This window comes from Perissodus microlepis, chromosome 2 (genome assembly GCF_051167445.1).
Source record: "Perissodus microlepis isolate ML-2025 ecotype Zambia chromosome 2, ASM5116744v1, whole genome shotgun sequence".
Taxonomy (NCBI): domain Eukaryota; kingdom Metazoa; phylum Chordata; class Actinopteri; order Cichliformes; family Cichlidae; genus Perissodus; species Perissodus microlepis.
The window spans coordinates 15,225,931-15,295,175 of record NC_140462.1 but is presented as its reverse complement, the minus strand read 5'-3'; the positions used below and the strand labels follow the sequence as shown (position 1 = coordinate 15,295,175).

The 69,245-nt window shown below is 40.4% G+C and overlaps 8 protein-coding genes across 11 annotated transcripts in view; 5 read left to right on the top strand and 3 right to left on the bottom strand.

Annotated features, from left to right (window-relative positions):
- The window catches only part of efemp2a (EGF-like fibulin extracellular matrix protein 2a), a 12,611-nt gene extending 8,796 nt beyond the window's left edge, over positions 1-3,815 (bottom strand). The window contains exon 1 of one of the 2 annotated variants that reach the window (XM_084949493.1): positions 3,605-3,815. The gene's annotated coding sequence lies outside the window, so the exon portion shown is untranslated. The remainder of the gene's footprint in view (positions 1-3,604) is intronic. The other variant, XM_084949503.1, reaches the window with a different exon arrangement.
- A 1,419-nt stretch (positions 3,816-5,234) lies between these two features.
- Positions 5,235-11,926, bottom strand: fibpa (fibroblast growth factor (acidic) intracellular binding protein a). Its single transcript, XM_084949484.1, has 11 exons — positions 11,567-11,926; positions 11,396-11,480; positions 8,572-8,770; positions 8,302-8,428; positions 7,952-8,052; positions 7,604-7,737; positions 6,618-6,726; positions 6,445-6,508; positions 6,270-6,356; positions 6,036-6,133; positions 5,235-5,487 (listed from the first exon to the last, which is right to left on the bottom strand). The coding sequence occupies exons 2-11, from the start codon at positions 11,478-11,480 to the stop codon at positions 5,418-5,420; spliced, it is 1,074 nt and encodes a 357-aa protein (XP_084805610.1). The 5' UTR covers positions 11,567-11,926; the 3' UTR covers positions 5,235-5,417.
- A 2,694-nt stretch (positions 11,927-14,620) lies between these two features.
- ccdc85b (coiled-coil domain containing 85B) lies at positions 14,621-17,109 on the top strand. Its single transcript, XM_084949474.1, has one exon. The coding sequence runs from the start codon at positions 15,370-15,372 to the stop codon at positions 15,970-15,972; it is 603 nt and encodes a 200-aa protein (XP_084805600.1). The 5' UTR covers positions 14,621-15,369; the 3' UTR covers positions 15,973-17,109.
- An 889-nt stretch (positions 17,110-17,998) lies between these two features.
- Positions 17,999-22,166, bottom strand: fosl1a (FOS like 1, AP-1 transcription factor subunit a). Of its 2 annotated transcripts, none has more exons than XM_084949461.1 (4): positions 21,593-22,166; positions 20,958-21,212; positions 19,969-20,076; positions 17,999-19,875 (listed from the first exon to the last, which is right to left on the bottom strand). In XM_084949461.1, exons 1-4 carry the CDS (start codon positions 21,704-21,706, stop codon positions 19,321-19,323), a joined length of 1,032 nt encoding a protein of 343 aa, XP_084805587.1. In that variant the 5' UTR covers positions 21,707-22,166; the 3' UTR covers positions 17,999-19,320. The 2 variants fall into 2 exon arrangements, with proteins under 2 accessions (XP_084805587.1, XP_084805577.1); XM_084949451.1 differs by having other exon boundaries at positions 20,958-21,215; positions 21,593-22,162.
- A 6,801-nt stretch (positions 22,167-28,967) lies between these two features.
- On the top strand, positions 28,968-37,141 carry yif1a (Yip1 interacting factor homolog A (S. cerevisiae)). Of its 2 annotated transcripts, none has more exons than XM_084949432.1 (9): positions 28,968-29,089; positions 29,465-29,516; positions 31,847-32,091; positions 33,055-33,159; positions 34,552-34,630; positions 34,738-34,795; positions 34,884-35,039; positions 35,189-35,282; positions 36,475-37,141. In XM_084949432.1, the coding sequence occupies exons 2-9, from the start codon at positions 29,486-29,488 to the stop codon at positions 36,631-36,633; spliced, it is 927 nt and encodes a 308-aa protein (XP_084805558.1). In that variant the 5' UTR covers positions 28,968-29,089; positions 29,465-29,485; the 3' UTR covers positions 36,634-37,141. The 2 variants fall into 2 exon arrangements, with proteins under 2 accessions (XP_084805558.1, XP_084805567.1); XM_084949441.1 differs by having other exon boundaries at positions 29,014-29,085.
- Positions 37,142-37,264: 123 nt separating this feature from the next.
- LOC146392550 (uncharacterized) lies at positions 37,265-42,975 on the top strand. Its single transcript, XM_084949420.1, has 5 exons — positions 37,265-38,768; positions 39,448-40,070; positions 40,237-40,358; positions 41,357-41,412; positions 41,762-42,975. The coding sequence occupies exons 2-5, from the start codon at positions 39,483-39,485 to the stop codon at positions 42,091-42,093; spliced, it is 1,098 nt and encodes a 365-aa protein (XP_084805546.1). The 5' UTR covers positions 37,265-38,768; positions 39,448-39,482; the 3' UTR covers positions 42,094-42,975.
- A 2,035-nt stretch (positions 42,976-45,010) lies between these two features.
- Positions 45,011-58,870, top strand: LOC146392549 (atlastin-3-like). Its single transcript, XM_084949396.1, has 14 exons — positions 45,011-45,144; positions 47,514-47,737; positions 48,302-48,436; positions 49,979-50,083; positions 50,168-50,218; positions 50,562-50,618; positions 50,698-50,790; positions 50,941-51,079; positions 51,184-51,311; positions 52,245-52,301; positions 52,401-52,472; positions 52,645-52,836; positions 52,970-53,209; positions 56,765-58,870. Exons 2-14 carry the CDS (start codon positions 47,534-47,536, stop codon positions 56,825-56,827), a joined length of 1,536 nt encoding a protein of 511 aa, XP_084805522.1. The 5' UTR covers positions 45,011-45,144; positions 47,514-47,533; the 3' UTR covers positions 56,828-58,870.
- Positions 58,871-62,042: 3,172 nt separating this feature from the next.
- cfl1 (cofilin 1) lies at positions 62,043-68,940 on the top strand. The gene is made up of 4 exons (XM_084949409.1): positions 62,043-62,177; positions 65,876-66,186; positions 66,273-66,349; positions 67,884-68,940. The coding sequence occupies exons 1-4, from the start codon at positions 62,175-62,177 to the stop codon at positions 67,994-67,996; spliced, it is 504 nt and encodes a 167-aa protein (XP_084805535.1). The 5' UTR covers positions 62,043-62,174; the 3' UTR covers positions 67,997-68,940.
- The last annotated feature ends 305 nt before the right edge of the window (positions 68,941-69,245 follow it).

Below are 69,245 nucleotides of genomic sequence, written 5' to 3'. Positions count from 1 at the left end.
GTAAAGAACTAAAAGCATGACCATTTAACTGCCATATTAGCCTCTTTAAATCAACTTCCAGTATGCTTTAGACTAAATGTTTATAATATATTATCAAAATATAAGGGTCTTTGTGGCCACTATTTAAGAGCCCTATCTTTGATGTCTTACTACTGTATGCACAGTGTTGGGGAGTAACGGAATACATGTACCGCCGTTACGTATTTAAAATACAAAATATGAGTAACTGTATTCCGTTACAGTTACCGTTTAAAAAGGTGGTATTCAGAATACAGTTACTTTGTTGAAATAAATGGGTTACACGGCGGTACTTTCCTGTTTCATTTTGTCGCGGGTCAGGACTGTTTGGGTTTTGTTTGACAGCTACGTTCTGTTGTTCCAGGCGGCAGCGTTACGGTTGCCATGGTTACAGGGCGACGCTCTCTCTCTCTCTGCGACTGTGTGTTTCCTGGGTGAGAGAGCGCCTTTTCGTTGTTGTTGTTGTTGTGCTAAGCTAACAGGCAGAATGCTACAAGCATAGCTCTAAAGAATGTAGCATCATGGGCAGTGTAGTCCGTGTTGCAGGGAGAATGGACTGCCATACACGTTATGGGTCTGTGAGCGCGAGGAGGGAGAAAAAGGGGAGTGGAAAGGTACGAGTTGTCATCGAGCAAAAACGGGAGCTGGAAGCATGTAAATATAATAATAACCACTGTAGCCAAGAAGAGAGCCTGACGAGCCCAGCTGTAAGTAAGCTATTAAGACTCGACTGTACACTGTGTTCGTGTTTTCCTCCGAAAACAATAAGTTCCATTGCAGCAGTCTTTCAACGCCTCTCTCTGTCTCTCGCAAGAAAAGTTGACCCACACAACAAAGTAAAGCTATTTTTCGGCTACGAGCCGACAGGGACCCCGCCGTATTAGTCAGAGGTCCCTTTACTACAGTTCGGAGTCGCGGACCTTCAGTAATAGTAATAAATCACACAGCAATAGTACATTCACGTTGTTGTAAAAAGCATGATAATATATTAAGTATTCCAAAGTATTCAGAATACGTTACTGTCATTGAGTAACGTAACGGAATACGTTACAGAATACATTTTGGGGCATGTATTCTGTATTCTGTAATGGAATACATTTTAAAAGTAACCTTCCCAACACTGTGTATGCACAGGGGTCTTTTACCCACACCTCTTGCAAGACTTTTTCCTATAGTAGAATATTTTTTGATATTACTATTTTTACTTTAATACATTGTTCTGTACCATGTAGTGTATTTTTAAGGTAAATATATATTGCATGGTTCAGTAGTGATGGATTGGGCCTCTCTGGATTGGGCAGCAATGACACAACCATCCTTCAGTTAATGTTCCTGAAAGAAGCTATAAGTGTTTAAGCTGAGCCTAAACATAAACAAGTTGCCCGTTCCATCTCCGCCAGACCAAAAAGACACGGGGAAAAAAACAGACAAATTGAAGTAATAAAAAAATCCTAAGCAAGTCTTGTTTGCAAAGTGAGTGAGCTCCAGTTAAAATACAGGGAGGAAGGTCATAATCACTGCCTGTCTATGTGCATACACTCACGCTCTGATATAAACTCCCGAGGCCACATTTGCAGGCATTGCTTATTGTTTTATTTCAGGCTGAGACAAACAGAAGGCCGCAGGGTGACTTGGACACCCCGAAATACTCGAGGAATGACATCACCGTGACCTTTGAGTGGTGAAAAGCAGAAAAATATGCTCTCACACTGTAAGCTCAGACGGTAGCGCATACCACCGCGCAATCAGACAGCCGCAGTGCGTGATTTCTCTGAATTGGCCCAACAGTGACTTACAACCAGCAAGAATTTGACCCGAAACCACCCGAAAATAAACTGACCATCAGACTGGGGTCCAGTCACTCACTGGCTACTGAGTGTGGGCAGCAAGGATGCATGGGTGTTTCCCTCCTGCTGCTGGAGATCAAGTGCCGGCTGATCTCTGGAATGCCCGTGGCAAGGATGTGGGCACCAGCTCTCAGCTGGGATGCCCTGCCACTGCAGTGGTTCCCAGAGTATCGGGTTCTGGGAAACCCCCCACAGTTCACATAAGAGGACAGCTGGTGCCAGACCTCCAGCCACTCTTCCCTAACCTCCCATCCCTTTGGAGGATGTGTAGGAGGATGTCAGAGAATGCGGCTCTGATACAGAACTTCATTGTCTGCATTCGACCACCACTGACAGGGAAAATACACGATTTGAATAACTGATGAGTCAATCCATAGAAAATGAATCAGAAAGAATTTTCATGACTCGTTTTCCAGCAAAAAAGTGAAAGCAACTACACAAATATGCAGTTTCCCCTGCTTTTTCTGTCAATAAGAAAGTAACCCAAATATGCAGCAGGATTTGATTATTAGTGAGGAAAAATGAGACATCTGAAGACGACATCTTGGACTCTGGGAACTTGTGGTGGGCTTCTTTTTTATACAAGTGTACCATTTACTAGCCCACAAAAATAAAAAATACAAATCATCGATACTTTATGAAGGCGCAATCTTAGTTTCATTTGGAACTTGGCTCAGCTTCAGGACTGCCAGGTGACCCATTTTTAAATTCACACATTCAGAACAGCTTAACAAGCAAAATGTCAGGTGGCTTATATCAGTGACCACATGGAAACCAAAAAAAGACCAACAGCTGGACCACACACACACACACACACACACAGAGTTTAGACTCCAGGATGGTCACTTGTTGTAGTGTATACACAAAGTTTGCGTTGATGTGCTTGGCTGTGCGTGGAGCAGCCTGAGAACACGGTGACCCAGCGCGCTCCACCAGCTGTGCTCAGTTACAGTTGTGGCAGTGAACCTGCATATCCACAATCATGGAGTCTCCATCTCACACTCGGCCTGACTTCTGTTCCAGGAAGCTCCACAGGTAAAGACAGAAATAACGCCCTGTCGGAGAAACTCACTCACAAGGTAAAACATGTTCCTCCTGAACTCTAACATGTGATGCTTTTGTGTTAGAGTTCAGAAAACTTTGACATGCTTCCTTTTTTAAATCTCCACCTTAAAGTGGAAACATCTGCTTTTACCTGCAGGAAACTGATTACACAAAAAGTGAAACAGCAGTTGTGCACTGTGAGGTCATCCAGGTTTAGAGAACTCGTCTACATGTTGACACCTGTTTGTGTTTCAGATTTTGAACTTCCCCCACCTAGAGACTAAACTGATCTTGTGACACTGACGTTAAAAGTTGTACAAGAGGGATGAGGTGGAAGGATTTTGCAATATTACAGTACGATAACATGTGCCCTGTGACTCACTGCCTCTCTTCCTGTCTAACCCCATATTACAGTCAGAGCCAAGAAGTAAACTACTCAGACACAGTTAGCCACGTTATCTTGGCTCCCATAAGGAGCCAAGTGCAGCTGGGAGAGCAGAGCAGAGAGCAGGGCAGTGGTGCAAGTGTGACGTGTATGGCCTGTACTAGAAAAAGTGGGTAAGAGGTACATCTCACCTCCCTTACTTCTCCCTAAAATGCTCGCAAAACGTAGTAAGTCATCCAGCAAGTCTCTCTTTAACAAACAGCCATTCTTTGATATGTGTAAGAGGCTAAAGAAGCACAGGAAAACTCACAGAGGAATCTTCTGTCTCTCAGTCTCCGTCTGACCAGTGTGTCCCTCCTGCTGGCTGCGGTCGTCCCAGCCGAGTTGGCGTACAGAAGTGGTCCCTTAAACTCCTGCCTGTATGACCCTGAGAGAGAGAGTGAGTGGGGAGACCGACAGCTGGAGCAGCTGAGCACATGGAAAGGGAGGGAGAGAGAAAGAGAGAGGGAGAGAGAGTGAGCGAGCAAGACAGGCAGAGGCGAGAGAGAGAGAGAAAGGGAGGAGAGGAACAGCCCCCTTACCCCCCCTCTGGCCCCCTGCACTGCCATCCTCCACTCCCCAAACCCCCTCTCCCTGACCCCCCAGGATGCAAATTCCTGGTCTGCGGCCCAAATACCGAAATTCCAAACCCGTCCAAATCGCAGGCACAACTCACAGATTCACACACGCACATGCCCCCACATCTTTTCACCCTCTCACTGGTCCCACAACACACCTGGTTTCATTTAAACCAAACCCCCGCAAAATCCCCAAGCTCTCCCACCCAGTCTTCCCTCCCTTTTCCCATTTACCCCCCATCTATCTATACTTACCTCCCCCATCTCTCACTCCCCTTTTTTCTTTTCCATAAAGCCACTAAAGCCCTCGCTCTCGTCCAATCTGACATGCAGGGATATTTATAGCCAGAGAGAGAGGGAAGTTAATGGAATGCGGACAAAAATTAGAGAGTGGAAGAGAGCGACAGTCTGTGTGTGTGTGTGTGTGTGTGTGTGTGTGTGTGTGTGTGTGTGTGTGTGTGTGTGTGTGTGTGTGTGTGGAAAATTTTTATTTTACAGAATAAACCAGCGGTGCTTTCTGGGACAAAAGACAAAAAAATAAAGAAGTATCATAAGTCTTGACCCACGCACCAACTTTTGCTCTTCTCGTGTTTGTGCGTGACTAATGCGTTACTGCGCTTGGAATCATTTCCAGCAGCATGTTGTCTTGCAAAATTTGGAGTCTGTCATGATGCAAACGGGTTAAGATGTTGCTTAACTCACATTAATCCTCATTAGTTTCAGTCTCATTCAACTCTAATGGACACAAATTCAGACTATCCTCAAATTGGGATCAGCAGCAGCGGCAGCGCTAGTCTTAATTTTCCTTAAAAATATCTCATCACTTGCAAAATAGCTCCCTGCATTTTATTTTTAGATGGGAGGCGGTTTCTCCAGCTACCCTCCAGTGTTTGGTTTAAAAACCTTCACTCGGCCTCAGCTTATTTGTCTGCCTTTTGTTTTTGTCGGGTGGCAGAGATGGCAGCTGTCACTACAGGGGATGTTAAAAATCACAGTCCCAGCTGGACTAACTGTGCCCCCACCCCTCATCCAGTTGGTCCCTATTCTCATAACCACACACAGAGACACCCCACACACTGACTGGTGTCACAGCCTGTCGTGCATGTGATCCGCTGGTCCTCTTTAAGAGAATTAGTGAATAAAACGCTAATTCAGTTGGAGTCAATATCAACTACAATATCAAATCCGCTGTTTTCACTTCTTAAGTATGGTTCACCCAACCCCCAACCCCCGGTGAAAGATCCTGATTCGGGGGTTAATCACAACATCTCTTCCTTCCAGAATAAACATGAAACACTACATAGGAAATAAAACAGAAGGGCATTTTTAATGTAAAATCTTAATTTTATTTACAAACCAAATTTACAGACAATGTTGGGGGACGCTAGGAGCAAGGCAGGCAGACAAACATACAGCGATGACGGAAGAAGCAGAGAAAGCACATCCGAAGGAGCAAAGTAACGCCTTAGCAAACTGAAAGGAGACGTGAACGGCTAGGAGAACTCTTCAGTCGTGATACATTTTGAAGATGCAGCTTTTGACGACGCCCATGTATCTGTCCCACACGACTTGATGTCTGAGGGCAGAAAAGAGAAAGAAAATGAGAGCAAACGGTGAGTAAAAGGAGTGAAAAGAGGTGCTCCAAATTTCATGTCAGACTGTAATTGTGAAATCAGAGTGAAGAGAGTAAATGAGGCAATCTCTGTCCCCCCCTGTGTATACGGGTGGGGGAGTGGGGGGTCTATGTTTCTTTTTATGAATATGTCTTTGTTAAGCTTGTAGTGGTTCAGGGCTGTGTAAACCCTTAACTACATTCCTGAGTGTTTGCACGAGAAACAAGGTAACTACAGTTTAAGAAGTCATGAGCAAGATAGGGAGACACCCACTGGCAGAACAAGGGCGTCAATTTTTGGAGGGTTTTAACATACAGCTTCACGCTTCAGCAGCGTTTAACACCACCATGCATATCCTTATTCGGTTATTTGAAGTTTTCCCCAAAAGCTCTCTATGAAAATCACAGCTCTATTTTTAGCACAGGATACCCCAGGGGAATTGATAACCCTGGCAGGGTCGGTGCCAGGCTCTGACTGATAAGCTTCGGAGAATAAAAGCACATTAACTCACTTGAATGTGTCGAGTATGTGTGCAGAGTTGGTGTAATGAGTGAGGTAGAGTTTCATGTCCGCAGCTGACCACCGGTCTGAACGGCACGGCTCAATAAACTGTGGGATAAAAGGAGGAGAGAAGGTTACAGCATAAAGTCTCAAAGGCAGACTGATGCTGGGACAGACATTAAAGTATTCGGGCTGAGTGAGCTTTACTTATACTTTTTTTTTTTTTTTTTAAAGAAAATCTCACCTTCTCTACAAGATCAATAAAGAAATCTCTGACATCTTTTGTGTTGGTCAGCTTTGCAGCTATGTTGATGAGGCCTCTGGAAAGATTCTGCAGAAACAAAATTACATTTGAAACTGTTATTTCCTTTTCACAGTTATTCTCACTGAATATCATAAAGATACTTATCATCTCTCACCTTGAAACTACCCTCCATCTCAATGAAAACTTTCGTCTTTCCTCTCAGGGCTGTACAGACCAAACTGAGCAGAAATAAGAGAAGAAAGAAAAAGAAAACAGATAAAATTATTTTCAGAAGGTTTTTCAGGAGTCAGCAAAACATGGAAGTGTCTGGAAGCGTGTTCCTGTTACCTTTTGTGTTGATCGAGCAGATCTTTGTCAGTGATTAAAATCTTCAGCTCTTTCAGTTCTTGTAAAAACTCTTTGTCAAGATCGACGTCCATGTCTTCCACCATGTTGTCTACAGGAAAATTCAGACACTGTCAAGTTAGTTTAATGGGAAATTTTTCTAGAAATTATATTTTAAATATTTGTGTTCTTATAACTACTTGGTTATTAAGTATAATGACTCAGATGCTACCTAATATTATTCCCTCTTTCACTCTCCTAATTGTTAACCTGGGAATTTAAAATTCATCCTCTTACTGATGAAGTAAAGCCTGAAGGACCTCTGGTGGTCAGTAAACCTCACTGACAGAGCCACTGATCTAAACTTTATTTAGTAAACACAATCAACATATAGTTACCGGCTTTGTTAAGGTACACCTTGCTAATAGCAGGTTTGACCAGCTTTTTACCTTCAGAACTGCCTTAATTCTTCATGGGGTCAACAAAGTGCTAAAAACATTCCTCAGGTTTGACATGACAGCATCACACAGTTGCTGTAGATTTGTTACTAGTGAGAAGATGGATACAATATCTTCATAAAGGGATGGACATGGTCAGCAATAGTACTCAGGAATGCTGTGGTATTTAAACGATGCTGAGCTGGCGCTAAGGGGCCCAAAAAGTACCAAGTAAATATTCCCACACCATCACACAACCACTACAAGCCAGAACCATTTATGCAAGGCAGGATGGATCTATGCTGGCGTTACCTCAGAACATCACGACAGGAGTCGAGACTCATCAGACCAGGCAACATTTTTCCAATATTCTATTGTTCAATTTTGTTGAGCCTGTGTGAATTTGAGCCTCAGTTTCTTAGCTAAAGGGAGAGGTACCCAGTGTGGTCTTCAGCTGCTGTAGCCTATCTCCTTCAAGGTTTGATACTACGTGTGTTCAGAGATACTTTGGTTCTAATCAAGTGGTTATTTGAGTCAAAACTAAGCACTCACCAACAGCCCCAACTGTCCAGTTGCTGATAAGCTGACCGGCACAGAAAGCAAAATCCTGGAAACTGAGGTATTGCAGCTTTCTTTTTCCCGTCTCAAACCGATTGTTGGCAAAGAAAACGATGGCAGCGTAATCCCTGTGATAAAGACAATAAACACACGGCATTTAAAAAAACACAAAATAAAACCAAGCAATCAGAGCACCCAACCTTTTCATGTGGTATTTCGTTAGAATTTGTTGCAAAATAACATATTAATTCATCACAACACTACAACATAACAGATTTTACAACTGCAGTAAAACATAAGCCTGAGGCAGAAGGCTTGTGCTCTGTGCCTGTCGCTGATTACCTTGCAAGTTTGTCAGACAGAAGAAAATGCTGACGTATGTTCTCCACCAGGGGTCCCTTCAGCTCTTCGACAACTTTGAAAACACGTTTGAAGTTGTCGAACTGAAATTACACACACGATGCAAGAGATTTACTAACACCGAAAGAATCTGCTCCACAATCAGAAATCCCACCACAACTAATAAAATGTACCCAGAGCTATAAAACCAAATTAATTGTTGAAACCGGCAGACAACAGGAGCTCCGGCATGGTTTGTTGTTTGTTTCAACACTCAGCTGTATCCTACCATTCAATAACACACTGCCGGAGCTTTAAAATATCAATCTTTACAATGCACAATGAAGACTTACCTGTCGTCTGCAGCTTTTTAGTGTCACACTTGTCTTGGCACTGATGTCGTCCAAGTCTTTCTTTGTTCCCTTGGAGAGCTTCTTTCCCAGGACCTCACGAACAAATGTATCATCAAAGGCATAGTATCTAAACAAGGAAAGAGACACGACGAATTGCCATGAGAAGAAATGCAGCATAAAGAAGGAGGTTTGACAAATAAATACAGGAATAAAGAGTTGTGACTCCTCTGAAATAAATGGGTTAATTAAGTTAGAGCGTCATGGCTGCACCTCTCTATGAGCATGATTTGCCGATGAGGTGGGATCTGGAACAGCAGCTGGTTGGCTAGTTTGGCCGGACTGTGCAGCAGGCGCTCACACATCTGGAAAGTCCTGTACTGGTCCATGGTGTCACTCAGCAGGACATCTTTACTTGCCTCACACTCGTCCATCACTCCTCCCTCCATGCGTACCTTCACTGCATCATTCACTGTTGGATAAATCACACAAGCACAGTTCAAAGGGTTGATGAACCGATGATGCCTGAAGTTAAGTGTGATAACATGAATGAACAATCACTGCTGTGCTGTGAATAATCAGCAGCCTGAAACAGCTGCTGCACCATATTTGGGCATTAAACCCTGTATTTCCAATTTCTTTACCATATTTGATTCTTAAAGTTTACTTGTTCCTTAAATTAGTCTTATGATACTTAGAAGCCAACACGTGCGTGCGTTTAAACACTGTACCTGACCTGAAATCACCACACCTAACGTGATCCTGCTAGGCGCACCCAGTAAACCCCGTTCCAAAGAGAGAACACCTACTCCTATGTTTAATACTGATGAGAATGGAAACAGTGGATGGATTCATGAGGAGGGTTTGGTGCATATTTTTTTATTTATAATGGGATGTCTACATGACTGTATGTCACATGTATTTTTTAACACCTGTTCTCCACTTACTTGATTAAATTATTTAGAGATAACACACTTTTTCACCTTCACATGGGGTGGCAGTTACACCAAGAGAGAGTTATACATTGTGTTACTTATCCTAAATTAATTTAACCAGTAATTAGCTTTAGTAAATCCTGCCTGGCAGCTTCATCTTCATTACCTTGCTCAGTTCTTATATTTGCTTTTATACTTTTATGACTGTTTATGTCTAAATTTTATCTACCATGTTTGCTATATATACATTTTTCTTATGTTTTTTATGGTATGTTTACATGTTACTGTAAGGTGACCTTGAGGGTCTGAAAGGCGCCTATAAATAAATGTATTATTAATCTTTGTTCAATATATCCACCATACCTCCTCTGCACATCTCCAGACCATCTCAGCCTCGCCTCTCTAACTTTGTCTTCAAGAATTTGAAGCAATCTAAACTTTTTTGTTCGTTTTCTTTACAGACAGAGCAGCGTGTGTTTGTTTGCTTTGTTCAGATTCATTACTGCAATTACTTTGAAGCTGAAAAATTAAGCCTTTAAGCATCATTTGTGCTTTCTGACTGGATCCCAATGAGGATATCAAGCCTCATCTCTGAATCTCCTAATTAACACGCCCCATATTATGACTAAAAATTAATAACAAAACTAATAAAAACTTTAACTGGAAGGAGTAAACACAGCCTGGAAATAAACTAAATTGAAACACTCAACAGCACTGTCAGAAACAGTGAGCAGATCACAGGAGACAGAAAATGATCTGCCTGACTGAAGTATTTCTGTGTTCTCAGAGAATGATCGACCTCTGTATGCAGAGCTCTGCCTTCAAGCTCAAACTATGGATTAGGTGGAATCATTACAAATGCTCAATAGCTCCTATTGCCATCAAACTACTACAGTCTGATTATGTTTTATGTTTGTTTTTTATTTCTTATGTGTATTTGCTTTGGTGTAATGCTGCAGCCTAACTGCCAAGTCTGAGCTTAAATATTACACTAAATCGTCTTCACTGTAGTTTTTTTCCCCTTGCCTTCTCAGATGCTTCATTTTAACATTTTTAGACGCCTAAGATGTGAAACCATTATGTATTTCACAAAAGTATCTTATTTTCTGTAAAAACAAGAACATTAATTAGTTTTAAATACTGAGGTCCTTCACTGATCCCCTCTCGACTGTTTGGTTTCAACACTTTAATTTATTTTATATAATTAAAGGAAGCCAGTCGCTCTGTAATTATAGGTTTTCAACAGGCTGTGTAGCAAAATCATGGCCCAGTCATTTACAAATGTGTTAAGAGGTGTGATCAGTATTTCCTCCAGTTAAATGTGGCTCAGACCAAAGAACGCTTATTGATTTTTGGAGGAGGCCAAGTCCCCCTGTTCCTGCACCATTTCTCAATAAAGGTGAAAAGTGCAGCCATAAAAATACCTGGAAGAGAAATTAAATGCTGTTTCAAATACAGATGCATTGTTCAGAAAGGGCAATCATGGCTGTTTTTTAAAGTATCTTGGAAATGCTTTATTCTCTTTTTTACTGAGTCTGTGCTTTTATTTTCTGTGACTTGCTTATTTGGCAAAGCCTTAATTTTTAAAACCGGTGAAAAGTAGAGAAAACGGTTAAGTTGTCCTGTAAGATTACCGGCACCACCTTTAGTGAATTTCAGTATCTGTGTGAAATCAAGAGTCCTCTCAAAGGGACAGACTGTCGTTTTAGAATCTCAGCATCCTTTACATATTAATGACCACATGTTTCTATCAGAGAGAAGGTGTTTCACAAAGTTAGCACTAATAGACTCAGGCAGTCATTTGTTCCATCTCCTGCTGTATGTTTTAAATAACTTTTAACTTTTAACCATTTCCCTCAGTTCACTGTAGAATTTTGCATTCTATGTCTGTACTGAGTTGGATTGTCTGCAAAACAAAGTGTTACATGGTGATGTTGAAGCTTTATTACATGTTATTACTATTTTTGGACTGCTTTATTATTCTGAACCACCCCTTAAAATATACTGTGATACTTGAGGTGGATGACCTTCAGGCTGGGCGCCTCTGCTTTGACTGTGTTAGCCGCCAACTCCAGGTAATCACACGCTCTTTATATAAAAACGCATCTATTAATAGGATCGTTGTGACCCAGACTCTCACGTGTGTTTAGCGTTACCCCTACCTGTGTATCCGTCCAACCACAGCTGGTAAACCTCCTCATCCATGATGGTGGTGTTACCCACGAACACATCCAGCTCTACAGACATCTGCTTAAAACAAACAAGAAAAACATGTTTATTGTTTAGCTCAGGTATCACCGACATATAGCTGATTAGCTCGGGTGATATTATACCTTGTTCTCAGTGTTCTCTCAGGTAGCTGGCGGCAATAAAATCGTGTCTGCAAAGTGAACTATTTAATTCTATTAGCTGGGCTTAAATTTGCTCTCCATGGCTTACTGATTAGCTAACTTCCTCCATAAAATGTTAGCCTCCGGAGCTAGCCGAGCTGCACAGTTATCGACGGCCAATAAACGGGCAGCACTGCGGCGAATTAAGACCACGTTAATGTGACGATATGACACGATTATTAAGCAGCTTTTGAATTTACAGCAACAACGTCTATGAAATATTACAACCCGTAAGAGACACGAGTGCGTAATGTCAACAACAGCAGTCACGTAGCAGATACTTCCGGTTTTATGATGTCACAGGAAAAGCTCCCGAATTAAAAATATGTTTTTGTTTTTTGGTTAATTTAAGTTTATTTTAGTTTATTTTAATTTAATTGCAATTTTAATTTCTTTCCCATGTTTTTTTTTTCTATTAATCAGTATTTCGGTCGCATCTTTTTTGTATCGTGTGAAATTCCTTTGATCGTTTATGTCCCGCTATGTTCATTACCTTCCTTGCAATAAAGCTATTGTTTTAGATACCTATTATGTCATCGTCTTATCACAAAACTCAGGCACTGAAAACATTCAATGTACACGTGACTGCTTTTTATATTAAATAAATAAATAAATGTGTTTTTTATAGTATATATATATAGTATATATATATTCATATTAATACAGAAACATACTTCTTTGCAACTCATTCACACCTCTATCAACACACTCAAGGCAAATAATAATAATAATAATAATAATAATAATAATAATAATACACCTGCTAATACCCCTAAGATCATACAGTGGCCACAAATGACTGAAAGAGAATACTTTTGCTGTACATATTGAAGGATATCTCCTTTCTCAGGAGCCCGGCACGCCTTTTTGTTTACAGCCTCTGTGTTGGTCTTCCAGTTCAGCCTGTTGTAGACGCGGACACCCAGGTACTGGTACTCCTCCACCACATAAACACCCCGTCACAGGATAGAAACGGGTCGTATAATAGACGTCCTCTTCCTTGTGAAGTCCATCACCAACTCTCTGGATTATGGTGATTCTATTTTATTTATTTATTTATTTATCTTTGCAGGATTTTGCTATATCTACATTTGTTTTTTGTACTTATAGACTGCTTGTAAATTGTGCTTTTATTCTAAAACACTCCAGTGGAGTCACCTCTTTACCACCATAGCACAGCCCTTCCCGTGTTTTTTTTTTCTTTTTCAATTATCTTTGGCTTAAACATCAGTTATGTGTGCGTGTGTGGGGGGGGGGGGGGGGGGGGGGTCTTGCTCTTTTTCCCATTAACAGTTACTGCAGACGTCTCACATGACTGTGGGCAGCATGTGACACACAACTATGAGACGCCCCTGAGGATTACCAATATGAATAACACACCATTCATCTGTAGTTTTTTAGGAGCTGATTATGTGCTTTTAAGGTGTGGCTCTGACAAGTGAATATTAATAATAGGTAATGTTAGTGCAGACAAAACGGTAACTTCTGTGATATTAGAGTGCTTGGATACATAGAAAATCATTATCATTGAAAGCTTGACAAATGGCCTTCAGGATCAGCAGTTTTCTTTTATTTCTTCAGTGTTTGGCCTCTCTTCTAAGCCAACGCCTACTTTGATTGACCATCCAAGGTGAGGTGAATTACCCTACAGTAACTCAACAGACAACATTCATATAAAGAAAGAAAGACTTCAGTGACCAGACAAGAAAATCCGAAAGATAATGAACGATTATGTGAAGACTCAAATTACAGCACTGCGCCTGGCAGCCACACAGTACCCTATTGTTGATCATTTGTTCCCTAAGTTATTATAAAATGTGTCAGATCACAGATAGGCTTCTTTGTGAGCACCGGGCCCCACAGTGCTGTGCGCTTTGCTTGCTGCCTGCGTTTACACAATCTGCTCTTTTCCTCCGACGATTAATCTAAATAAATCCCCGTAAATCCCTCTCCTCGCCCTCCCTTTCTGTGTTTCTGCATGTGTCCTTCAAAAAAGAAAAATCACAACACGGGAGGGTGAAAACGAATCAGCCAAACACGCCTTTTTTGTCGACTCTCCTGCTGCGCATCAACACTCTCATTTCTAACCTCACATGACACCCTGATTCCATCCCCAGATCCCCCTTGCGCGGTTAACACCCTACATTGTTGTGGCCTCAGTGAAACAATGGAGGTGGGACAGAGGGCGGAAGGATGTGGCTGAATGCCTCAGCATAAACCCATGGAAAAAAAAGGGTCTGCAGTCACACTTTCCGCCAATGTTCTTTGAAAAGTAACAAGTACAACCAGGAGTCACTCATGCACTCCACTGTCATAGACATGTATCTGTTTTTTGAGGATGAGATCATTCTAATTAACAGGAAAAACCGAAGGAAGTGGGTTTACACAGGCTTTTCCTATCAATTTCCTTCATACATTTCCAACTTGTTTTGGTTTCATAGCATGAAAATGATAAGAAAAAATAAAATAAAAATAAAATAAAGAAATAAAAAAATGGTTTTGAATCCAAATGGGGGCGCACACGTTCCTCACTGAGGGAGCGCGTGGAGAGAGGATCTTCCATGTCAAATCTCGTTTTTTCTAATGTAGTTAGAGTGGAATTAGATGAACCAGAGAGCTTTAGATTATTAAATGTTGCCATTTACGGCTACAAAACAGGCTCAAATAACGCAATATGGAATTGCCACACTGCGAACATCAGAGAAAACCACAAACAGTTCTGATTACTAGCTTATCTAAGGAAATTCGCCAAGTTACAAATCCTGATAAAGCAGTAAAGTTTCCTTTAAAGCCTCTACAAAATAAAAGCATCTCTGCTGAGCATCGCGGCTTCACTAAAACGCGACCAAAACTAAAAGGCGTCACTCGTTACAAATATATAATCTAGTTCAGCGGTGCTCTCAAAGCAACATCTGTGACAGTTCTTTTCTTAAAAACAACAATCTGAAGCTTTTATTTTGAAGGCTGCTTGTACTGGTCTCCGTCAGAGCTCCAGCTTCACGCGCAGCTCGCTGCTTAGCGGAGTCACAGCCGTGAAAGTGGCGGAGGCGGACATTGTTGTGGTAACAGTCCATCTCCGGAGGATGAGCACAGATGATGATGTACATATTTTGAGCGGTGAGCTTTGTTTGTGATTTCTTTTTTTAATCTAAACAATGAATCGTTTTTAAAGAAAAAGGGGGGGAAAGCTGCTGCGCCGTGCGGACTCCTGCAGCCACCGGAGTTCATTCAGCCGAGGCGAGACAAGCACGGCCCGATGAGACGATGCCAGCGGTGTAGAAATCACAACATCTGCAGGGTGTGCTGGGTTAAGCCTCCGTGGACTCACCGGGCCTTTGTCCAGAAAAGCCCACGGAGCGGCTGTTGCCTTCAAAAAAAAACTGCGCGGGGAGGAGAAATAAGGGCTGCTGTGCTCCCGGAGGCCTTTGGAGAAAGCAGCCTGCTGCTGAGAGGATGACAGATTGACATTAATAGGGGCTTGCGGTGCGTTTTTCACACACGACCTCATTAAGGCGTTATCCACGGAGAACAGCACAAAAAGGGACTGAAGTCACAGCCTTGGAGATAAAGACAATCTAAATAAAGACACCACATGTTTCTGCCTTGATTTTACCTCCGGTGATCAAATACATGACATCTGGATTACAGCGGATGCATGTGTTGAGCATTAAATATAGCCACATCTCAGCGCTTTTAATATATTCTCAGGTACCCATAGGTGTCGTTTTTTACTGAAAGAAGAAAAAATGGGTAGCGAAGGTGAGATAATAAACAGAGAACTGTCAAAGATGTCTGACGAGGACTTGCTGGCGTGCTCCAAAGAGGAGCTGGTGAGCCGGTTGCGTAAAGAGGAGTCAGAGAAAATATCGGCTCTGATCCAGCGCGGTCGGCTTATCAAAGAGGTAAATAAACAGCTGCAGGGACACCTCCTCGAAATCAGGGAACTGAAAGTCATCAATCAGCGCCTGCAGGAGGAGAACACGGAGCTGCGGGACCTGTGCTGCTTCCTAGACGACGACCGGCTCAAAGTGAAGAAGCTGGCCCGGGAATGGCAGCTGTTCGGGCATCACGCAGCCAAAGTGATGCGGGAGGACCTGGGCGGGTACTTGAAAAAGCTCGCTGACCTGGAGCGCATGCAGGACGGGCTGGTGAAGGAGAATCTGGACCTGAAGGAGCTGTGCCTGGTCCTGGAAGAGGAGTGTGTGAGCAGGAGTGACTCCAGTCCAGGAGGTTCCACCGAGCTGAATCTGCCCTGCATGGTGGCCCGGGACCTGGGAGATGGGAGCTCAAGCACAGGCAGCGTGGGAAGCCCAGACCAGCTTCACCTGGTGTGCTCACCTGATGACTGATGGCAGGTGTGTGTCAGCAGCTGAGGACTGGAGGGAGACAATGGTGCTCTGTCAGATAGTACAAATTAATCTGGAGGATTAAAAAAAAAAGCATTAGGGCTTTCTGAATGCTGCAAAGATTTGTGTGCCACTAGACTTGAGACTCTTTCCACATTTCAGGACTTTACAAAGACATTTATTAGATGTTTGCCAGATGATAACATGTCTAAATTTTACAGTGTTTTTTCTAAAGATTCTCCTGAAAATTCTCCTTTTTCAGTGGTCTGTTGTTGAGAAAAAAATGGGACCAAAAAAGTGGGTCATATATATAAATTTATCTCATGCACTGGATTAGCCTACACTGGTAGAAGCCTTTTTCTCAATTGCACTGGACAGCGTTATCTTGGATCTTGAAAACACAGATCTAAAGATTCATTTCAATCCAGTTTCGAGCCATATTTAGTCCTCTGAATTCCAATAGCACTGAAACAAAGGAAACTATTTGATAATTGCTTTTTTTGCTAATGATGTGTAATATTTTATGCACTCTCGCTTCCTCAGGACAGGATTGGAGTGCCATGTGTGCATGATGATTGTCACCATTTGTAACAAAGCCTGTGAAGCAGCCTGACGTGAAGGCCCTTTAGGTTTCCTGAGGGGTGGGGCTGCTGAGAATAATGTAACACGTGCAGACCTACACACTCACTTTGGATCAGGCATGGTAGATGTTGTTGGACCTCACGCAGAGCTGAACTGAAAAATAAGTTCTGTCACTATTTTTAAAATTCAACTGGAAAACTCTTTGTATCAAACTGGAAGGTCTACAAGTTTTGGTTGATTTTTATTCTGTTTAAGCCGAGCTGTTTAAATTTCTTCTTTTCTTTGTTTTTTTAATGAAGTTGTTGCTGAATTATCATAAGATTTGTTAGCTTCTTCTTCTGTAACTCATGCTTTGTATTTAATCTGTAACATTAGGAGCAAACTTAACTTCAGCCCTTCTTTAATCTTGATTTGTCTGTATTAACTAGCTTTACTAACCAGTTTCAGTTTAAACCATAGCACCTGGATTACAAGAGGTTTATTTTGTTGTTAGCTGTTTATTGGTGGGCTATGCTCGTAGTGCACTGAAAAGCTTTAAATACAGTGGCTATGACACTCGGGGCTGTTCTGACCTTTCTTTGTGTATTTGCCTTGCAGAAAACATGCATTTAACATGACACACACGACAAATTGATTTCTGCATTTGTTCTGACCTTCGTGTCTGAACCAACTGCGCTTGATTGATGCTGCCTTCATGCCACACTGACTGACGTTATGGATATTCATCAGTTTTATTTTTGGAGCCCTATTTGCACAGTCTGGAGAGCTGATGGGGGCGGAGGGGGGTGATGCTTTTACCCACTTAGTGATGCACAGACGTCCTTTGACAGCAGCGTACATACAGATTTTTTTCTCCCTCGTGCTCTCCAGCTCTCAATCTGACTCTTGTTCCATCTCCGCCTCTCTGCCTCGCTCATCCCATTTTAGCAATCCAATGCTCTCTGAGCCGTGTATGTATTAGCAAGAGATTCACTTCATTTTAGGGTAACAGAGGCCACAGTGTTGAGAGTGGAGGGTCAGAGAGTGGCCAGCAGAGTTTTTCAGCGCATGGTGCAGTAATCAAACTCTCTTACTCGCTGCCACTAATGATTAATTCAGTATTTATTACCGTGTCAGGTATTTTCTCAATTAACTGATATGAAGTATGGCCTTAACACCCAGAGTCAAAGGGTAATGTCTTCAAAGTATTGGATTTTTTCTGATCAACAGTCTGAAGATGTTAAGATCAAAGACCACAGAAACCTGGAGAAGCTGCAGTCCAGGGGCGGAGCCAGGCAGTGGTCTGGGGTGGCACTGCCCCCAGAACCAATAATGAAGCTTATTGGGGGGTTCTTCGCACATAATCATAGGAGTTAAGAAGTAATCAGACACAGTTGGGTATAATTTTAACAATCAATTAATGTTTATCAATAGTTAAAAAATAATTAAATTAACAACCGTTGCATATTTCTTTTAAAATGATTTAAAATGTGACTGTATACGAGTCTTCACAGTGTACATGTCTACATCTATTTCTGCCACTTAAAAAATAATAAATAAATGAACAATTTTTTCATCTATAAGTAAAAATGCTGTGTTATTACCAAAAATTTTGAGTTGACATTTTGAGATAATAAACCAAAATTTTGTCTTCGGATGGCAGAAAAATGTCGATGGTGGAAAGAAGCAACTCAAAAATTTTAGTTTTGACCTAAAGACAACTTTCCATCAGTTTGTGTTTCGTCCCAGTCTAAGTAAAAAAAAAATGTGTATAAAAACTGTCTGACTCCACCACTGCTGCGCCTGGAGAATATTCAGCATTACTGCTCAATTAAAAATAAATTACTAGAACATTAAACTTCAATCAGGCAACTGATCAATGAATCGAATCCTCGTTTCAGTCGCGTTGTCACGTCTCATTTACATTTCTGAATCTTTTTCACACATTTCAAATGATCCAGACAATCGACTCTGAGTAATCTGCTGTTTTTCAGATGATTTTCAGTCACAGTCTCTTGCTTATTTTGCCAATAACTGTACACCATTTCTCTTTGCACACACCTTTGTTCTTTATTATCTGTTTTTTTTTTTTTTAAACAAAAACAAATTTAAGGCACTGCCCTCCAAACAGTTCATTTTAACAGAAAACATAAACAGTACCAAAAAATATATTATATTCTCCATAATAAATATGTGATTATATCATTTATAATAACTCCTATGGCCCAGCCTTAGTGGTCAGTAATTTGTATAAAGATAATATTAGGGTTCTGAAAGGGTCCACACATAAATATGGACCTGTTAGTTTAAGCACTCCGTTTCCCTTTTTGAGGACTTTCACAACACACTGTAACAATGTAGTAACTTATCAAAGGGAACATTATAATGTATTATATCTAATAATATATGATTAAATGGAGTTAGCACAGTTATGTGTACAACATTTGTATAATTAGAGAATATAGTCTGCATGCAGTGCTTTCGCAATAAACCTCAAACACACTCATTCTTATTTTATAACTCTGAAAATTAGAAATATAAAGACTTTATATTCATATAAAAACTAAAAAAAAGTGTAACATTCGTCTTCTAATAATGCCACAGATTTGCATATTATCTAAGAAAAGCATCAACTTTCTAAAGAAATTGAGCAGCTGCACGTTGCTCGTTTCGAAATGATAAGAGCCGTCGTTTTCACTTCCATCACATTTCCTTGACATCCTTTATCGCGTTCACTGTGACTGCGCTGAAATCAAACTTAGTGTATTGCCAGGAAGGCAGGGCCGTCGATTACAGTGAGAGGATGGTTGGTGAGTGCAGGGAGTGATCCGACTGGTCACCGCTGCTGCTGCTGCGGCGATGAGCTATCCCACAGGGCTGTGGGGCCTGAGACTGCTGGACACTTCCCTGGTGTGATGTAACGTGGGATGTGCTGGAGGCACTGGTGTCTAAAGAGGCAGAGGGGTAGGTGAAAACTGTGCCAGCTGTGAAGGACATGATAGAGGGCGTGGAGAGAACTGGGGTGTGGAGTGACTCTGATTCAGTAGCAACAGCAGAGGCGGTTGATGTTACAGGCTTTGTGGGGATAGTTATCCTTGGTCTGGGCTTCTCCAGCTTTATGGGTGGTTTGATTGAGGGTCCAGGACTGCAGGAGTCCGCTGGCTCTAGTTTGATGGCTGCCAAAGAGGAAATGGATGGACCTGAGTCAGAATCCGAATCAGAGTCCTCTATTTTGCAAATGGGTCGGTGAGCTTCCAAGACCAGTTCAAGCTTCTCTTTCTCCTTTTGTAGTTCAGCTATTTCCTTCTGCAAGCGGGACTTTTCATCCTCCAGCATGTCTGTCTCCTACAGCAGGAGAAAGACAGAGTTTGATTCATTCATGCCTGACTGAGACCAACACCTTACATTTGGAGTAATATTATATTAAAGATCACTCACAGTTTGCAGGGAATCTGTCAGCTCTCGTCTCCGATTGCGACACTTTGCTGCTGCCAGTTTATTCCTCTCTCTTCTTACTCTGCGCCTTTCGACTTCTTCCTGAGATAACTGAAGAGGAGAAGAAAAATTACTACAAAACACGAAGGCGGCCTAAACTCCTGAACTGGATTAATCCGGCTTGTTTTAGGCAAACAGCTCATTTCAAAACATCACATGCACAGTGAAATTCCACCACAGGCAGCATGACACAGGTGAAATACTCCCACCATGTGTGCACACTGAGTCATCACAGCCATGGCAGCTGCAGGATTGAAAAGCGTCTGGGCTTTTGTGCCTTTGTAACACCCGAATTCTGACTTCATCCAACATTCTACTGAATAATTGCAGTTAATCCAACATTTCCCGCCCTTTCGGGGTGATGAGTCACGCTCAGACCCCTAAAGTGACTCAGGTGTGAGTCACAGAACATGACTTGCCCCTATGAGTCACATGACAGTCCACTTCCTGTTCAATGAAATTACAACTTTATGACGAGGATGTGTGCCAACGCGTGCCTGGGGAAACGTACAGAACTATACTGTGTGTTGGAAGTCAAATGTAAAGTTACTTTGAATGGAGTGATGTTTCTATAGTAAGAAAAAGCTGATAATCACCTGTTAATTTTACTGTCAACAAAAACTCAGTAAAAAAAAAAAAAGGAGAATACAACAGTGTGTGTTTAACTCCAGAGCTGAGAAAAAGATTTAAAAAACATATCTTTATATTTTCTTCCTATTTCTCCATACATCTAGAGGAAGTGGCACTATTGTGTCACAGAGAATTACAGGACATTACGCACCGATTACACAAAAGTGATTGAGCCACACTCCACACCTCAGCATCCACGCCACATTCCCTCGAGGGAGAATGCAACTTCCAAGAGGGCTCATTCACTTGTTTCTTAGTGGAAAAACAAAAAACCCACAATCATTTGAGAGCTATGTGCTTACATGTTCATCATTCCTGCGCCTTGTTGAAGATGGGCTGTTTGCAGAAGTTCTTATGACCCCTGTCCTGAGAAGGTGAGACTGGGAAGGTGGTGGAACCAGTGGCCTCGCCCCTGGGTGAACTGGGTAAGGAGGTACTGGTGATCGCGAAGGGCCTGGTGGATGCATGAGCGAGGGCTGGACCAGCCACTGGAGGTCCTGGTTGCTTGTGATGGCATTGAGGCTGGGGATAAACTGACTGGCCCCTGCCATTGTAAACTTCTAGGGAAAAAAGAAAAATAAACAGTTTGAAAGAAGAAGATTTTATATAATGAAATAGTCACGATAAGTAACAAGTGCAGGATAAAAAGTGTAAACTAATATTATTGTGTAACTATAATATAACCATTATTATTAAATATCCCTGCGACCCTGAAAAGGAGACGCGGAAGCGAATGGATGGATGGATTATTAAATATTATTTTCTATCTATTACTTGTACAACTAAACTAAATTACAATGTGATGATTTAACAGCTTTAAATTTGTGTTCCTTAATGTTTGCTAGAACATTTTTAGCTATTTCTCAAAACTTTAACCGTATTGTTCTTATTTGACCCCTAACATTTAACCCAGTTCATTCAGTGACAGCACACCTACCTGCTCCTGTTGTGTGGCTGAAGTGCTGGTGTTTCCAAGGGAAGCAGGGTTTGTCCCAGAGGTGCCTGTGTACGGTGGGTTGCCTCTTTCTTGACTCCCAAAGTTTCGATACATCCTCTCTTTCTCAGTGAAAAGAAAACTGAATCCAGCTGTGGCTATATAGTCTTCAGTTCTCACGAAACTAAGTGGTTGAGTCTTGTGTTTTAATTCAAATAGGGGGCAAGCCCACCGACTTGCGTATTCGGTAGAGTCCAAAGAAGTCTTCAAGGGGGAGCGAGGAAAGAAATATCTCCTTGTTTTTTCCCCAGTCGTCCAAAAACCTTCGAAAACAACTTTCAGCGCTCGCGGTAGTCCTCAGTCGTACATCCAGGATCGGAAGTCTGGGAATGATCGTGAGGTTGTAAACTCTTTAAGCAGCAGTATATGCGCACCACGCCCCTCTGTACTTACGGGAAATAGTGTTGTCTGGAACCTCTCACGAAATCCTCCACGTGTCGTGACGTCATTTACCATATTTGGTGAGAGTTTCCTCCAGAGACTAGTACAGGGATTCCTCTCAAAGACAGCCCACACCTCGTGCTCTGAAACTGGCGCTGTAGCGATTTCTCTTATCTGGAGGAGGCTTAAAGCACTGGGTACACTTTATAATTGAAAGCCAAAGCACGGAGACTCTTTGTTTATAATGCAGTGAAATTTGTACATGTTATCAGTACAAGGGTAACCAGTTAAGATAAGGGTTGGAGTTTGAAAAAAAAAAAAAAAACCCACACACACAAACAAAAAACAGATTGCTCAGTGAGAAACCCTGAGCAATCTGTTTTTTCACACTTAAAAAAACACTGATCTATTTTTATTGATGTGCACCTCTATTTCCAGGGATTATGGAAAGTTTAAGACATTTCTGTTAAGAAACAAACATGAAACAGTGACTAAAAGCATCAGTGTGACATAACTCCCCGCCTTATCTCCATTAGTCTAAGGAGCAGGTGGTTCTTGTATACCTCTTGGTAATTTTCTTGGGCTGGGAATGTCTTGTTCCATGTTCCCATGGGCTTGGGAACACCTCACTGTCCCCCCAGAAGAGCTAGAGGTGGCTGTGGAGAGGTCTAGGCATCTCTGCTTAGACTGCTGACCCAGTGACATGGACAACCAGGAGAACACTAATGGATAGGTGGATTAAATCAGTTCAGCCTGCTGCTACTGATAGCGGTGTAATGATGTGGGTGATATTTTCTAACTGAACGTCATATAAACACCACAGTATAGTAGTGAGTGTTGTTGCTGACCAAGTCCATCCCATCCCTGACCAGTGTACTCATCTTCTGATGGCTTCTTCAAGCAGAATAATACACCTCGTCACAAAGCTCAAATCACCACAAACTATTCTTCTGAACATGAGTTCACTGTATTCAAATGGTTTCCCCAGTCAGCAGATCTGAATCCAATAGAGCACCTTTGGGATGTGGTGGAACAGGAGATTAATAAAACTGTTTTATCATTAAACTCAATGTAAATTAATACTTGCACTTTATTTTTTCTGTAATGATCTCTCAGATTCCTTTTGTTTAAGATAATTTAACTTGATTTTACACTTTTTTGGTTGATGTTTTTTTGTTTTTATATGTTATGTACTACTCTATTTCCACTTGTATAAACTGAGTTCTTACACCTCATGGGGATTCAAACAGCACATTTTTTAACTGAAATTATCCTTGAAGATAGATTAGACAAGTTTCTAGAAGTTATATGAACATAATTTAAGCATATTCAGTAACAGTTTAAGTATACTACCTAAAAAATAACCCTAACAACAACAAAAAAAAAAATCACTACGACAGAAACCTTTACACAACAGGGGTAAACCCTACTGCTGTCATCTTAATAACACATAACTGTAAGCTATAAATTTTCTGATAAGTGAAACACATTTTTATATCTTATATATAAATATATTTGAAATGTGTCATGTATCCTATGGGGTTAGTTGGCGGCACTTTTTTGGCTGCCACTCTCACTTTTCTAACCACATCAGTGTGCATGCATGCTTGTGGATATGAGTCAGTCAAACGGCAAAAAACTGCTTGCTTACTTACTTCACCACACATTTGAACTTCTGTTTTTTACTTAAAAGGATAATATAGTAGGAAACAGCTTAACAGACTGGTATAGAGGGCCTGGACAGTCTCCTAGATGCCTTAGAGGAGGTGGGTAAGCGGAGGACGTTAGCCAAGCTACCCTCCCCCTGCATCGCATGGCACTGTGGATGCCCTGAGCAGCTCCTTTAGCAGCAGACTGTTACAGCCCCCACCACTTTATGCACAAATATGAAAAAATAAATAAATAAATAACTCTGGAGTATTTTACTTTATATAGCAACTATCTGTCCATAGTATTCTATTTTTTAACACTATTTTCTTTTCTATTTTTATTTTCTAATCTATCTTTAATTCACTTTTTCTTCCTGGCCCTTGTTCTGCTGTCACAAATGAACTTCTCCAGTGTGCGATCAAATAAAGTCTATGTCTATCTCTAGCTAGTAAAGATTTAAAAAAAAAAAAAATACATGGTGTAGAGCTGGTAAACGTAGCATGTCCCAGCAGCTGCTGACCTTGCAGTCCCTGGGGACAGAGTTCCCGGCTGCTGACTGTTGCATCAGTTTCTCATATTACTAGTGCTTGCTCCAGGATCAGTATTTTTCGAGGTTAATTACAAAGACAGATAGCTGTCTACTTGAAAGGTGTGTTTTGGGGAGAAAAAAGAAAAAGTATGCGTGTGTTTCTGTGGCCAAGAGAAAAGAGTGAGAGAAAGACACTGAACATTGAAGTTTGGATTCAAATTTCATTGACCAACAGAGTCTGTGAACAAAAGCTGAAACAGCCCCGGGGCAAGACATTTTACAGATTCAATACCTGTTGCTCAATGACACATTTCAATGAGCGTAATGTTTCAGATTTTTGAAACTACACCCTGTAATAATAAAGACAGAAATCACTGTTTATGGTGTCATATGGGACAGTTGGATAAAGGTGAGCGTCACATGACTAAAGCTTCAGGAATGCAGTGATGACACACCTGCAGTAACTCTGTTGGGACATGTCACAACTTGTCGGAACTTTTTTTTTCTGGCTGATTACACCTTCATTCATCAGCTGGAAGTTGTTGTTTTTTTTTTGTTATTTGATCAAGACAAGTCTGGTTTATTTATGAAATAGATAAACATCAGTGTAAAGAATGGAAGTAGTGCTTTAATGTAACATTTTTTATTCTTAGTGTGAGTGAAACCTGTTGGTTTCAGTTTTACTCAACTTTTTCCCTCCAAAAGTTAGGGGCAAGGGGGGGAGAGGAGGAAGTGTAGATTCCATTTCAATTTACTCATCCTGAAAAAAAAACATTATCCACACCCACCCACCCACACACACATCCCACACACATCCCACATACGTGCTTCACAAAGTATAACGCTACTGTCATGCAACTTCAATTTATTTGATTTATAAGGTGTTGCATTTCACACCTATTTAATTTATGATCACGCAGTATGAAGCAGATTATTTTACAGTAATCGTGCCATTTGTGTGCCAGGACAGTACTGACAGTGCCAGCCACTGTTAGTACTGTCATGTACTGACACTTCTGTGTTGTAAGCCTGAAATTTTAAATAGAAAATCAAAAGATTAATATTTAAGGTACAAAACGATGAAATACTACTGATAGTTGGTAAGAAAGCTGATAAGAGGTATGAAATTGATGGCTATGTAGCAAATATAATTAACTATTAAAAGATTAAGGACTACTGGCAAAAAAAAATTCTGTTAGTGAAACTAAAAGTATGTTGGTGCAGCTGATCCAAGTGGAAAAATATCTAACTCCTTAACCCGGTTATGCTGCCCTGGAACAGAAGGAGGGCTTTTGGACTTTTGTTTTCATCTCCTTAGGAATGGATTACATGACAGAAGAGTTCCTGTCATGTATCTGAGATGAGATGAAGACATTTCATTCTGTTCATTTTCCATTTTCAATGACTCAACAGTTTATTAGAAATTCATGATACACTTAAACCTTTTTGCACAAAAAGAAAGACAAACAATTTGGAGTTTGTTTGTTTTTTTAAGCGAATTGGGAGATCAAACCCATTTAGGATCAAATTAGGCTATATGCTGCCCAGGAACTAAGTGGCTTGATGCGCCTAGTTTTGGGTGAAGGGTGTCAAACCTCTGGCCTGCCAAGGGATCTAAAGTAGGCCACTTAGTGTTTTTAGAAAATGAGAAAACTGCAGATGAGGAAGGCTTAAAATTTGGGACTTTTCATTGTATTTTGTCCTTAAGAGAATGGTTCAAATAATTCATGTTCAAACCTCTCGATGATGAATGACTTGGAGGTATTTTTGAAAAAGAAAAGAGGTTATTAAGTGATAGTTTTAGTGATGCAGGCCACTTAGGATCAAAGTGGGTTGTAAAAAAGGAGCAAGGCTAACAGAAAAAGTAACGCACATATTTTGTTAGCAGCAGCTGTTAGACTAAAAGTTAAAAACAAATAACTTTGAAGAATCTAAAATACAATGAATCACAGTTTTCTTAATATCAGCCCAAGTGCAATTTGAAAAACCCCAACAAATGTTTGGCTTGTATTTAATGAGATCATCTTAATAAGTGAGTAACTAATAGCCATGAAGCAATGACTCAGTTTATAGCAGTGATGCTATTGAAACTGCTCCAAAAATTCCCAACAACCAAACAACCACATCTGACACATCAGAAATGAAGTATAACAAATACCTATACATACATTCTAGTAGTCAGTGGCTTCTTCAGTGAATATACCAGGCTTGGTAACATTCTGAATTAAAATAATTGTTTATAACAAATATGTCTTGGAAAGGCGGCTCTGGGGTAAATTAAACACATTATATAGGCTAGTGTTTATTTATTTATTTAAAAAACATTTCAGGCTATTTGCATTTAATATCTCCATGAATTGGGATTTGATAGTTTTACCTATTTTGCATATCTCTTACTGAAGCGTAGATGAAACAAATACAACCAACATTTTCTAAACACATAAAAATACCTGGCCTAATAAACCCTGATGAATTAGGTTAACCCTTTACTTGGTTTATTTATGCTGAATTGTGTTTATTACACTATTTCAACAGAGAGCAGGACAAAAGTGAATACATCTTCAAATGAATACAAATGTGTAGGTGGCTGGCAATCCATTAAGTCATGAGTATCACATCTTTTGATGGAAAGGTTTTATTTGGCTTTCAGAGGAAAAGTGATGAGATTAAATGCAAATACAAAGTGGGTGATACAGTTTCTCCCTTAGTTACCCAGTCTCTTTCGTTCATCCTGTACCAGCATGTGTAGTTTTGAGTGTGGTTTTCTTTGCATTTCCATTTAATCATGCAAAGGTCTTAAGTCACCCCTTATTTCCTCATATTTTGTTAGGAAAGTATAAAATAGGTGCAGCGATTTATTTTCAACCAAAAACATAGATGAAATTACAGAATAAAAGGCAAAAATAGAGTTTGTACAAATCTAATGAGCTTGAAAGTCAATATTTCGTATGACAACCTATATTCTTCAACGCAGCTTCTTGAAGGAAATTCAAAGCTCTACTTTAGATATCGGTTGACTTTTGTTCTTTTCTCTATCAAGATGATCCCAAACGGCTTCATTAATGCTGAGTTCTGATTTGGATCCAGAACTCCATAGGAAATGCTCGTACCAATTTTCAGTCCAGTTCTTGTATAATTAGGCATATTTCAGCCTTTTCTCTCTGTTTCATTTCCTCCTAACAGCCACCCTTTGACTGAGACCGTTTGCTTTGGTGATAACTCAACTGAAAATGTATCTCTCAGGTCCTGTATCAGGTCTTCGCTGGATTTTATTTTCTATTTCTCAAAGACATTACTTTTGGATACTGTTCATCTACTCTAGATATATATATATATTTTTTTGCTTCTTCTTTTGTCCTCCACTCCAGTTTCCTCAGATTATTTTAAGGACGGCACTGCACACCATGCAGAGATATGACAAATTTTCAGCTAATAGCTTTTTGGGAATCACCTTGCTGGTGCAAAATATTGTTTTACGCCTGCCAAACTGATATATTTGGAATATATTTTCATAGATTTAGTTTAGTGGTTCTGGACTCAAGATCAGAGTTGGGCAGTAACATGTAATCCAATTACTTTTTTCACGTAACGAGTAATGTAAGGGATTACTATTGCAAAAAAGTCATTAGATTACTGTTACTTTCCCGTAAGCACGCTGCGTTACTGCCTTACTAAACCGTCGCGATGCGAGGGTCTCGTGACAATGACGTAAGCGCGTGCAACGTCAGTGGTAGCAACAGACGGAGTGCGGGAGAGAGTACGACCATGCAGCGTTTAAAGCGTGGACATACTTACATTACTTTGAGTTTGATTCCGTAAAAAGTACACTCTGCGTGGGAGGAAAAGTTATTTCTACAGCGAAAAATTAAACTTCAAATCTGAGCAAGCACCTAGCAAGCCGCCACGGGAATGTGAATTTTACAGAGAAACCCCCGGATCCCCCCACTGACCGCTGTGGCACCGGGCAATCTTCCACCCGCCCCACTCCTGTTAAACGGGTCAAAATGGATTTAAGAGCGACAGGAGTTAGTGCCGCTGAATCTATGATTGTATTTATTTATTTTGCTGTGTTTTTCTTGCATCTAACTGAAAGAGCGAGTGTAAACACAAAACATGCAGAAAATAGGTTTAAATGTTTAAAAAAATTTTCAAGACAAAGACAGTTGCATATAATCTATTTTTTGCTTAATGTGTTCAAAAGTAAAAGGTTAAAACTAATAAAACAAAAAGAGGCTTTCCATTTGATTCAATTTTATATGATGGATTATGCATAAAAATAGAATTGGGCTGAAAGGTCTAGTGCTTTATTACGTATTCAGGTTAGTAACTAAGAACTTGCTATGTATCGCTTTTATTTTATTTATCCCTTTAGTTGTACAGCACTTTGTTTGAAAGCGCTTTATTATTATTATTATTATTATTATTATAAAGAAACTAATTACCTTTGAAAATTAGTAATCAGTAATTAAAGTAAGGATTACTTTTTGGAGAAGCAATCGGTAATTAGTAACTATTTACTTTTTTCAAGTAACTTGACCAACACTGCTTACATATATGTGTGTGTGTGTGTGTGTGTGTAATGACGGATGGCTCAAGACTTTTGCACAGTATTGTACTTTTTACTCCACTGCACGTTCCGTTTGCTAGTTATTTTTGCATTATTCCGATTTTTAAGTTGTTGCTTCCTGAAAGTAACTCAACATAAGGAAAATAAACACTCAACTACTCCTATTATGAACTGTGTGCTGTGTTGTGTACTCTGCCTTGTACTTACACCGTTTCTGCCACGCAGGCACACTGAGGTCCACCAACCGCAGTGGATGGGTGGGATCTACAGTCTCTGATAGCCACGTAGCTAGCTACCAACGTTAGCTGTGTAGGTAAGTGCTCTTGTCCTCGCAATTTTCTTTAAAAATTGAAACAATATCTTATCCCCCAGACCAGACAGACTATTTGGACATGTTTAACGCTATTGCTAGAGCTTCTTATATCGGCTCCCTTGTTCTGCCTAGTTTGAGCTAAAAAGAGGATGATGTTAACTTAGCTAGTTTGGCTAGGTAGCGTCTGGTTAACATTAAGTGGAAGCAACAGTAAGTATGTGTTAGCAGCGTACCTAGCAGGTGTTAGAGAAACGCTAGTCCCTTGTAACATTTAGGGTTTTAACCCAATGTTAGCATTAACGTTAGCGTAATGCACAGAGATTTAATGCTAAGTAAGCAGAACTGTTGCTAACGTGTCATTGTCTTTATTTCAAGCTAACGTCAGCGAGTGTTACAATGGACTTGCCACATCATGGGTACCGAGAAAGTAAGTGAATCACCATGGATTGTTGTATTTGCAAAATTTTCTCAAATATCCTCACTTCCTGTTTTTTTTCTAGTCACACAGGGTTCACCAAACTCAGCTGGTTGCTGTCACGTTATCAAACATGCCAGTTTATTTGGTACACTTACGTGTCTTGATGTAGGTTACAACTGTTATATGATCGCATAGTGCTACATACAATTACCGTATAGAATCACCGGCCACTGTTTTTTAGGTCTGCTTTGCTAGTGCAGTTTGCTGGCTGAACTGGCTCAATTCTGCGTGGCACAGATTAAACAAGGTGCTGGAAATGGTCCTCACAGAGTTTTCTCCATGTTGATATGATATCATCACACAGTTAGTGCAGATTTGTTTAGTGCATGTCCAGGACACTCTGTTTGTAAAAAGATGGACATGGTCAGGAACAATGCTTACTTTAAACAATGTTGAGTTGGCACCAAGGAGCCCAAAGTGTACTCAGAAAATATCATCACCACCAGCATGAACCATTAATACAATATAGGATGGAGCCATGGTTCATTTTATTTACACTATATTCAGATACTACCATGAGAATAGCACATATCTTATTGTGCACTTATAGATGGAGGGTTGTTTATCTTGGTAAGTGGTGTTTTGAGTTACTGTTGCCTTCCTTTCAGCATGAAGCCATTCGGCCAGTCATGTCTGACATCAACAAAGCAATTTCACCCAGACAATTGCTGCTAACTGGATATTTACCTTTTTTTCAGACCATTCTTTGTCAACCCTAGAGATGGCTGTGTGTGAAAATCCCATGACATAAGCAGCTTCTGAAATAGCCAGATGAGCCCAACTGACACAAACAGCCATGACATGGTCAAAGTCACTTAAATCCCCTTTCTTCCTCATTCTTCTGCTCATTTGAACTTTAACAGGTTTTCTTGACCATGTGTACCTGCCTAAATGTTCTTAGTTCCTGCTACTTGATAAACTGATTAAATATTTCAGTTAACAAGCAGTTGAACAGATGTACCTAACAAAATGGCTGGTATAATTGCTTTGACGTAAGAGTATCATGCAAGGCAAATTAAACCCAAAACAGGAAATTGCTGTAGGTGGGATTTTCTATTGAAAAATGATGAGGAACACTGGTGTGCCTTGAAGCAATCCTGCTGTATCTCAGGAAATTTGCATCAACAAATCATTATTACTGGAGCTGCAGAAAAAGTAATGAAGGACATTTATGTTTATTAGTGTACGTCAAAGGTCGGGTAAAGCAAAAAGGATCACTTTGTTGTGTGGGCATAACCACACAAAACCAACTCAAGACATTGAAAATTACTGAAAGACTTGCCTGTCTCTACCTGTCTGGCTTCAGCTGGACCAGACATGTCAATGGGCCTCAGCCTAAGTGCGTCATTTGTTGGGGGAAGTTAATTACTACTTAGAAAAACACTTCCTTCTGAAAAAGAGAAAGGGATCTTAACCATATTTAATTTTGATTTGATTTGATATACCTTTATTAGTCCCACAAGGGGAAATTTCATAAGGCTGCCGACCTATTGCACGCAATGGCGGCGCCATCTTACCCTCCGACCATACATACATTACACAAAACATCATATACAAGAAAGGACTTTTGTTGGATTGTGTGAAAATGTCTAATGAGGTTGTGGATCTAGGTTGGATACTAGTGGAGTTTAACACAAAGCAAAAAATAAATAAATAACTAAAGGTGTCATGCCCAGAAGTGCTTTTGGCTTGTTCTTTAATGTTGCTTAGGGAAAAGATGTTCCCAATTCCTCTTGTGTACTTTACTACTAACTAGGTGTAACTATTGGAGGACTTTGAGGGTCACTGGGAAATTAATATTAATATTTTAAACAGGCACTTGTATTTTCTTTTATAGATTTTCACTTATTAAGCTCCTTGTTATATTTAGATACTCTTTTACTGTATTTCATTTCCATTCTTTCTATTAAATTTGACTCTAATTTTTATCTTATTGGGCTGTTTTTTTTTTGCCACATATGACTTTTTATTTTATTAAGCCCTTCTTATTTTAAGCTATTTTCTTATAGGTTGTGTTTTAATGTTTTGGCTGCTGTAAAACAATCCTCTTTTTTTAAATGAGGAAAGGATATCTTTTCTTATTATTTAATCACGTGTTATCTTGCCCTCCACTAAAATGCCTCTCTTGCTTTGAGAAGTACTAAATTGTGATCTCATTAACATATTATAGTGGATTTCACTGTCAGTGGTTAATAAGTGGCATGCCTGAATGTTTCAGTCAGTTAAATATTAATGTTGTCATACTCTCCGTTTACCCTCCTGTGTCCATTTTTCCACAGCTAAGCCGAGAGCTCGTGCAGCCCCCCCTGCAGGTGACTCCGTCCTGTTTGAAGACACTAGCTCAGCAGCTCCTGCAATGAACAGTCAAGGGTATTACACTTCTGGGTACAATATGGGAGGACCCTCAAATGACATGCAAGGAGGTGGTGGGATGAACAACCTCTTTGCTGACCCTATGGCCAATGCTGCGATGATGTACGGCTCCTCCTTAGCCAACCAGGGGAAGGATATGGTAAACAAAGAGGTGAGTCTCCTATTTGGGGCCGTTTGAGACTTGATACGTAGTACCAAATGTGACTGAATGGAAGTTAGGGTGCTAACCAAGGGACTTGTAATTAAGATCAAGATCTAGACTGGTAAATGGTCCAGCTTTAAAGCTGCCACACATTTTTCTCTGTAGTTTTTATTTTTTTGCTATTTATTAATTTGATCTTCTGTCTTTTGTACCTCTGCTGAGTTATTTGTTTTGCCATATTTTATTTAATTTTATTCAATTACTGTACTTTATTTAAGCTCTTCTGGTATAGGTTGTGTTCAGTGTTTTGGCATCTATAACACAGTAACCTCCCAACGTCTGGGATCTTTTAGGATATTGGTTCTAAGTAGGACTAGAGTATCTTAAATACAGCACTTTCGTTTTCAGCAGGGACAGAACTAATGCACTCTCCTGTGTAGATGGTTATTTTTGTGCTGTTTTGTTTATTTGTTCCCTAAAGTGTTTCCTGCTGTTGTTCATAATGTATTTCCCACCAACCCACACGAGCACAGAGATGAGTTATTTTCATTGACACAGGGGTAATGTTTCCTGCTTTCCAGCTACTCTCCTGTACTCTGAAACATTCTGGTGTTAGTCATATCCAAAGCCATTTCACGGTTGAAACTTTAATGTGTTGGGGTTGCCATTTTAAATGACACGTTTTCCATCAACTACACTATTTTCTGCTCTGCTTTTTAATATTAAATAAGAGTTGATGATTGTCTTAACAATTTGGGGGGAAAGAGCAATTTAAAAACATGCAGCATATCAATAATGAAGATGTTGTTTTACTGGTTTGGCAGCTTTGATGCACAACATGCCAAAATGATGCATAATGCTGAGAAAAGGAACAACCTCTTGTAAAAATGATTATGACTCAACTGTATTTATTAGTTTTGGCAGACTTTCATGTCTGTTTTTGTTAATATTTGCATTTCCTCTGGCTTTCAGATCAGCAGATTCATGTCTGTGAACAAGCTGAAATACTTCTTTGCTGTCGACACCAGATATGTACTGAAGAAACTTATGATCCTCATGTTCCCTTATACACATCAGGTAATATGAGCCTTCTCAGAGTCAACATAAGGGATGACATGACATTTATCAAACTTAAGACTGCATGATAATTTTCTCTGATATGTTTTGAAACACACATCAGACACTTTATCACTTCTGCAGCTTCATTTTTGAACATTATTATGCTTTGACTACTTGTTTGGGTATAAAGACACACTGAGCTCATTCAGTTCCTGCACAGTGTAACTTACTCAGATTGTAAATGTGACACCACTCCAAACAATATGTGCTTTGATAATATGCAGCCTACGCAGGATGCAGATGTTCCTTAAAAGACCAGGATCACATTGTATTTACAGTTAACTGCTATGTAGTGATTATAAGCTGCTCGAAATCAACAATAGGGACAAAATGGGACACCACTGCTTTGAGTCTCACAAATATCCAACACCCGAGACACAAGAACTGTAGCTCATTTTCAGGTTATTCCATATAGACCGCCCTCTAAAAACATATGTACACAGACTGGCAATTCCATTTGTTTGTGTTCACAGACACACATTATCTGTGTGTTTTTTCACGATGGTCAACATGAATTGAAATTGCTATATTTTGGTAAGAAGCTTGTGTCTTCAATACGTATATCAGCTTTTATGTGTCACCCTGACAACCACAAAAAGTTTTAAAAGATATGGCAACCACTGTATTTGAACCCAGAGCTTTTTATGAACCTAACCAAGTTGTTGTCCATGAACAAACCTAATTGAATCGTTTATAATCCTAAACATAAAATCGTCATTTTGAATTAAGAATATGCTAAAAATAATCCTAAGGAAACATAAAATGCCATCATGTCTATTGCTGGAAATGAACTTTTTGTTTAGAGAGGCAAAATGATGCACTCCATCAGTCCATCCAATGCAAATATGGACATGAGTCAGTACATGTGAAACTGGACAGATGAAAAGGGTATTTAAGAGCACAAATGCAAGGGTGGGAAAACGCTATTCATGTGCATGAATCAGTAGATTAGAAGTCTTTACTATGATAAAGAATAGAAGTCTCTTGCACAGTTAGAACCTTGTTGGGAGGTGTTTCACTGCAACAACACAAAGGTGTCTCAATTTGGCTGTTATTAACCAAAAGATTTGGCTTTTGAGGTTAAGGCATTCCCATAAAAATTTCCATTCAGGAGTCTTTGAGTGTATTGTCTCTACTTTTTAATGTCTGTGGTTAACAGCGGAGTAAAGTTCACTTTGGACATCATCCCGCAGCTGCTAATGCTGAGCTAAAACTGGCCTACCACTGCTCGATTGTCAATTTAAAAAAGCTGCAGTGCTCTGCTTTCCTTGTAATTAAAACAAGCTGACTTGGACCTGAATTTTTTTGTTCTCTGAGGGTGATTCATGTTGTATTTGTGTTTCTTGGCAGGATTGGGAAGTTCGTTATCATCGCGACACTCCACTGACTCCAAGACAGGATGTGAATGCATCAGACCTTTACATACCAAGTCAGTTTCATGTACACACAAAATCATTCCAGGCATAATGTTTTGGGATGTTTGTGTAACATATTAAGTGTTTGTTTTTTTTGTTGTTGTTTTTTTTAATCTTTTAGCGATGGCTTTTATCACCTACATTTTACTTGCTGGAATGGCTCTTGGCATTCAAAAAAGGTGACTAATCTTTCTTCCACTCATTTGTTTTATGACTTACAGAGAATCTGTGTATGTGAGATAAGCCAAATGTTGACTTTGTGTGCAGGTTCAGTCCAGAGGTCCTCGGCCTGTGTGCCAGCACTGCCCTCGTGTGGGTCATCATTGAGGTCTTGGTGATGTTGCTGAGTTTATATCTGCTGACAGTACACACCGACCTCTCCACCTTTGATCTCATCGCCTACAGTGGATACAAATATGTTGGGTAAATAAATCACAGATGCACATATATTTGCAAAATGATTCTTTATTATTTAGAAATTATTTGCAAAAGCTTCTTCCAGTCATGTATTGTTTTTAAATAAATCATGCTGAATTTACTGAGGGAATGTGTCTGTTTATGTCGTCGTCCAGGATGATCTTCACAGTGTTGTGTGGCTTGCTGTTTGGCAGTGATGGCTATTTTGTGGCGCTTGCCTGGTCCTCCTTTGCTCTCATGTTCTTCATTGTGAGTATTTTCAGTCTGTATTGATGGCATCCTTCAAATCTAAAGTTGATAAGTTTGATGGACTGGAGTATTTACATTTCGTCAGTCTAAATGAGTTGTGTTTAATTGATTTCCTGGGCCAGACTGTAAAGTGAGTCACACTGCTACACCTATTGTCTGCTAATCTTTTTTTTTTTTTTAAAGAAAAAAAATGCCCTTATTTCATTTATTGTTCCTTTTTCCTGTGTCATTTAATTGTCTCTTACGTCACCGATACTTAGGCACAAAAGACAGTACAAAGTTCAAATTTTGTGCGCTCCCGTGCCGTTTTCTCTTTTTGCAAAGCCATGCAGTGGGCTGAATAAAATTCCAGGCGGACTGCCTAACAAGCAGAAGAGCCCCGGTTCAATCCCAGGAAGAGACAAAAATCCCATTGGGGTTGCATCAGGAAGGGCATCCGGCATAAAAACTGCCAAATTAAACATGCAGAGCTTACCCGCTATGGTGACCGCTGTGAAAAAGAAACCAGCTATGTAGAAGGAGTAGCTTCTTTTTCTCACACTTTTAAAAAGAGAATGATAAATGGTAACGAATCATGCCCCTTTTAAAAAATATTTTCAAAGTTATGTTTTTATCATTTAACTCACTAAAACTACAATTAATGGAAAAAAGGAAACAATACCCAAAAAAGGAAAGAAAAAGCAGATTAGTAACCAACATTTACATTCATGCAGCATGCATACACATCCATACATTTTTCAGATATTTGTTGTTTTTCCAGTTTATCGTGATGGGGTGTTTACTTTAGTGGCACACTGATTGTAAAGCTCTGGGTCTGTATTGATGTTTGAATTAATAATAGCTGGTGCCAGTTTAGCCTTATTGAGTTGAGCAGGTGACTGCATGCTGCAAGGCTCAATACAGCAGGCCGCCTTCAAGTCTAATCCGGGACCTTTTGCTGCATGTCATTCCCTACTCATGTCAAAAGTTGAATGATTAATAGTAGTAGCAAAGACTTAAAGTATGGGAACAGCTGATGCAGAGAATCAGTCAGCAGAAACTCATTAAAGATACTATCAGTTTGCATAAAGGTTAAAGCTGCTATCACACATTGGTAAGTATTGTCTTTGACGTGCTGTTAGACACAGACTGAATATCCGTTTAACCTCTGCTTTCAATCTATGTACTTCTAAAGATTTTCCTTCTTCCACAGGTTCGCTCTCTGAAAATGAAGATCCTCCCCTCGCTGTCCTCGGACTCTATGGGAATGGGATCGAATGCCAAACCTCAGCTGCGTCTTTATATCACTGTCGCATCCGCGCTCTTTCAGCCAATCATTATTTACTGGTTAACCTCTCACTTGGTCAGGTGACTGTGAGGTGTTCAATAGCCTATAGTCCAGGAGTAGTGGACCCAAAAAAAATGTGGTTGTGAGTGTTTGTATACCTGCCTTTATACGCTCTTTTGTCATTGAACTCAAAGCATACATAGATGGTGTTGAGTGCAGCGTGCACTGAGCTTGTTGTTGATTTAACAAGAAAGTGTGAAACGGAAATTGTCTCGTCCACCGTAACTGTACAGAACTCTGACAGACGCTTATTTTTCACCACCTAACCTTGAACAAAAGGGCTTTCACTGAGAGATTTGCTTAATCAGAACCGATATGGTTCAGATCTACTTTTGTATGAAGGCTCGCAACATGCTTTTTAGTATTGACGTTGCACACATGATTCCAGTAACATATTTTGTTTCAACAGTAATGCAGCAGCATTATCTCCCTTTCTTCTGAATCCTCTATTTTATTTATCTACATTTGACAAAGCACGACAATGTTTGGATTTTTCTAGAAAAAATAAATATATTTAGCTTTGTGTACTGAATTCAGACTGCTTCTTTTTGCTTCAGGTCATAACAGTATAAATGCAATGTAAGGTGTAATAGCCTACATTTAGAATTCATTCATTTTACTAGAGGTGAAATTAACTCAATTATGCACTTGACTATAATGGTGTTACTTGAATTGTACTCAAGTATTTTGTATCAGCTGCGGTGGCGTCCACTCAGTAAAGAAGTGAGCAGCTGAAGGAAATTGCCTTCTCTTTCCATTTAGTGCTAATTGAACCGTACAGCAGTTAGTTTTACCTTAAACCGGGTGTTTGGTTGACATTTGCAGATGCAAAACAGCCAAACCTGCTTTTGGAAAATTGCTGCTAAGGCATTAATGCATAAATTAATAATTACACATGATTTAGCATGTTATATAACAGTAAACCTAACTAATGTTGTTTGAACCACAAATTCCTGAGATATCCTCAGTATGTTAAAATTTCAGAGCACTGTTATTCTGCCCGTGCAGAACATGGAGACAAGTAGTGTAATATAATGTAATTGTTGGCATTAGATTCAGATATATTTGTCCTTTTGGAAATTCCATTTGTGCCTTTTATCAAATGTAATCACAACAGTAGAGACCTCACAGTTACCAACAATAAAGACATAAATGGCAAGAAAGTTCTGCTGTAACATCACCAAAAAGCAAACGACGATGTGTAAGTGACACCCATATCACACTACATCATATACTCTCACCTGGATTTGTTCTACAGAGTTATACTACAAGTCCCCTGGCCACAAGATGTTGGCAGAGGTTGGACCGTGTACCTCCATGCTAATGGTAGTAAAGTGAATCCACCATGAACAGGCTGTGATGGATCTCTGAGGATGTCTCACCTGTTTTTCAGTACTCATGACTCCCAAAGTTGCTAACATCCAATCTTACAGCCCATGTTTACAATCTTATTGAGTTTGTAATTATTAACTATGAAAAATGAAAAATACCATTCAATAAAACATAAAGCTAGAATGATTTCTACAAATGAATAATAAAAAAGAACAAGTGTACCCCGCCTCTCACCCTAAGACAGCTGGGATAGGCTCCTGCGCCCCCTGGGACCCTGAAAAGGATAAGCGGAAGCGAATGGATGGATGGATTTCCTGTGTTATATATTGGTGTAGTATGGTAGGCTATAAGGGATGGTTTTGTCAGTAAGAAACCTGTAAAACAACCACTTTTCAGACTCTTGGTACCTGATGTTCAGACTCTTATTATATGACTCATCTGTAGCCGCAAAATACAGTCAGGAGTTTAAAATGTATGTCTTTCTGCTCTGTAATTTTCATGTGTTTCAAAGCCATCCTGTGGGCCGGACTGAACACTTTAGCGAGCCGTTTCTGGCTCCAGGACCGTATGTTTAATATCCCTTGTCTGCCGCCTGTGGCTGGTGTCAGACCAAATGTTGTGGGAACGCGCCCGGATACGCGCACCCTGCACAGCGTCCTTATGGTGTCCATGGAAACCACGGACCGCCACAGAGAGCGGAGTGAAAGGTGTCCGAATGAAAGTCTACTTCAGAACATCAGGATTTCACCTTTAACTTTCACCTTTTTTAACGACATCGACATTTAAGAGGAGGCAATTCCCACCAAAGTCCCTGCTTTGGTGATTTGGTGAGTAACCAGTTTATATTATACGTTTGAAAGACTAGCTAACAGCGCCGAGCGGGTCACCTGTGAGGGGGAAAAGGCGGCTTTCTACAATAGCTAAATGAAACTTTATATTGTTCCGCCATTTCCCCGCTGAACTGCTTTGTAGAACCATGTGGCTTCACACACAAACCTCCAGAGCCTTATAAGAGTAGATTAGACATGCTATACGTGTATTATTGGCCTTAGTTTTGTTTTTGTTTTTTTAAATATGTTTAATAATCCTGGTCATGGTCAGTAGACTACGATGAGCAGTAACTTTCTCTGGGACCTGCACTTGTTCTCTGACTTCGTTTGCCTTTATTAAACTGGAGCAGTAGGAGTGGACTTTGAACGTTTAGTGGATGCTCATCAGAGGGGAACGGGTGGCAAACATTTACCTGCTATGGAGTTCTTATTTTTCCAGCATTTTCAATATTTTTGTTTGTGTGTGTGGTGATCTAGTATGTTTGGCTTTTTTTTTTTTTTTTTTTTTAAATCTATGAAGAGGTAGCTGTTAACGTCAGGTATATTATACCTGAAAAGAATAAACAACAACTCACAAATACAGGTACAGTTGCTGTTCCTGCCTGTCCTGGAAGCAATTTGTATCTTGATGACTTCATCTTTCCTCTCTCTGATTCATTTCAACCTCATCTTTCAGCTGCATGACCCTGGAAGCTTCGCCCTGAGAGTGAGATGGAAAACAGCTCTCATACACTGCCACTCTCGTGCCCCTCTCCCGCCACTATCAGAGGGCCTCTGCCGTTGTCCTCCTCACCCCAGCATACCTCCTCAAATGGTCGCATTTCACTGCCACTTTCGCCTATCTCTTTCCCGCCATCCCCAGCCTCATTTTCTCCAGCAACAGCAGAGTCTGTTCACTCTTGCTCCCCTCTTTCACACTTTACAGTGTCTCATTGCCTCGAAGGACAAAGTCTAGCTGACCAAGATGACCTCACCTGTCTCAGCTGGCTGCATCAAAGAGGGGATCTGCTGCCACTGCAGCCCCTCACCAAAATGACACCGCTGCCTCAGCAGGAGCCCTCCGTGGCGTCCCGGCTTCTTCCCGCTGCTTCGTCCAAGCCGCCGTACTCCTTTAGCAGTCTGATTTTCATGGCAATAGAAGATTCGCTACAAAAGAGGCTTCCAGTGAAGGACATCTACGAATGGATTGTGAACAATTTCCCCTACTACAGGACGGCAACGGGTGGCTGGAGGAACTCTGTCAGACACAATCTGTCTCTGAGCAAGAGCTTCAGACGCATTCAGAGGGACAAGAGCCAGGTGGGTGCTTAAATAACAGAGCAGCACCAAACTCATTGATCTAAGTGAACTCCTCATTGAATCCAGATGGTCTGAATTCAAAACATTGGTTACAACTCCCAAAAATGACTCGTGCAGGGTTTTTGAAGACTAACATCTGTTACATGGATTTGTTTGTTTGTTGCAGTCAGTGGGGAAGGGATCGCTGTGGTGTGTGTGTCCAGAGTACCGGCCAGCGCTCCTAGAAGTGCTCAGGAAGACCCACAGTTATCACAGCAATAACAGCAACCTGTTACACAAGCCTGCACTGTGAGTATCTGCAATAGGGATTTGTAAAAACTAGCTTTAGTGCCCCATACTGAGGAACGGCCAGAAAATCCAAAGTGTTCAACAAGAAATGAGTCACATTTCTTTTCTTTATATTTGACTCTGAAAATGGGGAAATACAGACAGAGATATATTGAAATCTGTGCAGACATACATGGAAATATGGGTACTTTTTAAGGCTTGAATGATTCATAGGTCAATGTAAAAATTCTTCTGAAAATGGTCAGGTACAAAACCTGGAGTGTGAGTGACTGAAAAGGCAGCCAGTGTCCAAAGAAAAACTTTGAAAGACTTTCAGAGAGCTGTAAGAACTTTTGGACAAGACTAATTTTAAAAATTACAGTAAATTCGGCTACATGGAAGCAAAAATAACGATACGGTAGTTGATGTGTAAAGGATCTTCAATTTTAAAAAGAAAAATATGCAAACATTTACAGGCATCGACCTCTCTTAAGGATTTGCTGCCTTTCTAATAAGTTTTTAACACGGTGCTGGTGAAACATTAAGGGGCTTCCACACAGGAAGTGACTCGCAGCAATGTGGTTTTCAGAGAAGTCATAACATTCAGTGACTTCGAGTGACGATGGTCCCAGGTTAAACCTTTCTCAACTCCTCTGGTCTCCATGTCATTGCTGATGGAGTCTTTTTGCACCTGTAAATGAATCATTGCACTGGAGTCTCCTCTGATTGGAACTGAAGGTGATGCAAAGCGCTGACTTTATTAAACTGAATATTTGGGTATTCATTCACTATCTTTTGCCTTTTTTAAAAAATTGGCAAACATATTCACTGATATATTGCAGAAGTAGGATGAAATATCATCTATAGCTTTCGTCGTACATGCTATTTTTCTTTTAACACAGTATATTTCTCTCCTTAACCACCACATCAGTAAAATCTAATATGCGTCTAGTGGAGGAGTGTTTCTAAATAATTTTACATTTTAATGGCTCTCTTGCTGTGATGTGTGTTGTGCGCAGGTTGGAGGGAGAAAGCTACAAGATGCCTGCTGAGTGTGATTCAATGGAAATATCAGGTCAGGACCTACATACTGGTATGAAATTGTTTCAGTCGTTTTATCTGCAGAGTAACAGCCCTCTGTGACACTTTTATCACCTGCAGCTTGTCTGTAGCTTTGCAGCTTTCCCAGCATGCATCATTGTTCCCGTGTTTGTGTTCTGTTCTCATGGAAACTGCCTTCCATTACCTTGGCAACCCGGCAATGGTCTGGCTTTTTATGAGTGCCCCCACCCCACCCCTCCGTTTTATTTCCGAGCCTCTTTGCCATACGGGCCCACGTCCTCGCTAAAGAATCCCGCAAGTGGTTGTTCAGCCAAGCTGCAGGACGATGGGTTATTAATGTTAATGTTGTCTTTCTCATGCAGATCCTCTTTCTCACTCCCTCCTCCTGTCTACCGCCGATAGTCCGATTTTAGCCGAAAACCCGCTGTGCCTTCTGACCCCGGATCACGAGGAGCTCGTCACCATGGAGTCTGTGGAATACCAGCAGGAGGAGGTGTGCGAAGACATGGAGAAGGACCCCCTGTCTGACAGCGGCTACATCGAGCTGCACTATTACGAGTCTCAGCAGTACCAGTACCTTGTGCTGCCGGACGACACCGAGCTCGACCTGGAGACTGTGGAGATCCTGCAGCTTGATGCCGAGGCCCAGGAGGCCGCCGGGTCACTGCTGGACCTCGCAGGCGGTGGATATTAGTTCAGATCCTCAAAGAAACCCTCCTGGGATGAAAACACTGCCCTATAACCTGTTTACTGCCCTGTAGTGATATTACAGTATAGATCGAATTAACTCATGGAGTATCGTTCCACATAATTTCAGGCTTCCAGTACACAAGCTGAATATATCACCATAGCATCCCATCCAGCCTGAACAGAGCCTTCAGGGTGTAGAACTGAGACAAAAGTATTAAAAATGAAGTGATTCCACAGTGATTTTTTAACATGTTAACATCGTTCTCAGGGGTGGAAGGAGTGCTTCGAGCTCAATACAGAGTGCTGCTTCTCGACTGAGAGGTTTCCCAAGTTTAGGTGTGACTAACACGCTGTTGAAATCTTCACGTTTAATGTACAGCGAACAGCACATTGACTCACTTCCACATCGTTACCAGTAAAATATGAGTATGTGTTACCCTCTTTCAGTTGTTCTAAGCAGTGACCATCTTTTCTTTCTAAGAAAGTTTCTGTAGGACATTCAAAGTAAACTGTAGTTGACAGTCTTTGTTGTTTTCAGCAACACTGTTGCTTTGATAGTTGAAGACAATAGATAAAAAATAATTTATAATGTAGCTGTGATTTTAGCTTGTACTTAAGAAGTACAGGGAAGCACTTCTCAGTTATAATAAGTACTTTGAATTTTATCTCTAATGGTTTTTAATGTCCATTATTTTCAAGATTATCTTTGCTTGAGTTTATTTTATTTGCACGATGTCTTCAATCAGGAAAGGTTTGATTGACTCACTGCCATTTTAACCACTTTACATGTCGGTTACACTGAAATTCTCTTCATAAATTGTATGTATTTACAACAGCTTTGGGTTTTATAATCTAATGAATAAAATCTGTGATGCCCTTCTTCTGAGCTGTGCATCGGTTGTTATAGTTTTGTTTTTATTTTGTTTTTAATGTTTGTTTTCCGCTTCAGTGAGTTTGCTTGGTTTGGTTTAGTTTGACTTGGTTAAAATAAGTCTTTAGTATTAATGATAATGCCAAAGTTATGATTTAAGAAATTCAGAATAGATTTGTACAGGACAAATAAAACATTTTGTGCAGCCAGTGTATTCACAGTTTTAATATGTGCACCAGTGCCTCTGTGTACCGCACTGGACCCCTACATGTGAGTGGTGGGCATGTAGCTCTGTGGGCTAACGCCTAAACATCAGGCACTTGCCCCAAAATAGCTTAAGAGCTATTCTACAATTATGGGACATTTTCTTTTCCAGCCATGAATTTGAAAATAGTCCATGCACAAAATACTAAACATACATTCGTTGTGTGCACCTGAGACAAAATGCAGACCCAGTTGTTGAAAAAGTGGTTCCAAAATATTATTTCAACACCTCAAAAAAGGACATTTATCTTTTGGCCAAACTTCTTGATAACCAAATTACTTGTCGTATATAATTGTTTCAATATTTTGTTTACACTTATAATTATTTTGCTGATTTCTTTAAGATCAACATATTTTAAAGATCAGTAATTATGAACTGCAAGTTATGTCCCACAACATATGTGCCACCCTGTGACCGAAACTTATGTAGCCTGGAAAGGGAAGAGATAAAACAGTGAGCCGGCATGGCAAAGAGGAAGTGGCATGAACATCATGGGTAGACCAAAGGTCACTTCTCTTTGACATTTTTGCATTTTTCTTGACTTTTCTGATTAGATTGAATGTGTCACTGTAACTAATGCAACCATGTTACCCAATTTACCAGAAGAGGACAAATGAAAGGTTCCTTTATTTTTAAAAACTACATTTATCCTTGATTTTCAGTCCATTACATCCCATCTGATTTTTTTCTGAGAAAACACTAATACTACCACTATTGCCTTTGTAATAGCTTGAATTATTATATAAAAGATTGTATTTGAGCAAAGATTTTAAAATAAATACAGAAATTACTGACGAAAACGTGCGACTCTTGAAAAGTTAGATTTCAAAATTTTCTTAAATTGATATAAATTACGTTTTATCGGAAACTGAATAAGTATTTAGTAATGAAGTATGCTATCATTAATTAAATTGTCTACTTCGGGTGTTGGTGAGATGCACCAAGCATCCACAACTGAAACACTTTTGATGCCTGAACTGTACAAATCGAAAAAATTTTCGATTTGTACAAGTTCAATATTTGTTTTTAACTGAAAATTATAACATAAAGGGTCCAGTAGTCCATATTTTAAAGCCCAAATGGGCTATGGGTTTATAGCTAGAAAAATCCATAAATAGAATAAACAGGAGAATTAAAATAAAAGAGCCCAGTGAATACAAATGTGATTATAAATCAGTGGGCAGCTTGGCAAGTAAAAAACAAAGTAACTACAGGTATGAGGAAGGAACGATTCCCTCTGTATGTCGTTGTGGTTGGTTTTTGTTTCTTTTCTAGTTAGTTTGACTGTTTGTTTAAAAATAATAATCTTGTTAGCTTTAAATGTTAATTTTCTGAGTCTATCGGCTTCATGTTTGCTTTAAAATGCTGCTGGATAAGTTTCGGTGTCTCTGTGTGATGAGCTTTATCTGGTGGCTTTAGAAACAGTGATCGGCTGCACCGTGAGAGGGCGCAACAGCCACGGCTTACTTAACGCAGACACACATATATGACAATGAAAAACAACGCAAACAAAACAAAACAAAGCCCTTTTGCAAACCTGCTATGTCTGTTCGGTGTCCTCTGCGCAAATCCTTAGGCTATCATTTGTATAAACGCAAAACACCCGGCACTGTTTTACATTACCTGTCTGGTAGTTCCGTATTCGTAACTTGACGGTAAAAACTACATTTCCCAGAGCTGTTGGACATTTGGCTGATTGGGACGTGTAGTTCACAGAGACACTGTAGCGCCGGCAGGGAAACCTGTTTTAAAACTACATTTCCCGTGTGGCGTTTCGCAGGCTGGAGGCAGGAAGTGTGTGGAAGTTTGTTGATGGAAAAAAGTTCTCATGGTTGTTTTCATGCCAGTGTAAAAAGTTACGTTTCTCTGGTTTGGCGACTCTCAGAAGACTGTGCTGAAGCCGTTTGGAGACACCAAAGGTAACATTAAATCACTAAACAGGAGCTAAAGAGCGCAGAAGCGTTTTTAAAAGCTAGTTTCAGATGTTTTAACGCTTTTTTTTAGCTAACAACGGTAACGTATGTCATCGTTTTGCTGGTGTTTGAAAGCTTGTAGCCACACAAGAATTTAGCTGCATCCGTTAACTTGTATGTTAGCTCAGTGGTTGCGAGCTGTAGTTTGTTATTTAGCTTTTCGGAGAAGTTGGCGTCGATGTCAGTACAATTCGGCTTAGCTGTGCTCTTTGCAGTGCTGTCAGTTTAGCGCTAATATCATGTAGCTTCATCATAGATCAGTCTCGTAAACTTAGTTTATCTCGTGTTTAGATTGCAAAGTGCAAGAAGATTTTGTCTGAACTGTATATTTTTTTCTGCTTGTTAGCATCGAGGCGTATGAACAAAGTCACTGCTGAGAAATGGTTGGTATGCTGCTCCTCACCGCCACACCTTTGAGGCAGTGAGCTTTAACCGAAAGCAGCCTGCTTTCTGGGTATTATGAACTTGTATCCAGACACCTCCCTGTCTTACTCATCGCGGGAGAAGACATCCACCCCGCGCAAAATCAGCGACAGTGGAGTGTATTGAAACCATCAGAGTAGCAGGGAAAGCATGCTTCAGGCAAAGCAGCGTGACACCCATAAGAGGAGCCCTCCGTCAGCTTCACACAGAGCCTGATATTGTCCCTGATGGAGGGACCAGTGCATGCCTGATTTCTGTCAGCAAGCCCAGGAAGCATAAGTAAAGTCTTAGTGAAGCTTGAAGCTAGAGAAGTCTGTTGTCATCATAATTATAACTAATGATGAATGAAGCTTTCCTAATAGTTTTCTCGTGACCAACTTGAACACATTTTTGAATGATTTCTTTTCTGGTGATAGGCAGACATAGGAGATATTTTCTCGTTAGCTTCTCTAGTTTGTTAGCACAAATGTCATAGGATTGTATCAGCATTGCACAAAGATGTTGGCTGATTTTGTAACTCGGTATATCAGGTTTTTGTGGGCAAAATCTACAAAACGAGTGCAACAAATAACTGAAAGGCTTTAATACAGTTGAGGTATTATTTATTTGTAAAGACAATTGAACCACTTTCCTGGAAAAAAGGAGAAGATTAAAAAAACAAAACAAAAAACATACAGAGGCCCAGAATTTAAAAATCAGTTTATTACTACCCTCACTGACCACTTTATTACTGAGTTTGACCTTCTTTTTGGTCTCAGAGCTGTCTTAAATCTTCATGGCATATAACGGTGCTCGAAACATTCCTCAGAGATTTTGGTCCATGTTGACATGATGGCATCACACGGTTACTGCAGATTTGTTGGCTGCACATCCATAATGTGAATCTCCTGTTTCATCCTAAAGGTGCTCTGTTGGCTTCAATATGGTGTAGAGGCCAAATATGGACTCATTGTCATGTTCAGAAAACTTCTTTGAGATCATTTGAGCATTGTGACATGCTGCATTATCCTGCTGGAGGTGGCCATCAGTGGATGCACTGCACTGTGTTCATAAAGGGAGGGACATAGTCAGCAACAACACTCAGGAAGGCTGTGGCATTTAAACAGTGCTCAGCTGGCCCTAAGGAGGGGAGACTATGCCAAGAAGATATCCCCCACAACATTACATCACTGCCACCAGCTGGAACTGTTAATGGATCTGTGCTTTATTGGTGTTTATGCCAAATTCTGATCCTTCCATCCAAATTTTGCTGCAGAAATCGAGACTCGTCATCAGCCCCGGCAAGATTCTTGAGCCTCTGTGAATTGTAGCCCCTGTTTCCTATTTATCTGCCGCAACCGGTTGGGGTGATGGCAGGATGACAAGATAAATTTATAGATGCTCCTCTGCATACCTTTGTTGTAACAAATGCTTATTACTGATGTCTTCCTGTCATCTCCAGACAGTCTTGTTTTTCTGTTCCAGCCTCACCAAGCACATTGCTGCTTACTGAATAGTTTCTCTTTTTCCTGAAGATCCTTCATATCATCTTCTGCAAACCCTACAGATGGTTATGTGGGAAAATCCCAGTAGATCAGCAGTTTGTGAAATACCAAGAACAATTTAATGTTCCAAGTAGTATGATTGTTGCTATATAATAATGTTCAGCTAAGATGCACCAATCTATTGCCCAATATGTTGGAGTATATCGTGCCATGTTGCATGTGGCAGTGTCACAGGTGAATTTCATCTGTTGCTTCATGAGTTTTTCTCTGATTTACTGTTCAAGAATGGCATAGTATAAACTTGTTTTTTCTTTTTTTTTCAAGAAAAAAGAAAAACATTCAATTATAAAAAATTAATAATTAGTGTTGATTTTGTTTTGGCTTTTCTTTGTTTGTGATCTCGCACAGGGACCAGAACATCAAGAATAATGGGGAGTGAACCAGGCCCAGTTCAGATTGTCAATGTCTGTAAGGACGATCACTCTTTCACCTTGGAGATCAATGCTTTGAGTCAGATCCTGCTGAACCCCAAGGTCCGAGACAAACGTGTGGTGGTGGTGTCAGTGGCCGGAGCCTTCAGGAAGGGGAAGAGCTTTCTGCTTGACTTCATGCTTCGATACATGCACAGACAGGTGAGTTGTGCTGTAACCTGATCCTTCAGCGGACCTCATCACCATATCTCTGTAAGATCAGCTGAAGTTCACTTCAGAGATCAGCTGAAGTGCACTTACAGTATCAGATGCTGTGTGAAGCTAAGCTTCAGAGCAGGATGCTAGAGACTGATTTTTGTCCTAAAGGTGTGATAACCTGTAGAATTAGTCCTGGTGTGTGGATTGCATGAGGACTAACTAACATGTGAACTAACTAGTTTACTGACTAGGAGTAAATGAGAATTTTGCCATGACCACTAAGGAGTAGAGTCTGTGAATGCCCTCTCTTAACTTTATTACTTTTATTGATTACTTTTACCATAGTGCCACCGTCTGGCCTCACAACATGACTATTATGACATCTTTCAGTCACTGAACACTTTACACTCCACTGGGTACTAATTTGTTATGTAAATTATTCAAAACAATTGGGATCTCCATTCATAATTTAGGTTATGGCTGAGTGAATAGCACCGAAGCTTTACCTGAAGGCCTCGGCTTTGCTGTGATGGGGGTTTAAAAGTGAAGTTTGCATTTCTGTATCAGGACGAGGAGAAATGGATGGGTAACGATGACGAGCCTCTGACCGGGTTTTCTTGGAGAGGAGGGTCAGAACCGGAAACATCAGGCATCCAGCTGTGGAGCGAAGTTTTCCTTGTCCAAAAGAGCGATGGTGAAGAGGTACTCGAACATTTATGTGTGATTATTTGTTTTAAGAGAGTAAACATGTACGCACTCAGATTTACTAATGGAATACATTCAATACATATTGAAATATTGAGTTGATGTTCATTCATTGTTTTAGATTTTCAGTGCCACAGTAATTGCTGGTCTCAGCCTTTCCTCTAACCTTTAGTCTGTGCTTATGACTTTATTACTCTAGCTGTATAAGAATAAAGAACATTTTGTAGGTTTGTATTTTATATAACAAAGGTTTATAAGTGCAGTGGACAGATCCCTGCATGCTGCAAATGTCACTGCTACAAAGAGATGAGCTGGTTTCTGTCAGCCTCCAGCAAAGTTTAAAAGCAGTCTTCTAAATTTAGACCAAGCGGTTCATCTGCCTACAGGCGTCTTTAGCTGCTTTTTCTGAAAGCAATTGTTCTGGGAGGATTTTTTTTCCCCTAACTGTCAAAACAGGTAATCTGGTGACTTTCTTATTGTCATTTTAATGTAAAAATAAAAAATTACGTTAAAGAAACTCTGCTTCTCTAAGATGGACTTTTTATACCCAATCACAACCTTGATGACCTTGACCTCAAGGTTAGAGGTCAGACATCTGTAAGCTCTATAACAGCGGTGGGCAATCTCAGTCCACGAGGGCTGGTGTCCCTGCAGGTTTTAGACCTCACCTTGGGTCAACACACCTGAATCACATGATTAGTTCGTTACCAGGCCTCTGGAGAACTTCAGGACATGTTGAGGAGCTAATTTAGCCATTTAAATCAGCTGTGTTGGTTCGAGGACACATCTAAAACCTGCAGGGACACCGGCCCTCATGGACTGAGATTGCCCACCCCTGCTCTATAATCATGTTTTGTTTCTAAGTTCCTTGCATTCCTCATTTCTGCATGCATGTTCTGCATATTTCAGTTTCTCTGCCACACCTCAGATCAGTATAAAAGTTGAATGAATGAAAGCAAGGTTGGGCAGTGATTCAGATGCAGTGACTCATTAATACACATTACTGTTTGGAGTATTGTGCCTCCTTGTATTCAGTGTTTCGCTCACATAGAGTTAACTTTGCCAAGCTGCCTAGGTCCACTAAGGAATGTTAAAGTATATTTGGCAAACCTGTTTTAGAAATGTTTTTATGTCTAATTTCTCATCCATCGCCATATTTGGTCAGGTTACTGTGAAAGATCCCCTCAGTATTATTTGTAAATTATCATTACTGCTAACTGGCTTGTCCAAAACCTTTTCATTCTATGTTTCACTCCTGTCTGGCTCACTGCCCAGGTCCTCAATATCATGCAGAGTCTCTTATCTTGCAGCCAGATGCCCTCTAACGCCACTGTCTTGAACTGCGATGGTAGTTCTGCTCTCTGAACCGCTGCAAGCTGTACCAGCAGCTGGTGGAGAACTGCTTCATATGCCACTGCACTGAGCTTGTTGAGGTTTCAGAGCGAAACTGGAGCCAGTCTAAAATCTGAGCACATGTCATAGCACGTGATTCCTACATTTACCCCGTGTTGCGTATCTTCTCCCTCTCTGCTGCTGCAGGTGGCTGTGGTGTTGATGGACACTCAGGGAGCGTTTGACGACCAGTCCACTGTGAAGGACTGTGCCACCATCTTTGCCCTCAGCACTATGACCAGCTCCATACAGGTGACGATCTGCTCTGAGCATCACTAAATCAGTATTTTCTTGATACTGTTGTAAAGTGTGCCAACATGTTTTTGTCTTGTTTAGCTCTACAATCTCTCACAGAACATCCAGGAGGACGACCTGCAGCAGTTGCAGGTCAGTTTCGATTGGTGTTTGGAAAATCCCACCAAAGATTTTAAGCTCCAAATGATTAAATCTAGTTACTGTTTAGACTTAGACTCTCACACATAATACTTTCCTCGTGGTGCTGGCTCTGATATTGTATTCATTCATTCACAGCAGCTACTTTAAGGAATCAACTTTTAAACAGTTTTGTTTGGTGTACTCTGTTATGCTCATGCGTTTTATTTCATACTTGAAGTTTTTCTGCATCTAATGGAAGTAATTTCACTGTCTAACATTAGTCATGTGCCACACTTTTTAATTTCACTGTTAACTTTCCATTATGGGCATCGCCTCCTCCTCTTTCTCCTTGTAGCTGTTCACCGAGTATGGTCGTCTCGCCATGGATGAGATATTTCAGAAGCCCTTTCAGGTATGAGAAACAACGACATTCAGTGATCTGTGGGTTTTTTGTTCTCTTGTTCTCTAACACGTTCTCTCTCCTCCTGCAGTCTTTGATGTTTCTGATCAGGGACTGGAGCTTTCCCTACGAGTACAGCTACGGGTTCAAAGGCGGGAATCAATTCCTGGATAAACGGTTACAGGTACCAGCCACGTGTTGATGATTTGGCAGAGTATCATAAATGCACTGTGGCTGTGAATTTTTATGTAACTGATCTGAAATAATGAGTTTCAGCAGTGCTTGTTTGTTTGTTTTTTATTTGTTTGTTTGCTTGGTTGGTTGGTTTTTTTAGGTTAAGGAGGCTCAACACGAGGAGCTGCAAACAGTCAGGGAGCACATTCGTTCATGCTTCACCAACATATCCTGCTTCCTCTTACCTCACCCTGGTTTAAAAGTTGCCACCAGTCCTGCCTTTAAGGGACAGCTCTGCGGTAAGGTCCTTGGGTTTTTGTGATATTTTTAGTTGGATGGCCTTCAGCAGAGTGCACTCCTGAGTTTAGATTTTTGTTATAAATTTATTGTTATTTATTGTCAGATGTGGGTCCTGAGTTCAGAGACCAGCTGAAGATTTTGATTCCCAAACTGCTGCATCCAGACCGTCTGGTGGAGAAAGAAATAAATGGAAACAAAGTCACATGCAGCGGCCTGCTCGAGTTTTTCAAGGTGAGATCACAATCAGATATTTACAGGCCCCTTTTTTTTTTAGTTCATTGGCTAGAAATGTTAAATATTTGCTTTACTTTACATGCTCTGAAGTTTTCTTTTTCTCTGAGTATAAAGAAGCTCATTTTGAAGCTGTTCACCTGAGCTAGAGACAGGGTTTAAAAAGAAACAATGGGGGGGCAATGGAAAACATGCCTTAGCCCACTTCCTTTAAAATTTGCCAGATGTTTTGAGTCTACTGCCATCCTGTGTCTATTACTGTTTATAGATCACAGTGAAAAGGCACAAAATCCTCATGTTTTTTGTAACTAAATATTAGTCTATGATTTTATGGTTCAAACAACTCGTCTACTTCTAGAAACTTTCCTTCTGCTTTGCAGTTGTAGAAATAGAAACATGTCTTGCCAGTTAGCAGGAATCTCAACAGTGGCTCTGGACAGGTTTCAAGCTACCAAGATCAAGTATGTAAGGAAGTAAGTAGTAAGGAAGTCCACCCACCCATCTTATTCCAGTTACCCAGTTCAGGGTTGCGAGGGCGCTGGAGCCTGTCCCCACTGGGGGGAGAAAGCCATAATTGTGATTTCAAGAGCCACCAGGATATTTAAAAAAGCTCAAATTAAGTTTTATTAAACTTTTTCCTTGTATGTTACATTTACACCAACACGGTCAGCATCTGTGGCTCATCTCACAGGCACAAAAGAAGGTCTAATCTATTTCAAGTTATGGTTATATTATGTTAAGAAGAAAAAAAAAAGGTACCTCCATCTTGCCAGTACCTGTGGAACAGATGTGTGTGTGAGTGGATTATATGGTTCCTGGGTAAGCTCTTACAAAGTAGATGATTGTCTCTCTAGACAGCTGCTGTCATGGATTTCTCTACTCAGAGTTCTCCATATTTGTGTCTGAACAGTCCTTTCTGTTTTGTGTCACCAGGTTTATATCAAGATTTATCAGGGAGAAGACCTACCGCAGCCAAAGACTATGCTCATGGTACGTATACTGTTTACGCCAGTTTGACCAGGCACTTAGTTTTGCTCTTGAGTAGGTCACTCTTTATCATCTTTACCATGTGTGTGTCTGTCTCACCAGGCCACAGCAGAGGCCAATAACTTGGCAGCTGTGGCGTCAGCCAAAGACCAGTATTACAGGAACATGGAGAAGGTGAGTTCATGTTAATCTCTGTGGTGATCCCTGATTATTATCATTCCCATTAGTCACTACTTTAAAGTGCTTGTTGCCTCAGTAATCTACAGAGTAAAGGGGGTTACATTTATCATCTGTAATGTTGAATTTGAAACACCCTCCCTCTTTATGATTCTGTGCTTTTACTAAGGTGTGTGGAGGAGACCTGCCTTATGTTTCTCCAGATTCCCTGGAAGAGAAACATCACTTTTTCTTCCGGGAGGCTCTTCACGTCTTTGCATCCACCAAGAAGATGGGCGGACAGGAGTTTTGTAACCGTTACCAGGTGAAACTGGAAACGGAGCTATTGGAAATGTGGGAGTCATACCTGAAGCACAACGAGGTAAAGAGTGGTTTGTTTTACCCTCTTTTATTATCTAAGTATAAAAATCAATTAATGAAGGTAAAACGTGGTCAAACATGATTTAATTTCAGTTTTGTTCCTGATCACTTGCTCTTTCTCTTTGTATTCAAAGTCCAAAAACCTCTTCAGCGCCTTCCGGACTCCTGCTGTGCTCTTTGTCCTGGTGTGCCTCCTCTACGTGCTCTCTGGCTTGCTTCTTTTTATCGGCCTGTCCACCTTCGCCATGTTTTGTGACTGCACTCTTGGTGCGGTCATGGTGGCCATGCTGACGTGGGCCTTTATCCGCTACTCGGGTCGGTACCGAAATGTGGGAGGAGCCATCGACCAGGCTGCCGGCGTCGTTCTGGAGCAGGTGAGAATAAAGGAAGAGAGGCGTTTGTGTCTCAAAGCTTTCATTGCTGGATTCTGTTTTAGTGTAATGCACCAGTTACAGCCACTAGAGGGAGCGCTTGGTGTTGTAGAGAGCAACAAAACCACCAGGATTAAAAATAAAAAGTCTGGTTCTCTAAATAAAAACGGCTTATACAACACATTTTAATAGTGTGAATTTCCACTTTAGTGCTAGTTTAGAGGTTTAAGTGTCTGAGCAGATAGCTTTGTCCTATGTTAAGCTTAAATGCTTCACTGACAGTGTGAGTGTGATAGGGATCTGGGGAAAGTTCACAAACTGGTTAAAGCGTTTGTGCCCGAGGAGTTTTCCTGAGCCTAGATAAAGTGCGTTCAAACCTTTTCAGAGTAAACTTGAAAAACTTTAGCAACGAGGACACTAAGTGGAGCTCCCTCACTAAGCTGATCTTGAAAAGTGTTGGTAACGTGAAGTCTGAAAGTTTGAAATGCCTGTAAAAGTAGAAGTTACTTTCAGCTGTTTGCTTATTAACAAGGGGGTCTGTATGGGTAGCGCTGCATGTTTGATTTGTCAGGTTTTTATGCTGGAGACCCTTCCTGACACAACCCCAAAGGGGATTTTCCTGGCCTGGCTTTTTACAACCTTAAAAATATTCGGCAGTAGAACAAAAACGGAAGAAAACCATGAATCAACAAACATTACCTGATGCTGCTGAAGTGAAGCAGAGCAAAGGTTTGCAGAGGTTTAATTAGAGACTCAGCTATGCATTTTGCAATTTCGCATAACTTTAAAAAGTTTAACTTTCTTCAGTATTGAACAGCAGAAATTAGGCTTTCTTGTTGGAAATCATTTAAATTAAATAAAAAACAGCGACAGTGCTGTAAACAACAGTAGACTGGTGCTTAATAAACAAGTGAATAATGCAGAAAACAGATTTTTAGATGGGAAACTGTTCTTGAAGTACACTGAGAGAGAGAGAGAGAGAGCTGTGCAGGAAGTGTGATTTTTATCATGGTGGAAGCAAAAGTAAGAGGGAATTCATGACGATGTTTATGTGAAGCGAAATGTGAAGCTTAGTTTAGGTCTTCTTTTGCTGCTGGTTCAATCAATTTTGGTTGGAGAGAGACAAAACCTGCAGCTTCAGAATCTAGCGCAAAAAAATGGTAAACACAAAGTGCGGACCCGCCAACGCATCAGAATCTGTGAGCTGTTGTCTTTCAGCCCCAGCGGCGTGTCCGTGTATGTGCCGTCAGGTGAGAAAGCCACATCTCACTGACTCTGCATCGGTGGGTCCGCGCTTTGTGTTTACGTCTTTGTGCGGAATCCTTGTACCTGCTCTCATTTACTGTTTGAGTTGTTTGGTGGTTGTCGAAATTTTTTGAGGTTTAACCTGAGATTCTGGTGTTTCTGGCAAAATAAATTTATATTTAAAAGTTGGATTTTAATAAATCGATATCTTGTTATTCAAGCGAGAATTGATTTTAATCGGAAAATTGATAAGGAGGTGGTGAAGAAAGGAAAAACATTCAATGTATTTAAAAAATGACAGAATCAGAAACATCAGGCATCATTTTTTTGTACAAAAATTATAAATTCCTTCAAAAAGAATATGGGACCACACAGGTGTGACTACATGAAAATCACAGGTTAATTATGTGGGCTGCTAGAAAGCTGACCGCCTCAAGTTGTTAAACTGAGTGTTTAAACGACTCTGCTTCATTACTTGATAATCACCAAAAAGCTGTAAACTTCTAAACTTCTCCTGTGGTTAAATATTGTAGTCACATTTCTTAACTTAAGGCTGATAAATTACAAAAAAATGACTATTTCTTATTTTTAACCACGTGAGAAAGCAAAATTGTTTGTAGTTGATACAAACTGCACACAAATGTGACTGACCTATGGAGATAGCTGCATGTGTTTTCTGGCTTCTCCACAAAGACATTAACATCGTTGGCTTTGGTTGTTTACCAGGCAGGAATTGTGAGAGGAGAAGTTTAAACCCTTCCCATTTTCTTGCCTTCATTCACCTGGCTGGTGGCAGCATGAAGTGGATATCCAGCCCACTGGACTCTCGCCTGTGGCTCTTCTGAGGGACTTCGAGCCAATTTTTTTTTTATAGGTCATCCTAGGTCAGCTACATGGTCTCCTTTCAGAATACCTCACCTGGAGTGCATCCTAGTCAGATACCCGAACCACCTCAACCTGCTGTGTAGGAGTAGCAGCTCTGCTCTGACTGAGCTGCTCATCTCTAAAGCAGAACCCGGACACCCTTCAGAGCAGGGATGTCAAAACTCATTTTATTGTGGGTTGCATACAGCCCATTTTGATAAGAAGTGGGACAGACCAGCAAAACTCCTTTTCTATTAGTGTACAGACATTTAATTAGACATTTAATCCTATTTAATATAAGAAAAAGAAGTGCATTTTCAGCAGAACATCAGTTTTTTTTAATGATAAAAAATTGCTGCTGCAGTAAATGAAAGTAATCTGTCAGTATGAATAAATAAAAATGTATATTTACAGATTACGTGTGTAACTATATGTACACATGTAATCTGTAAAATTACAAAAGTTCTAGTAGCTCTCTGCCCAGACATGGCAGTGGGGAAGGTCCCTTATCAGTTGGAAGCGCTGCGAAATTTATGAAAATTAATGCTATCCTTTAGTTGTTTCAAAGCCATCAGTGGGCTAGACATGAGACTTTGCCTGCCCAGTTCTGGCCCCCAGGCCTTATGTTGATACCCCTGCTCCAGAGGAAGCTAATTTCCGCTGCTCATATCTGTGGTCTCATTCTTTCCGTCCCTACCCTCATGGCCATAGGTGAGTTAGATCTACTAGTCTATGGACAGCGTTGCGTTCACGCCTTTACCACAGCAGACCAGTATGACGTGGACATGAGTGTCAGAAAGTCTTAACACTGGGGACACCAATGGGGGAGGGGAGTGGACGGGGTGCTACACCCCTGTTTCCTGCACCCTACCCGGTGTAGGGGTGGGATGTTGTTTCAGAGGGTGCATCCGTTCGCCCGCACTCTAGATGGGGGATTATTTGCAGACTGTGTTGGAGCTTGATGGCCTACATACAGCAGACTTATCAGGGCTTGTTTTCTGAAAGTGGCTCGACTGTTACTTCTTGTAACGGAGCTGATAAGAGAGGTGAGACTGAACCATGACCATGCAGTAAATGTGTGACCCACGAAGCCTCAATAATGAGCTACTGAAGGCCAGTTTGATGGTGCTCTTTGTGGATTATTGTAATGCTTTCACAGATATTTGTTGCTGAACAATGGTAATTATTAAGAACAGATATAAATAAAAATGTATGATGTATGTATCCAACATGAAAAAGGACTGAAACAGAAAATGAAAGTGTTCCAGCCCTCAGAGGCTGTCTGAAGTCCATTCTTGAATCTTGAGTTCGCTTTCCTTACAAGTTCCTCGACCGTGCCATCGCTGGCAGAGTTTAAAAATGGTGATGGATACAGCAACCAGAACTGAAGTCAGTGAACACTGCAAGCACTCACATCAGCTCTCTCTCTCCTGTTCTTTCTCCTTTCAGGCCACTGTGATGCTGAACAAGTCGAGAGGGACAAGCATGGTGGAGCACAAGAAAACCCGTTAAAAGACCTCCACACTCTCTTCATAATGCAATGCAAACGGCGCCCACAGCAAACACACAGTCAGCACCCAAAGCCTTATCATGCCACCCAAACTCAACAACACTGACACGGGGTAGCGAGATGATGCCACTTCACCAGCATCTCTATTATGCACAATATTCTGCCTGTCAAAGGTTCTGTTATTCTCTAAGGCAGGGAAGTAAACTGTATTTTATGTCTTAAATTGACACTGCCATCACTTTACAAGTTTACAATTGGTCGTAATAGACAAGTCAATGTTTACCTTAAACCTAAAAACATTTATTATCTACTTCAAGCTTAATGCATCTTCGTTGGCCGTATGTTGCTCAGACAGGGTTTCTGCAGTGTATCTTTAAATAGTTTCCTAAAATGCTAGCTTTAAAGCGTATACATTTATTCAGGTTTCTGTGAGGTTTTCTGTTTTCGCTCATTGACTTTAAAACATTCCACCTTGTTTGTAGATTGGCTTCATATTTTAACATAAACTAGCATTTCTTGGGAGGCTGAATGGCACTGCTTTGAGGGGAGAGTAAACACAGTTTTTTGCTCTACACAGCACAGCATGGAGGCTGTATGTAATGGGAGATTCACTTGTTTGTTCTTTTATGGAAATATGCTATACTTTGTTGATCCGAGTACTAAATAATAGACCACATGGAATATACACTTCATAAAAAATTCCAAAGGAAAGACAGTATTAGAATGCTGATAAGTGTTGATTGACCAAATAAACTGCTTTCATTATGTTGTGAGCGCTAATGTAAAATTTTAATCATGTCAAAAATCAGTGAGTTTAAGCGATAATACAGTCCACAGCATAAACAGAATAATTCTGTCTCTTTAAAGACATTTAAACATGCTAGTAATTTAATTGGAGACATACGTGAAACTAATGGCAAGCAAAATGTATGAATAGAACAAAAAAGCAGGAGAAATGAGCAGAAAATTGTAGCACAGCTGTCATCCTGAATTTTTGTACAAGTGTTTCATTTTTCCGAGGGCTGCAACACTTAGACGGATTATTATCATGTAACATATGATATTGTTAGTCATGCTTTCCCCTCAAATGATCTTGTGATGTTTTAAGTGACGGGTAATGGTCTATACTGTCAGCAGAGAAATAACATTGTGACACCCCACCCTATTCAAAAGCCCCACTGGTAAAATAGCTGTAAGTTAAATGAATGTTTAAACTGCTTCACATTAATTTGTTCTATAAAAAGACTGTTTAAATATTTGTTAAGCTGTGTGAGGTAAAACTGGCTCCCAGTTCAGCTCAAAACTACCATTTCATATGACTGACTTTTACTGCGAAAGACAAATAATCAATATGGGCTAACTTGATTCTTACATTCTTGTTTGCATGCAGCAAGTTAACCATTTAATCTTTAGCAAATCAGCAAGTTATACTGAGGAATAAAAAGCTGGACCACTCAGTGGATTTATTATATTTTAGTTTGTCTTTGTGGGGCCAAGCAGGGGCTGCTCCAGCCAGCTCAGAGTAAATCAGGTAGTGGATTAAAGGACGATGATTATTTGTAGCTATGCCCTACATCTCTAAATATGATAACGTGCATGATAACGTGAAGATGGCTCCTGTAACTATGCAGCAGTATGCACTTTAATAACTATTCCAAAAAAAAAATCCCCAAAAAGCTGTACAGTGATGCTTTATTCTCACAGTGATACCATATTACTCTTAATGATACAAATCCACATAGTAAAGGGCCAAAAATTTCCAAATTGAATATGATATTGAATATTTATGATTTTTGACCGTCATTTTGCACTTTCCATTTCTGTCTCTTTCCACAAGAGGAGGGAACTGTTTAAATTGTTTTAAAAAAGCAGTTATTATTGCACTTCCCCTCTTCTTTGGTGCTTTTTGTACACAGCTTGTTCCAAAGGCGAGCAAATGCATGCAAGTAGTCCCAGCTAATGCAGTCATCTCTTGCAGGTGCATGGTGGCTTTAACTTGAGAAGTGCTGTTTTATAAAGAATAAACAGGAGCCTCAAACTGTTGATCCAGCGTTTCTGGTCTGTTCATTTCTCTGCCGTTTCCACCAGCAGGCTTGCCTCTGTGAATAAGCAAATCAGCACAGTTACAAAAATACTACTTATGCAAAGCTCTTACATCGCCATTGCATTTGATGTAACTGCGCAGCCAAAGAATTGATTGCCACAGATTGCTTTTGAATGATGTTGGATTAGATTAAATCACATTGAACTCTGTTGTCCTCGTGCAGCGAGAGCCTAGCAAAATGCTGTTCATAAAACTACATAGTGCAAGCAGTACTCAAGTGAATGTAGGTCTTCTAAACACGGATTATTGCACAAATGAGCAAAACACTGATAAAGAGAAAGTGTAATATGACAGGATACATGTGTTTACAGTACAAATAATCAAGCAGTTTACATTATGTAATATTCAGTCCAATGAATGAGTAATGCACATAAACAATGAGTCAATACAGTATGTCATGTAGCGTGTAAAGTATATGTACTAGTAATACAAAGTGGGTACTATGTGGTAGGTATGTAGCTACAATATGAACAATAATAAATTGTAGGCTACTGTATGAGTTAGTGTAGCTGTCTCCATTAATCTGTGTTGCATCTTTGTCCAACAAACTAACTGTATATTTTATAGTTTTCCCTCTGTACCCCACCACGGTGGATTTTAAATCAATCAATATAGGATTGGATTTTAGACTTTAATTCAGGATATTTATCTGAAGTGTTGCATTAACTGGTTAGAAATTACAATACTTTTTATACACAGTCCCCCGTTTTCCCAAATTTGAGGATAACAATTAATTGGACAGTTGACTGACAATTATTTTCATGGCCAGGTTAAACCTGGTCCCTCTTATTTCATCACAAATGAAGCAAACATTGTGTGAACCTGATTCAGTGTGTGAAATTTATATTTTACAGCTTTGGCTTTAATTTTAAATATGGGGACCAAGGAGATGTCAGTACAGGTGAAGGAGGCTGGAAAGACCACACAAGAAAATTTAAGTGCATGATGACAGAATTGTTTCCATGCTTCAGAAAAACACCTTCATATCATCAAACCAAGTCAGGAACGCTCTCAAGCAGGTAAGTGTATCATTGTCAAGGTCTAAATTCAAGCCACACCTTCATGAATGGAAAAGCAGAGGTTTTGGAACAATGTACCAGATTAGACTTTGCCAGGAAACGCATGGGCAGATAAAACCAAGATTAACTTGTACCCGAATTTGTTTATTACAGAACAGTCTAGACAATGAGGCAATAGTTTGTTTGTTTTTTTGTAATTTTACACATTTATTTCTTACAAATTAAGTCCAAAGAGTCCCACTGACAGATTTATTTCATTAATTTGAACTTACTACTAAAAACAGTACTCTAATGTGTAGTTAAAATTCTTTACACTGACAGAAAGGGGAGTTCAGATGGTCTGGCCCACTTGAAATGTGGCCCATAATGTAAAATGAGTTTGACATCCCTGGTCTAGGCCCTTAGAAAGCAGGGATTTTATAGTAAGTTTTACTTGCAGATAAGATAAAAATTCTTAATCCTTTCAAGAGTTTTACTCCCCACATAAAGGGAAAGATATTCCACTAATAGCCACTCATTTCTGTAGCACTTTAACATCACATGAGAATAATTATGTTGTATTTAAAATATATCACATTTTCCTCCTGGAGCCATTCCCAGCTGGCAGTAAAAGAGATGCCTAAAATTATAGGCAATATAATCCTTTTGAATAAGTGAAAGCCTTACTTCTCCTTTTATATGTTCATAGAAAGCATTAACCCACCAGTGAGGGAACTCGGGATGTATACAAGCCATAAGAAAGGACAGCTTTGTTGACATTTGTTTCATTTTAATGACTTAGATCCACAGCGATAAAGGAAACACTGTCCACCTCTTTGCTGCCCTCTCTTGTAGTCTTTAATGTATATATAGTGTTGTTCTTTTTTTTAAACAATGAATGAAAGGCCATGACACCATCTTTGTTTTTATTCCGCGTAATGAATGTAGGTCAGTTTGCAAGCAGCGTGTTTACATAGCATCGCCGTAACTCAAATTCAAATTCAAATTTTATTTGTCACGTACACAGTCATACACAGTACGATATGCAGTGAAATGCTTAGACAACTGCTCGTGACCTAAAGAAAAAAAGAAAAGGCTATGAATAAGATAGGAAATAAATATGAAAATATCGACCCATATTCCGCATAAGTCTGCGTGCACGAACTGAAATTTTTGCCTCATTTCACACCCTGCATACATGCACGGACTCTGCTATCCGCCTCACGTGTCATTCTCGTCATTCATTTTCCACGCTGGCTTCGTTCTGCCTGAACATCTGCCCCTCGTCCTTTCCTCTCTCCCTGACTGCGTGCCGACGCCGTCTGTACAAAAACTCCGCTACAGCGAATTTCGGGTCCCTTGTTTCCTTATATGGTGATGAGCGTCGCAGCCTGGCCCCTCCCTAAAACTGTGAGCGAGGCGCGTGCACTAACCGCCGCCGCCGCTCACCGTTCGCTTCCATATTTGGAAGTGAGTTCGACAAAAACCGCAAGGAAGGGAGGGCAGGGGAGAGGAGAGGAGAGAGGATGGATGATGAAGATTTTCCTCCCACTCTGGAAACCCGCTCTGCGTCCGGCTGGGAGATGAATGTCGGTCATTAAACAGCGACAGACTGGTCTCAACTATCAAACACCCCTCACGCGGTTTATGTAATAATTATCACGGCTTTTAAAGGGCAGTTAAAAATGGCAACTGGAATAAACGCTGCAGTCGTGCTATTTTTACTCATCATTAAGTGCCACTGAAGGTTAAATAGGTCTCACTTGCCGAGATTTGTAGGTTTTTCCACATTTTAAGAAAAACACATATTCCCATAATGCACTCTGTTATCGGTTTGGTATGTTTGATTTGTTCACGTACACTTGCCGCCACCACCCTAATGAAATATACATATATCAGATGGCAATGGGAAAATTGTGAAACGATACATATTATATATTTAAAAATATTATATATTTTAAAATGAGTTGAAAATTAAACCAGGCGCCACTTAGTGCCTGGTTTCATTTTGCGTGGATTAGATTCGAGGCCCTCTCTGTTTTATCGTCATGTTTGTTAATGACCAGTAGGCACAACAGCCGGACTACCGCGCTTAACAGACATTCACTCCCGCTCGTGCACTTTGGTCTAGCCGGGGCCGCGCTTAAGGGCGCGTTCACGCTTCGCATCCAGTGTTTGTGAGCAAGAGCGACGATTCAATCGCCCTTTCAATTTCTACCAGACGCAGACGAATCCAGAGCTACAGCTATGGTAGGTTTAACACAGCCTTTTCGTACTTTTGTATTATTTATGCATTCTCGATGGTTTTTCTGCCTAATAATGACTCAGTTTAAGCCCGAGGGGAGTTTTAACTGGGTTTAATTTGTAAGTGTTTTAGCGTCACTCGAGCCGGCTGTATGCCGCAGGAGCCTGTGCTAGCGCTTGGCTAGGCTGGGGAGCTGACTAGGAAACTGGATGGCTAATACTGCCGTAACGCAGTGTAGTCTTTCAGTGTTCGCATTCAGTGAACTTTCCGAGCGGCAATTTTCACACGATGGAGATAACAGACTAGGTTAATCACTAACGATTTTTTTTTTTTTTTTAAAGTTAAAGCCACTGGCGCCATTTCGGTCATCTCCCAAGTGTTTCGCCCACAAAAAGCCGCTTTATCGAGGGGCCCCTGCCTGAGTTAACGTCCGCACCGTTGCCATGACACTGCTCCGGTGTTTCCACTGCATCATGTTTCAGTTATTTCACCTGTGCTCGCCCGTGTTCCCGCATCACAGGGCTGCGGCGCTGGCAGGTGCAGCAGCACCCGTGCCTCCGGGGCTGCCCGGCTAGCTGTATTGTTAGCCGGAGTAGCTGCGTTACAGTGCAGCCAGAAATGACACCCATTATGGCGCTAGCTGAAATTTTCTTCTTTGTCTGTACACGGCTCCCACACTGACGCTGTTTTAAGTGCAGGTGCATTCGTAAAGCATTATTATTATTTCTATTATTATATTATCCCACAGTGAGGGTAAAAGCACAAACCGCATGATTGTGGTGGAGGAACGCCGTGGGAATAAATGTGCGATTTGACAGACGACCGGTCCTTTTTAGAGCAGTTTTGCCTTATATAGCAAGCTAGCGTTCACATGTGCGTGTGCTGCATTCATGGCCCCACCCTGAATTTGGTGCAAAGACCATTTTGTTTGGGGCTGTATTTTTTATTTTTTTTTTTTATGTCTCAGCAGTTAGATTGGACCTATCGCAACTGCCCCCTGTAGCTTTACTCCGTTTCTTCAGGGAGGAACCGCATCTTTGACCGGATTATTACCGTTATGAAACACCAATTTGGCAGCCTTAGGGGCCGCTTACTAGAAGCTAGCGGGGCCGCTGTGTCTTCACGTTCGGCGCTGCGCATCTTTTATTTTGCGTTGCGCATCTAATTCATACAGCTGTTTACTCACGCGGGTCGGGGGGAAAATAAATAGATGTCCATTCATTCATTCATATGTGAAACACTAGAGAAGCAGGAATAGTTTTCCCCCACCGCCTCCAAAGGGAAAAATAATGTTTATCTAAGTACTATCGCCATTTTCCTCGCTATCCTCACAGACGTGCACTAAATCACCCCGAGAGTCTAGACATAAGCCTGCCGTGGTCTTCCAGTGAAATTGTCCTGCAGCATAAAGGTGAGAGGCCTGTAATCCTGATAAGGAAGACTTGGACTGTGACTCCTTTGTACTGATTCAGTTGAACCTGTGCGTCAGTGATTATCATTAGATAAGATTAGAGCTGAGTCTGAGCGCAGTCATAACGGTTCCTCAAAAAAAAAAAAAAAACTAGTACCATCTCTTTTTATTATTATTTAACGGTTGCAGGCCATGTTTGGTGGTTGTAGTCCTTATCCCTTCCTTCGAGGAAGAATGCAGTGAGATGACTGTGCTTTCTCATGTGCAAAATAGTGTGTGAACTTGACCAAACTGCAAAGGCACGGAGAAATGGTGCAGTACCAGTCTTACTTTATTAATTAAGTAGGGCTGCTCACTGGTTAATTATTACTCTGGAATTGTCATTATCTTACAGGCCTTTAACGCCCTGAGCAAACATACAATGTCTGCCCCGGGCTGCTCCCCCAGTTTTCCGTGTTTCCTGCCCCATTATTTCCTTTTCATTGTCTTTTTTTTTTTTTTCTCTCCTATTGCTTGGGGGATCTGTTTTTTCCTTTCCTGTAATGGGCCTTAAACAGAGTCAGAAGACATGATTGTGGCAGTGAACTTGGGTAGCCTGTATTATACATTTCAACAGAAGCTTCATTGTTCATGACTAAGGGCGATACTGAAATGCTCAAATCCTGACCACACCCTCACCCACGTGGTCATCTTTATAGCAGAGATGCCTGTTGCGTGGAGAAAGGCCGAAGCTGGGTAATGTTTTATAACTGCTCGTCCAGTCATAGTCACAGAAGTGTAGACACACCTGTTAGCTGAACTTACAGGGTTTTTTATGTTCAGTGTGGACTTTAGACAGTCTAGACTGGCCACAGTTTGCCGTTTTGTTTTCACTATTCCCTTGTTATATATTATTAAGGAAATTGTGTTTTTATGACAAAATCATCAGTGTTTATTTAATTGAAACTCGTGAAAATATTCAGATTTGTTTTATCCAGCCCACATCTGGTAATCACCACATCTTTTGTGCGTTCAAGCCTCCTCATCAGTCACTGGGAGTTTTCCTGCTCTCTCTCTCTCTGTGTGTGTGATGGTCACATGCCACCCTCTCAGGCCATTCTTCAGCCTAACGATGTCTGTATTTACTGTAGTTGTCACGTGTGGCCTGTTGAAGACCACAGCCTCGCGTTGACGAAGCAGTGACTATAGAAAAGTGACAAAAACCCACCCTTTTGTTTGACTCCAGCTTAAAATACATTCAGTTTCTGTGCATCTCCTGCCAAGTTAAACAGTTACTATAAAAATATACCATCACCTTTTATAGTAAATGCAGAGGGGCTGAAAAATTACAGGGTTTTTTTTTTTTGTTTTTTTTTTTTGTTTTTTTTTTTTTTGAAGAAAAGAAATTCCAGCAGACCTGAAGCCATTTCTGCTTGGTTTGTATCAGGGAGGACACAATTCTAATTAAAATGAACGTGGGTATTTTACATGCCAAAATGTTCATGGCATTGTTTTTTGAAAAAAAAACTCATGCAGAGTCAGACAAACAAATTTAATAATGATTCCAGTGATGGGTGAGGAAACAGGTTTGGGAACCTTTTTTGAACTTTCTCTGTTGGATGTTTTTCCAGTCTGAATAACATATTTGTGTAAACTATCTAGTGTTTGGTTTATGTTCTGAATGATCAAAAAGTTTTTTAGTTCATTGTAAACAATTGAAATAAAAAGTATACTTTAAAAAAAACGTTAAAGCTACCTCAAGTGATGTATATGAACTTGGAACACTAAACAAAATGAAAAACAAATTTAGAGGAAATGGCTTTTTAGTTTTTAGTATTAGTTAGTTTGGTAAAACATTGTTATCACAACTTTCCTAATGAGGTAATATCCTGGATAACCTGTTTCTCTGTCAGATCCGCCTCTTGGTTTTCACATCTGGTTTCAAAAGATGGTGATGGCAAAGACGCTTAGTTCAAGGCTTCATAACAAGCCTTCATAAACTAGTGGATGACATCAGTGGCTGCATCGATCTTTTATTATGTGGATAATACTCACATTTGAAAAGTTAAAGGCATTTTTTGCAGACTTGTTGATGAGTAGAAGCATTAGTCAGTTCACATTAATAACATTTTGTTCTTAATTTTGGAACTTAATAAACTAGTGGCTCCATATTTTGTGAATTATGAGTTATATATTGTACTGAAGCTATTCAGGCATGTTAGGGAATTACTTGAATTTTGAAGAGTTGCTTTAGGGCAGCTGTCGTGATTTTGATATATGAGACTCTGTATTAACACATGGTTCGATCCTTAGGCCTCCGGTGTGAAAGTCACAGATGAAGTCATCACAGTCTTCAATGACATGAAGGTTCGTAAGGCTCAACCAAACGAGGACGAGAAGAAGAAGAGGAAGAAGGCCATCCTGTTCTGCCTGAGCAAGGACCTGAAGAACATTGTTCTGGATGACGGCAAAGAGATACTCGTGGGCGACTTGGGAACCACCGTGCAGGACCCATACCAGCACTTTGTGAAGATGCTGCCCCCAAATGATTGCCGCTATGCTCTGTATGACGCCACCTACGAGACCAAAGAAACAAAGAAGGAGGACCTCGTCTTTATCTTCTGGTGAAAGCAACCGTTATTACACATTTAAAAGTTTTTGAGCTTCATTAAATTGACATTAGAGTTTAATTGTTTTCCTTACGTCACAGGGCTCCAGATAGCGCTCCCTTGAAGAGTAAGATGATCTATGCCAGCTCAAAAGATGCCATCAAGAGGAAATTTGAAGGTGAGTGTCTGGTTGTGATCAGAGAATCATCAGAAACAAGTATTCACACTTGATCTTGAACCACACTCAAACCTGAATTATGTAAACGCTCTCGAGACAACACAACAGAGGGTATCACCTGACTCTGCTGTCGCCCTCAGCTCACAAAGGATGAATGCATCTTTGAGTTAATTGTTTTAGCCCCAACTTATAACAACTGTTAGAAGTTGGGGCTCATCAATATTATAAGTGACGAGCCCCCCGTCCCCAGTATCACAATACTTTATTAATCCATAGGGAAATTATGTATTGGATGTTGTTGTTCATAGATGCGATGGGTGGATCCTTTAAATGTGGCCACATGTGAGCTTAAAGATGAAAATAAGATTTTTGGTGAGTAGAGACGCTGTTGCAATTGTGGTGTTTAGTGAGGGTGGATATAACGGTGAAACCCAGCACTGCACATGACTTATGATTGTCATTTTATTAGCCAACGCGCTTTCTGATTCTAATAATGATCACAAGTTGCATGTTTTATTAATTAACATATGAAATTAGTGGTCAAGTCTGTAAAGTCATCTGCGATGTGTTTACTGAGGTCTCAGATTGAGGGAACAGAGGGTCATTTTCACAGTGCACGTCCATAAAGAGGTGCCCCCTGCTGGGCTGCAGTCGGCCAGAGACGATCATGAAGTGAAACATGACTTGAAATGTTTCGTTTGGTCAATAAGTTTGCTGATGGTGTCGCACCCAGCTTTTATATGATTTTAAACTCATCATGGTCCCCGTATTTTATTAAGGTTAAAAACAAGATTTGTGACACAAGAAGGAGCTTTGTTTGGGTTTTTTTTGCAAGCCATAAAATGTTTAAGAACCACTGCCCTATGAGCAAATGCTTGGTGATGGTTGACATAAAGACGAAAGAAGAAAATGAAAAGAGGAGCAGAAAACACGGGAAAATAACAGGGCCAAGCTACAGGAGAGAGAAAAGACAAGATTTAATGGCATGCTGTAGTGGCATCTAATATGGCTCAGTGCATCATGGGAAGTTCATCAGCAGTCTGAGTCTATAGCAGTGTAAGTGAGAGTGGTTCAGGGTCCGCTGATACAGCTCTAACCATCAAAAAGAAAGTTTAATGCTTGATCTTATGAGCAGAGAGGAGTGTTTGTCCCCTGAACCCAACTGGGACAGGAGTCTAATAGCTGAAGAATCTGGCTCCCATTTTACTTTTTAGAAACTCAGGAACCACAAGTAAGGCTGCAGTCTGAGAGGGGACTGCTGTATTGGGATAATATGATACCATGAGTTCTATAAGAGCTCATTTGGGGCTTTGTGTGTCTGTCCACCTTAGGTTTTTGTTTCTTTGTTTGTTATTTAAGTAATTTTTATTGAAATGAAGTGGATTTGAAACGCTTCCAAATGTCAGGCATTGTTTGTAGGATGAGTGAATATTTTCTCCTGTTAAACCTGTTTGTCAGTGTACATTCATCAAATGAGCTCACTTGCTGAGTTTTTTTCCCCCTTGATGCATAACTCTGCCTGTCTGTTTTGCAGGTATTAAGCACGAATGGCAGGTGAACGGTTTTGAAGACCTTAAAGACCGGCACACTCTGGCAGAAAAGCTCGGTGGCTCATCGGTAGTCAGTCTGGAAGGAGCTCCTTTATAAATATCCCTCCCCCTCCTCTCCGGCTTCGATTGAGGCCTTTCAGACACATCTGTCGGGTTTAGCTGTTCATTCCAGTGTGGTGTGGAGAAGGGCAAAAGCAGAACCAGCATCAATTCGTGGGACTCTCGGGGAGGGATATCATGGGTGGGTTTTTGGGGTCAAGTGACAGTTTTAAAAAAACGACAACAACAAAAATAAAACAACAACGAATCAGACTGTCATTCCAGTTCATGCAACGTAAAGATTATGAACAAAACACAAAGGAAAACATTAAGATACAACTGAAGAAGGAAAATGATGACGATGATTAAAACTTAAATACAACACAGTTCATGTTTAAGGACAGGGTTTCATTCTTTCCAGGTTCCATTTGACTGACTGCAGAGAAAGAGACGGTCAGCAAACCTTCTAGTTTCCCAACCACTGAATCCTGACAGATAATTGTTCCAACTACGTTTTTTTTTTTTTGTTTTTGTTTTTTTGTTTTGTTTTGTTTGTTTGTTTGTTTTGGTTTTTTTGCCAAACTTCTAGTTAAGTTTTGTAAGTGGGTATAGTTGAGTAGGTGTAGTAATGAACTAATTCATTTGATTACAGGAGCTGTATAAAAACACTCTGGGGGAACACGGTTAAATATATATAATTTCTTTTCTTTGTTTTGTTATTCCATTGTTCTTTTTTTGTTTTTGAAAGGTTCCAAAACTTGAGCAATTCCTTTATATTTCCAGTTCCGGGTGAGAAAAAACATGACATTTGATGTAGTGAACAGACATTCCTTGTACTCGTTAAAACCAGGATTTCCTCAATTTAAAAACTTTGGTGTTATGAAGGTCTGATGGGGAGCGACGTGTATATGAAAGACCAGTGGTCAGAGTTTAGACTGAATACTGAATGGTGGATGTTTTGTATCGTCTCCTTATCTCTAATAAAAAGCACTAAACTACTGACTCGTGCTGCTCTTGAGTTTGTTTACTCTCAGCAGTGTTTTGGCTTTTTGATGATGCGTGACACAATTATTTTTAGTAGCTACGTGGTCATGGGGACCAGTATTTAAAGCACAACCTGCATGTCCAGTCTAAGAAAATCTATATCGTTTTGCATGAAAGTGTCCTATGTTCAGTTAATGTACTGAACAATATTTCTTGATGAAATATTCATGTTGAAAATCTTTACTGACAAATTGCCAGCAAAACGACAGTCGGTGAAAACCAAAATAAACCCACTGAGGGCATGCTGTAAAATCAAAAATGAA

Coding starts and splice junctions, on each gene's coding strand:
- fosl1a (XM_084949451.1), bottom strand. CDS start 21,706: ATGTATCGAAACTTTGGGAGTCAAGAAAGAGGCAACCCACCGTACACA. Junction 20,077..20,957: donor GGCGCAGGAATGATGAACAT/GTAAGCACATAG, acceptor TCTCCTCTTCAG/TTATCTCAGGAAGAAGTCGA. Junction 19,876..19,968: donor TGACAGATTCCCTGCAAACT/GTGAGTGATCTT, acceptor CTCCTGCTGTAG/GAGACAGACATGCTGGAGGA.
- LOC146392550 (XM_084949420.1), top strand. CDS start 39,483: ATGGAAAACAGCTCTCATACACTGCCACTCTCGTGCCCCTCTCCCGCC. Junction 40,359..41,356: donor CTGTTACACAAGCCTGCACT/GTGAGTATCTGC, acceptor TGTTGTGCGCAG/GTTGGAGGGAGAAAGCTACA. Junction 41,413..41,761: donor TGATTCAATGGAAATATCAG/GTCAGGACCTAC, acceptor TTTCTCATGCAG/ATCCTCTTTCTCACTCCCTC.
- fibpa (XM_084949484.1), bottom strand. CDS start 11,480: ATGTCTGTAGAGCTGGATGTGTTCGTGGGTAACACCACCATCATGGAT. Junction 8,771..11,395: donor GTGGTTGGACGGATACACAG/GTAGGGGTAACG, acceptor TTTATCCAACAG/TGAATGATGCAGTGAAGGTA. Junction 6,727..7,603: donor CTGGACAGTTGGGGCTGTTG/GTGAGTGCTTAG, acceptor ATTTTCCTGTAG/ACAACATGGTGGAAGACATG.
- LOC146392549 (XM_084949396.1), top strand. CDS start 47,534: ATGGGGAGTGAACCAGGCCCAGTTCAGATTGTCAATGTCTGTAAGGAC. Junction 50,219..50,561: donor ACGACCTGCAGCAGTTGCAG/GTCAGTTTCGAT, acceptor TTCTCCTTGTAG/CTGTTCACCGAGTATGGTCG. Junction 51,080..51,183: donor CTTTAAGGGACAGCTCTGCG/GTAAGGTCCTTG, acceptor ATTTATTGTCAG/ATGTGGGTCCTGAGTTCAGA.
- ccdc85b (XM_084949474.1), top strand. CDS start 15,370: ATGGGTAGCGAAGGTGAGATAATAAACAGAGAACTGTCAAAGATGTCT.
- yif1a (XM_084949432.1), top strand. CDS start 29,486: ATGGACTTGCCACATCATGGGTACCGAGAAA. Junction 32,092..33,054: donor AGGATATGGTAAACAAAGAG/GTGAGTCTCCTA, acceptor TCTGGCTTTCAG/ATCAGCAGATTCATGTCTGT. Junction 35,040..35,188: donor AGTGGATACAAATATGTTGG/GTAAATAAATCA, acceptor GTCGTCGTCCAG/GATGATCTTCACAGTGTTGT.
- cfl1 (XM_084949409.1), top strand. Junction 66,187..66,272: donor GACCTCGTCTTTATCTTCTG/GTGAAAGCAACC, acceptor CTTACGTCACAG/GGCTCCAGATAGCGCTCCCT. Junction 66,350..67,883: donor CATCAAGAGGAAATTTGAAG/GTGAGTGTCTGG, acceptor TCTGTTTTGCAG/GTATTAAGCACGAATGGCAG.